Here is a 72,089-nt window from a genome sequence, read left to right on the forward strand (position 1 = left end):
CACACATGATGCTCCATACTGTATAATGGCCACACATGATGCTCCATACTGTATAATGACCGCACATGATGCTCCATACTGTATAATGACCGCACATGATGCTCCATATTGTATAATGACCGCACATGATGCCCCATACTGTATAATGGCCACACATGACGCTCCATACTGTATAATGGCCACACATGACGCTCCATACCGTATAATGACCACACATGATGCCCCATACTGTATAATGGCCACACATGATGCTCCATACTGTATAATGGCCACACATGATGCTCCATACTGTATAATGGCCACACATGATGCTCCATACTGTATAATGGCCACACATGATGCTCCATACTGTATAATGACCGCACATGATGCTCCATATTGTATAATGACCGCACATGATGCTCCATACTGTATACTGGCTGCACATGATGCTCCATATTGTATAATGACTGCACATGATGCTCCATACTGTATAATGGCCGCACATGATGCTCCATACTGTATAATGACCGCACATGATGCTCCATACTGTATAATGACCGCACATGATGCCCCATACTGTATAATGGCCACACATGACGCTCCATACTGTATAATGAACACACATGACGCTCCATACTGTATAATGATGGCATGCATACCGTATAATGGCCGCACATGATGCTCCATACTGTATAATGACTGCACATGATGCTACATACTGTATAATGGCCGCACATGATGCTCCATACTGTATAATGACGGCATGCATACCGTATAATGGCCGCACATGATGCTCCATACTGTATAATGACTGCACATGATGCTCCATACCGTATAATGACCACACATGATGCCCCATACTGTATAATGGCCACACATGACGCTCCATACTGTATAATGACCACACATGATGCCCCATACTGTATAATGGCCGCACATGATGCTCCATACTGTATAATGACCGCACATGATGCTCCGTATTGTATAATGACCGCACATGATGCTGCATACTGTATACTGGCTGCACATGATGCTCCATATTGTATAATGACTGCACATGATGCTCCATACTGTATAATGGCCGCACATGATGCTCCATACTGTATAATGACCGCACATGATGCTCCATACTGTATAATGACCGCACATGATGCCCCATACTGTATAATGGCCACACATGACGCTCCATACTGTATAATGAACACACATGACGCTCCATACTGTATAATGACGGCATGCATACCGTATAATGGCCGCACATGATGCTCCATACTGTATAATGACTGCACATGATGCTCCATACCGTATAATGGCCGCACATGACGCTCCATACTGTATAATGACTGCACATGATGCTCCATACTGTATAATGACCGCACATGATGCTCCATACTGTATGATGACCACACATGATGCTCCATACTGTATGCTGGGTGCACATGATGCTTCATACTGTATAATGACCGCACATGATGCTGCATACTGTATAATGACCGCACATGATGCTCCATACTGTATAATGGCCACAGTTCTCCATACTGTATAATGACATACAGGCACGCAGCTCACACACACGCTCACACACATGCACACGCACACAGCTCACACACACGGCTCACACACACGCAGCACACACACAGCTCACACACGCACGCAGCTCACACACATGCAGCATCACACACACAGTATCACACATACACACGCAGCATCACAAACGCAGCTCACAAACACATGCAGCTTTGACACAAATGCATCACATACGCAGCCATCACACACACACACACAGCCATTACACACACACGCAGTCATCACACACACACACACGCAGTCATCACACACACACACGCAGCCATCACACACACACACACAGCCATCACACACACGCAGCCATCACACACACACACACACGCAGCCATCACACACACACGCAGCCATCACACACACACACGCAGCCATCACACACACACGCAGCCATCACACACACACAGCCATCACACACACACACACAGCCATCACACACACACACACCCAGCCATCACACACACACCCAGCCATCACACACACACCCAGCCATCACACACACACCCAGCCATCACACACACCAGATACCTCATACACACATGACACACACACACACAAATGCAGCATCACACACACACAATGACACACACATGCAGCATCAGACACACACACACATCACACACACACATCACACACACACAATCTCCTCTGTGATGCAGGGGCAGCTGATGCCCATGTGCAGCTCTTCAGTTTCTCCGGCTGCTCACAGCTCTGCACTGTCCCGGCACCTCCCCCGTCTCTCCCCGCAGGAGAAGCCGGAGCTCCGTGCACACACAGGAGGAAGTGAGTCGCTGACCTCTCATCTTGATCGCTGCTGGCTCTCTGCCTAAGCTTGGCAGCGCAGCGCCGCACACACAGGGGGGGGGGGCGTTATCGGTCGGGAGGAGACCCAGCATGTATAAGAAAAGAGAAACAGCCAAAACCTAAGCTACTCAGGTGCCGCCCCCTGCATTGTCCCTGCCCTAGGCACGTAGTGCGGGACATTAGTGTCCCGCCCGGGATCCCGGGGCTGGCTGTCAAAATCAGGACAGTCCCGCGGGATCCGGGACGGTTGGGAGGTGTGCCTCAGTCATAGGCAAATAAAAAAATTCAAATCAACTTTTTTTCCTCCTGCTACTGTTGTGTTGGTAAAAGTCAGATTCATAAAAAAAAAATAATTAGCATCCATGATAAACACCATACACAGAAAAAGTAAAAAAGGACAGAATTAGATTTTTTTTGTCACCTTACCTCTCTAAAACAAACTTAATAATAAGAAACCAAATCATTGTAAATACACACAATTGATCTCTATAAAAGCATCAGCTTACCAAGCAAAAAAACAAGCCTTCACCCCCATCAACAGAAACCTAAAAATGTTATGAGTCTTGGAAAATGATGATATTAAGTAAAAAAAAAAAGTAATGTACAATGAACAACGTAAAAACAAAACATAAAAAAATGATGGGATTGCATTTTTTCCACCATTTCATCCTTCTTTAACACCTTAAAGACCGCCGATACATCTTTTACCGACAGCAGTTAGGGATACTTAAACCACAGCGCCGTTAATTAATGACACTGTGGAAAAAGTGTATAGCGCCCCCAGAGACGGAATTTCTCCATGGTCTCGGCTACCGGGGGTAGCTGAGACCCCAGATAACAGGATTCAGGCCAGTTTTTATTGACCCTCGGTGTTGCGATCGCCGTTATTAATAGTATAACGGCAACAGCAAGAGTCTGATTTTCTATTTAATTTCTAAAAATAGAGTCCCCGATCGCCCCCCTCTACCTCTGGAGTCCCTGCATCCCCCCGTGAAGTCTCCCGGGCCACCGACGTATTCTTCTGAGAGAAAATGGTGGGCGCATGAGCAGTGCACCCGCCGAGATCTGTCGGCCGGCACCTGGCAATAGGAATTTTTTCCTATTGGTTCATTTTCATTTTGGTCACTATTATAGACTCTATCACAGTGATCAAAATAAAAAAATAGTAAATAAACCCCCCTTTTATCACCCCCTTAGTTAGGGAAAAATAATAAAATAAAATAAAGTATTTATTTCCATTTTTCCATTAGGGTTAGAGTTGGGCTAAAGTGAGTTGGGCTAAAGTTAGGGCTAGGGTTAGGGTTGGGATTAGGGTTAAGGGTGTGTTAGGGTTGGGATTGGGGCTAGGGTTGTGGTTAGGGTTGGGATAAGGGTTAGGGGTGTGTTGGGGTTAGGGTTGGAGTTAGAATTGGGGGGTTTCCACTGTTTAGGTACATTAGGGGGTCTCCAAGTGCAACATGGCGCCATGATTGATTCCAGCCAATTTTGCGTTCAAAAAGTCAAACAGTGGTAACTCCCTTCTGAGCCCTGCCATGCACTCAAACAGTGGCTTTTCCCCACATATGGGGTATCGGCGTACTCAGGAGAAATTGCACTACAGATTTTGTGGTGCATTTTTTCCTGATACCCTTGTGAAAATAAAAAAAAAAAATTTTGTGAAAAAAGTAAAATGTTATTTTTTTCCTTCCACATTGCTTTAGTAAGGGCCACCATCAGGGCATTTTTACCCTTACTGGTGTATGGGGCCCCTGAAGTGGGGGGCCGGCATCAGTTTTCATAAGCCGCAGCTGTGTGTGGAGGGAGAAAGAGGAGGAGCCTTATTGTTACAGACAGGGACAAGCAGCTAGTGCTGAGCAACAGGAGGGCGGGGCCACAGGAGGGCAGAACTCCACTATCCAATCCCTGCTGAGCACAGGCTCAGTGCAGCAATCTCTCCCCAGTTAAGTCAGTCAGTCACTGAGCAGCAGGAGCAGCACAGCAACTGGCTCACTGAGGATGCTGCTGTGTCCTGACTCCTGTCTGTATCAGCCATAGATCATGATAAGAGCAGAGCGCAGTGACCCCTCCCCCCTCACCTGCAGAGAAGCATAAGGCTGCTGAGTCCAATCTCTCCCATGACAGGACACAGCAGCTCCCTCTCAAAATTCCCACAGCTGGCATTTACTCTCCAAACTGCTCTGAAAAACTCCAGTCTTCAGAATTGAGCTGCTGTGTCCTTTCAGGCAGCAGATGGGGCCCAGCAGCCTTATCCTTCTCTGGAGGAGGTGAGGGGTCACCAGGACACTGCTCATCAGGATTTATAGCTGAGGAATAGGTTCACCTTCCAGAGATGTCATATCACATTACCACACACTATACAGCTCTGGCAAAAATTAAGAGACCACTGCAACATTTTCAGTTTGTCTGATTTTTTCTGTTTATAGGTATAAAAAAAATGTAAATTGTTCTTTGATTCTATAAACTACTGACAACATGTCTCCAAAGTTACAAGCAATAAAAATATTTTAACTCAGGAAGAGTTCAGAAATCAATATTTTCTGGAATAACCATGATTTTTATTCACAGCTTTCATGTGTCTTGGCATGCTTTCCACCCAGGGGTGGATTAAGGGTAGCCAGGGCCCCAGGCTCTTCAGACACTGTGGACCCCCCGGTCATGTGACAGGGTCATGCGACGGGGTCATGCGACGGGGTCATCATATACCTGAAACAGATTATTCCAGAAAAATAATTGCTGTGTGAAACTATAACCTGTCAAACATCCATTGATCTAGTCAATTTACCCTTCAGTTAGGAAGAAAACTAAACACAATACTATCACCATAAGTGCCAGTATTCACAGGAGATCTGTACTTAGTATGCAGTGTCTGTGTAGAGGTAATACAGTGATCACCGATGACATTGTGCACAGGACCTCTGTATATAGTATACAGTATATAATGTCAGTGTATAGGTAACAATGACTCACCAGTGACGTCTCTAGGTGAAGTCCTTCATCTTTCATCCAGCACAGACCGCCATCACTTCATCCAGCCAGGACTTGTCTCTGCAGGAAATAACACAGTTATCTCGAGCTCCGCTTGCAGAACACATTACTTAATTTTTCCCAACTTCTACATTACACCACATGAAGAAAAAGAGGCAACATAGTGTCACTCTACACAGTAACAGGACCGCCCCCCCATTTAAAACAGTGTCCTCAAAAAATAAAATAAATACATCACTGCAGTAATAATATCCCTTAATTAGCCCCTATGGTAATAATAATATCCCCCATCCTGGCCCCGTGTATCTCATTCCTGGCTCCAGCCATATGTTCTCCCATCCTGCCCTCATGAGTATCCATTCTGCCCCATATGATCTCCCCATCCTGCCCCATCAGTCTCCATCATATCCATCCTGCCCTATGATCTTGCATGATCTTTCTCCAATCCTTCCCCATGTCTTTCATTCTGCCCCGTGTCTTCAATCATGCCCCATATCTACATTCTGCCCATGTCTCTAATCCTGCCCCATCTGTTTCCAGTCCTGCCCCCAGTTTGTCCAGCATCTCTGCCCCCAGTGTCCAGCATCTCTGCCCCAGTGTCCAGCATCTCTGCCCCAATGTGTCCAGCATCTCTGCCCCCAGTGTCCAGCATCTCTGCCTCCAGTGTCTAGCATCTCTGCCTCCAGTGTCCAGCATCTCTGCCCCTAGTGTCCAGCATCTCTGCCCCCAGTGTCCAGCATCTCTGCCCCAGTGTGTCCAGCATCTCTGTCCCCAGTGTCCAGCATCTCTGCCCCCAGTGTCCAGCATCTCTGCCCCAATGTCCAGCATCTCTGCCCCCAATGTCCACCATCTCTGCCCCCAATGTCCAGCATCTCTGCCCCCAGTGTCCAGCATCCTGCCCCCAGTGTGTCCAGCATCCTGCCCCCAATGTCCAGCATCTCTGCCCCTAATTTCCAGCATCTCTGCCCCCAATGTCCAGCATCCTGCCCCCAGTGTGTCCAGCATCCTGCCCCCAGTGTGTCCAGCATCCTGCCCCCCGTGTGTCCAGCAATCTGCCCCAGTGTCTCCAGCATATTGCCCCCAGTGTCTCCAGCATATTACCCCAGTGTCTCCAGTATTTTTGTCCCAGTGCCTCCAGCATATTGCCCCCCAGTGTATCCAGCATTCTGACCCCAGTGTGTCCAGCATATTGCCCCCAGTGTCTCCAGCATATTGCCCCCAGTGTGTCCAGCATATTGCCCCCAGTGTCTCCAGCATATTGCCCCCAGTGTCTCCAGCATATTGCCCCCAGTGTGTCCAGCATCCTGCCCCCAGTGTGTTCAGCATATTGCCCCCAGTGTCTCCAGCATATTGCCCCCAGTGTGTCTAGCATTCTGCCCCAGTGTCTCCAGCATATTGCCCCCAGTGTCTCCAGCATCCTGCCCCCAGTGTGTCCAGCATCCTGCCCCCAGTGTGTCCAGCATCCTGCCCCAGTGTGTCCAGCATTCTGCCCCCAGTGTGTCCAGCATATTGCCCCCAGTTTCTCCAGCATATTGCCCCCAGTGTGTCCAGCATTCTGCCCCCAGTGTGTCCAGCATATTGCCCCCAGTGTGTCCAGCATCTCTGCCCCCAGTGTGTCCAACATATTGCCCCCAGTGTGTCCCACATATTGCCCCCAGTGTGTCCAGCATATTGCCCCGTGTGTGTCCAGCATATTGTCCCCAGTGTGTCCAGTATCTCTGCCCCCAGTGTGTCCAGCATTCTGGCCCGGGCCCCCTGGATTGCCGTTCCGTTCGCAATAAAAAAAAAGAGTTCTCACCTGTCCGCACTCCTTCGGTGAAGCTCCCTCCAGCAGCGCCCACTCGTCGGCGACTGACAAAGACATCAGACGGCGGCGACGTGCGCGCTGCGGCCGACGTCAGCTGCCAGCCTCCAATTGGCTGGCGGCTGTTAACTATTGATGTGCGGGCGCGCGCCCACACGTCAATAGCGTTAAACTGCCGCAGCGCCGGTAGGGGCCTGGTGAGCAGATGAGACGGGGCCTGATGCGGGCCCCCTCTGCCCACCGGGCCCATATGCCAGTCAGGCCAATAATGCCCTGATGGCGGCGGTCAATCTGAGCGGTAGCCCAGGGCCCCCCCACACCATTGGGCCCTGGGCTACCGCCCAGATTGACCTAATTATAATCTGCCACTGTTTCCACAAGTCTTTCACACTGCTTTTGTGTAGCCTTATGCCACTCCTGGTACAAAAATGTAAGCAGTTCTTCTTTGTTTGATGGCTTGTGACTATCCATCTTCCTCTTAATTACATTCCAGAGGTTTTCAATGAGGTTCAGGTCTGGAGATTGGGCTGGCCATGACATGCATTTGATGTGGTGGTCCTTCATCCACAACTTGATTGACCTAGCTGTGTGGCATGGCGCATTGTCCTGCTGGAAAAAACAGTCCTCAGCATTTGGGAACATTGCCTGAGCAGAAAGAATCAATTGTTTTTCAAGGATAACCTTGTGTGCGGCTTGATTCATACGTCCTTTGCAAAGAACAACCTGCCCAATTCCAGTCTTGCTGAAGCATCCCCAGATCATCACCGATCCTCCACCAAATTTCACAGTGGGTGCAAGACACTGTGGCTTGTACACCTCTCCAGGTCTCTGTCTAACCATTAGATGACCAGGTGTTGGGCAAAGCTGAAAATTAGACTCATCAGGGAAGATTATCTTACTCCAGTTCTCTATCGTCCGATCCTTATGGTCTTTGGCAAACTTCAGCCTGGCTCTCCTTTGCTTCTCATTGATGAAAGGCTTTTTTCTAGCTTTACATGACTTGAGTCCTGCCTCTAGGAGCCTGTTATGAACTCTTCTTGACATGCACTTCACCCGAGCTGCAGTGGAGAGTCATTTTCACCTTCTGCCGGTCTGTAGCTTTGTTGTCCCCATTCTCTGCTACTTGACCTTGTTTTAACGGACTGCTGTCTTAGAAATTTTAAGGATGGAGGCAACATGACGCTCACTGTGTCCCTCTGCTAGTAAAGCCAGAATTGAGCCCTTCTGTTACTCACTCAAGACTTTTCAACTTGTTTGGCGTGATTAAAAGTTATTTTTTCATTCCTATTACTTTTGGATATTACTAGCACTTGTTTTGCAATCCAGCTTGTCCTATTGCAAGAGATGGTGAACACCACAGCAGGGTTTTTTTTATTCTTTCTTTCGTTAAATAAGATTTGGTTCAGGTGAACACCTAAACAGAAGCACATTAAGTAGAATGAGGTATACTCTGGTTGGAATTCAACTGACACTGGAATGGCATGGCAGTCAGACATGTAGAGAAGCTGATTTTTATAAAACTGTACATATATACACTGCTCAAAAAAATAAAGGGAACACTTTGGTCGCTTTTGAATGTTGGTTGTGTTTTCACATTCGTGGTAGCATGAGACGGACTCTACAACCCACACAAGTGGCTCAGGTAGTGCAGCTCATCCAGGATGGCACATCAATGCGAGCTGTGGCAAGAAGATTTGCTGTGTCTGTCAGCGTAGTGTCCAGAGGCTGGAGGCGCTATCAGGAGACAGGCCGGTGCACCAAGAGACGTGGAGGGGCTGTAGGATGGCTACAACCCAGCAGCAGGACCGCTACCTCAGACTTTGTGCAAGGAGAAACAGGAAGAGCGATTTCATGAAACCGACTCCATGAGGATGGTCTGAGTGCCCGATGTCCACAGATGGGGGTTGTGCTCACAGCCCAACATTGTGCAGGATGCTTGGCATTTGCCACAGAACACCCGGATTGTCAAATTCACCACTGGCGCCTGTGCTCTTCACAGAAGAAAGCAGGTTCACATTGAGCACATGTGACAGACATGACAGAGTTTGGAGACGCCGTGGAGAGCGATCTGCTGCCTGCAACATCTTGCAGCATGATCGGTTTGGCAGTGGCTCAGTAGTGGTGTGGGGTGGCATTTCTTTGGAGACCGGCACAGCCCTCCATGTACCCGCCAGAGGTAGACTGACTGCCATTAGGTACCGAGATGAGATCGTCAGACCCCTTGTGAGACCATATGCAGGTGCGGTTTGCCCTGGATGCCTCCTAATGCAGGACAATGCCAGACCTCATGTGGCTGAAGGGTGTCAGCAGTTCCTGCAAGATGAAGGCATTGAAGCTATGGACTGGCCCTCCCGTTCCCCATAACTGAATCCGATTGAACACATCTGGGACATCATGTCTCGCACCATCCACCAACCACGTTGCGCCACAGACTGTCCAGGAGTTGGTGGATGCTTTAGTCCAGGTCTGGGAGGAGATCCCTTAGGAGACCATCCGCCGCCTCATCATGAGCATGCCCAGGAATTGTAGGGAGGTCAAACAGGATCGTGGAGGCCACACACTACTGAGCATCATTTCCTTGTCTTGAGGCATTTCCACTGAAGTTGGATCAGCCTGCAACTTCATTTTTCACTTTGATTTTGAGCATCATTTCAACTCCAGACCGCCGTAGGTTATTTTTTGTGATTTACGTTGATCATTTTTAGGTTTTATTGTTCTGAACACATTCCACTATGTAATGAATAAAGATTTACAACTGGAATATTTCATTCAGTGATATCTAGGATGTGGGATTTAAGTTTTCCCTTTATTTTTTTGGGCAGTATATATATATATATATATATATATATATATATATATATATATATATATATATATATACATATATGTGTGTGTGTATATATATATATATATATATATATATATGTATATATATAAATATGTATATATAAAATCAAGCACAGTATATTGCAGGGGGGATAAAGGCGCTCAGGTCTCGCTCACACTGGAGTATAACATGGCAGAGTGCTATATGATGTTTTATTGGACAGCACTCAGCAAAGCATTATACTATGGGGCAGTGCAGATCTGTGATTTTTTTCTACAGACCAAATTGTTCTGTGGAAAAATAATCTGCAGCATGCTGCGAGTGGCTCTGGAATTCGGATCACACGGACCTATTGAAGTCTATGGATGCGTTTGAAATATCATGCTGCCCTCAGCTGTCATCTGAGTGCAGTCTGACATCCACGGCCTCAGACTATGAAGAAGATGGAGAAATTAAGTTCTCTGTCTTCTCAATGTGCTCCAATTATCTCATGCAAGAGAATCAGATTAAACACTCGGATGAGAGTTTGAGCTGAGTGTCAGTAGCATAATTGAGCTGATTCATTCGCATGGCAGAATCATCACTCGTCTGACCCCGGCTATACACTTTTTTCAGCCGGACAATTCTTTTATATACCTAAATTAGTCCTAATATTCCTGAAGATGTTATAATGTAGGTATCCTTCTCCCCAAACCCACTGACCGCAACAGGCCCCCTCTCCTCTGCTCAGAGGGACCCAGCGGCAGGATTCTGCCAGCTCTGTAACTGCCCATGCATCCTCAGATGCAGGGGCAGTTAAAAGTTAACAACTGCCAGTCAATCACAGACCGGCAGCTGATGTCAGCGGGCACATCGCCGGCATATGACATCACTGTCATACGCCGGAACGAAGGTCCACGCCTCAGATGCATCGAGTGGAGGACATCATTGGATCTCGGCCAAATAAGGAGAAACGTTTTTTGTTGTGAATTCCGTTCTCGGGCTCCCTCCTGTGGTCGTGAATGGTACTTTGGTGAGTTCTGTCCTTGGACACCCTCTGGTGGCTTTGAGTGGAACTGCTGATCTTTGAGGTTGGCTTTCTCAGCTGCCCTCGCTTATTGCTTCTGCTGGCTTCCCTATTTAACTCTGCCCAGGTCGTTAGTTCATGCCAGCTGTCAATGTCTCAGTACTGGTTCAGATCTCTCTTGGATTTCTCAGATGACCTGTCTTCTCCAGCAGAAGCTAAGTCCCTGCTAGTTCATTTGCTGTTCATTGGTTTTTGAATATATTTCTCAGTACATGCTGTGTTTCTAGTCCAGCTTGCTATTATGATATTTCCTTGCTAGCTGGAAGCTCTGGGGGTGCAGAGCTGCACCTCCACACCGTGAGTCGATGTGGAGGTCTTTTTGCACACTCTGCGTGGTTTTTGTAGTTTTTAATACTGACCGCACAGTTCCCTTTCCTATCCTCTGTCTATCTAGAGAAGATTCGGCCTCCTTTGCTAAAATCTGTTTCACTCCTGTGTTTGTTACTTCCCTCTTAACTCACAGTCAATATTTGTGGGGGGCTACCTTTACTTTGGGGAATTTCTCTGAGGCAAGGTAGGCTGCTATTTCTATCTTTAGGGGTAGTTAGCTCTTAGGCTGTGAAGAGGCGTCTAGGGAGAGTTAGGCACGCTCCACGGCTATTTCTAGTGTGTGTGATAGGATTAGGGATTGCGGTCAGTAGAGTTACCACCTCCTCAGAGCTTGTCCCAGGTTTTCTGTTTTAACCATCAGGTCATTTCGGGTGCTCCTAACCACCAGGTCCATAACAGTACAGCTGGCCAACAAAGTTTTAATGCATCTCAAAAGAGGGATAAGAGAAGTTCTGAGTCAATTTTTTTTTCTTTGCAGCTTGTTTTGTCTTTCTTTTCCCCTTAACCTCTGGGTGGTTCAGGACTCAGGTGTAGATATGGATATTCAAGGTTTGTCCTCTTGTGTGGATCAACTCACTGCAAGGGTACAAAGTATTCAAGATTATGTAGTTCAGAATCCGATGTTAGAGCCTAGAATTCCAATTCCTGATTTGTTTTCTGGGGATAGATCTAAATTTTTGAATTTCAAAAATAATTGCAGACTGTTTCTTGCTCTGAAACCCCGCTCCTCTGGTGACCCCATTCAGCAAGTAAAGATTACTATTTCTTTGTTGCGTGGCGACCCGCAAGACTGGACATTCTCCCTTGAGCCAGGAAATCGATGCATTTTTTCTAGCGCTTGGATTGCTTTATGACGAACCAAATTCTGTGGATCAGGCAGAAAAGATCTTGCTGACTCTATGTCAGGGTCAGGATGAAGCAGAAGTATATTGCCAGAAGTTTAGAAAGTGGTCTGTGCTTACACAATGGAATGAGTGTGCCCTGGCAGCAATTTTCAGAAAGGGTCTTTCTGAAGCCCTTAAAGATGTTATGGTGGGATTCCCCACGCCTGCTGGTCTGAATGAATCAATGTCTTTGGCCATTCAGATTGATCGGCGTTTGCGCGAGCGCAAAGTTGTGCACCATTTGGCGGTGTCCTCTGAGCAGAGGCCTGAGCCTATGCAATGTGATAGGACTTTGACCAGAGCTGAACGGCAAGAACACAGACGTCAGAATGGGCTGTGTTTTTACTGTGGTGACTCCTCTCATGCTATCTCTGATTGTCCTAAGCGCACTAAGAGGTTCGCTAGGTCTGTCACCATTAGTACTGTGCAGCCTAAATTTCTCTTATCTGTTACTCTGATTTGCTCATTGTCGTCCTACTCTGTTATGGCATTTGTGGATTCGGGCGCTGCCCTGAACTTGATGGACTTGGAGTTTGCCAGGCGCTGTGGTTTTTCCTTGGAGCCTTTGCAGAGTCTTATTCCCTTAAGGGGGATTGATGCTACGCCATTGCCAAGAATAAACCTCAGTACTGGACTCAGCTGACCATGTACATGGCTCCCGCACATCAGGAAAATATTTGCTTTTTGGTGTTGCATAATTTGCATGATGTTGTCGTGTTGGGTTTGCCATGGTTACAGGTTCATAATCCAGTACTGGATTGGAAATCAATGTCTGTGTCTAGTTGGGGTTGTCAAGGGATACATAGTGATGTTCCTTTGATGTCAATTTCTTCTTCCACTCCTTCTGAAGTCCCTGAGTTTTTGTCGGATTACCAGGATGTATTTTATGAGCCCAAGTCCAGTGCCCTACCTCCTCATATGGACTGTGATTGCGCTATTAATTTGATTCCTGGTAGTAAGTTCCCTAAGGGCCGACTGTTCAATTTATCTGTGCCAGAACATGCCGCTATGCGGAGTTATGTAAAGGAGTCCTTGGAGAAAGGGCATATTCGCCCGTCTTCGTCACCGTTGGGAGCAGGGTTCTTTTTTGTGGCCAAGAAGGATGGCTCTCTGAGACCCTGTATAGATTACCGCCTTCTCATTAAAATCATGGTCAAATTTCAGTACCCTTTGCCTCTGTTGTCTGATTTGTTTGCTCGGATTAAGGGGGCTAGTTGGTTTACCAAGATTGACCTTCGAGGGGCATATAATCTTGTGCGTATTAAACAGGGCGATGAATGGAAAACAGCATTTAATATGCCCGAGGGCCATTTTGAGTACCTGGTGATGTCATTCGGGCTTTCTAATGCTCCATCTGTGTTTCAGTCCTTTATGCACGACATCTTCCGGAAGTATCTGGATAGGTTCATGATTGTATATTTGGATGATATTTTGGTCTTTTCGGATGATTGGGAGTCTCATGTGAGGCAGGTCGGGATGGTGTTCCAGGTCCTTTGTGCTAATGCGTTGTTTGTGAAGGGGTCTAAATGCCTCTTTGGAGTTCAGAAGGTTTCCTTTTTGGGCTTCATTTTTTCCCCTTCTTCTATCGAGATGGACCCTGTTAAAGTTCAGGCCATTTATGATTGGACTCAACCTACATCTGTGAAGAGTCTTCAGAAGTTCCTGGGCTTTGCTAATTTTTACCGTCGCTTCATCGCTAATTTTTCTAGTGTGGTTAAGCCTTTGACTGATTTGACGAAGAAAGGCGCTGATGTGGTGAATTGGTCCCCTGTGGCCGTTGAGGCTTTTCAGGAGCTTAAACGTCGTTTTACTTCGGCCCCTGTGTTGCGTCAGCCAGATGTTTTGCTCCCTTTTCAGGTCGAGGTTGATGCTTCTGAGATTGGGGCAGGGGCTGTTTTGTCTCAGAGAAGTTCTGATGGCTCTTTGATGAAGCCATGTGCTTTCTTTTCTAGAAAGTTTTTGCCTGCTGAGCGTAATTATGATGTCGGCAATCGGGAGTTGTTGGCTATGAAGTGGGCATTCGAGGAGTGGCGACATTGGCTTGAGGGAGCCAAACATCGTGTGGTGGTCCTGACTGATCACAAGAATCTGACTTACCTCGAGTCCGCCAAGCGGTTGAATCCTAGACAGGCTCGATGGTCACTGTTTTTCTCCAGTTTCGATTTTGTGGTCTCATACCTTCCGGGATCTAAGAATGTGAAGGCTGATGCCCTTTCTAGGAGTTTTTTGCCTGATTCTCCGGGAGTCCCTGAGCCGGCTGGTATTCTCAAAGAGGGGGTGATTCTGTCTGCCATCTCCCCTGATTTGCAGCGGGTGCTGCAGGAGTTTCAGGCTGATAGACCTGACCGCTGTCCAGTGGAGAAACTGTTTGTCCCTGATAGATGGACTAGTAGGGTTATTTTTGAGGTTCATTGTTCAGTATTGGCTGGTCATCCTGGGATTTTTGGTACCAGAGATTTGGTTGCTAGGTCCTTTTGGTGGCCTTCCTTGTCACGGGATGTGCGTTCTTTTGTGCAGTCCTGTGGGACTTGTGCTCGGGCCAAACCTTGCTGTTCTCGTGCCAGTGGGTTGCTTTTGCCTTTACCTGTCCCGAAGAGGCCCTGGACGCATATTTCCATGGATTTTATTTCTGATCTTCCTGTCTCTCAAAGGATGTCTGTCATCTGGGTGGTTTGTGATCAGTTTTCTAAGATGGTCCATTTGGTACCCTTGCCTAAATTGCCTTCCTCCTCTGATTTGGTTCCATTATTTTTTCAGCATGTGGTTCGTTTGCATGGCATTCCGGAGAACATTGTGTCGGACAGAGGTTCCCAGTTTGTTTCTAGGTTTTGGCGGTCCTTTTGTGCTAAGATGTGCATTGATTTGTCTTTTTCTTCAGCGTTCCATCCTCAGACAAATGGCCAAACCGAACGAACCAATCAGACCTTGGAAACCTATCTGAGATGCTTTGTTTCTGCTGATCAGGATGATTGGGTGACCTTCTTGCCAATGGCCGAGTTCGCCCTTAATAATCGGGGTAGTTCTGCTACTTTGGTTTCGCCTTTTTTTTGTAATTCTGGTTTTCATCCTCGTTTTTCTTCAGGGCAGGTTGAACCTTCTGACTGTCCTGGTGTGGATTCTGTGGTGGACAGGTTGCAGCAAATTTGGACTCACGTGGTGGACAATTTGACGTTGTCTCAGGAGAAGGCGCAACGTTTTGCTAACCGCCGTCGCTGTGTTGGTCCCCGACTTCGTGTTGGGGATTTGGTTTGGTTGTCTTCTCGTTATGTTCCTATGAAGGTTTCTTCTCCTAAGTTCAAGCCTCGTTTCATTGGTCCTTATAAGATTTCTGAAATTATCAATCCTGTGTCGTTTCGTTTGGCCCTTCCAGCTTCTTTTGCCATCCATGTGTTCCATAGGTCGTTGTTGCGGAGATATGTGGCACCTATGGTTCCTTCCGTTGATCCTCCTGCTCCGGTGTTGGTTGAGGGGGAGTTGGAGTATGTGGTGGAGAAGATTTTAGATTCTCGTATTTCGAGACAGAAGCTTCAGTACCTGGTTAAATGGAAGGGCTATGGTCAGGAGGATAATTCCTGGGTTGTTGCCTCCGATGTCCATGCTGCCGATTTGGTTCGTGCCTTTCATTTGGCTCGTCCTGATCGGCCTGGGGGCTCTGGTGAGGGTTCGGTGACCCCTCCTCAAGGGGGGGTACTGTTGTGAATTCCGTTCTCGGGCTCCCTCCTGTGGTCGTGAATGGTACTTTGGTGAGTTCTGTCCTTGGACACCCTCTGGTGGCTTTGAGTGGAACTGCTGATCTTTGAGGTTGGCTTTCTCAGCTGCCCTCGCTTATTGCTTCTGCTGGCTTCCCTATTTAACTCTGCCCACGTCGTTAGTTCATGCCAGCTATCAATGTCTCAGTACTGGTTCAGATCTCTCTTGGATTTCTCAGATGACCTGTCTACTCCAGCAGAAGCTAAGTCCCTGCTAGTTCATTTGCTGTTCATTGGTTTTTGAATATATTTCTCAGTACATGCTATGTTTCTAGTCCAGCTTGCTATTATGATATTTCCTTGCTAGCTGGAAGCTCTGGGGGTGCAGAGCTGCACCTCCACACCGTGAGTCGGTGTGGAGGTCTTTTTGCACACTCTGCGTGGTTTTTGTAGTTTTTAATACTGACCGCACAGTTCCCTTTCCTATCCTCTGTCTATCTAGAGAAGATTCGGCCTCCTTTGCTAAAATCTGTTTCATTCCTGTGTTTGTTACTTCCCTCTTAACTCACAGTCAATATTTGTGGGGGGCTACCTTTACTTTGGGGAATTTCTCTGAGGCAAGGTAGGCTGCTATTTCTATCTTTAGGGGTAGTTAGCTCTTAGGCTGTGAAGAGGCGTCTAGGGAGAGTTAGGCACGCTCCACGGCTATTTCTAGTGTGTGTGATAGGATTAGGGATTGCGGTCAGTAGAGTTACCACCTCCTCAGAGCTTGTCCCAGGTTTTCTGTTTTAACCATCAGGTCATTTCGGGTGCTCCTAACCACCAGGTCCATAACAGTTTTTATTTTTTTGTAAAGCCACGGTATGGAGTATATTATACACTATGGGGTTGCATTATGCCCCTATGGGGGGTGCATTATACCACTATGGGGGTCCATTATACCACTATGGGGGTGCATTATACCGCTATGTGGGTGCATTATACTGATATGTGGGTGCATTATACCGCTATGGGGTGCATTTTACCACTGTGGGGCTGCATTATTCCCCTATGGGGGTGCATTATACCACTATGAGGCTGCATTATACCGCTATGGGGCTGTATTATACCGCTATGGGCTGCATTATACTACTATATATGACTATGGGGTAAATTATACTATTGTGGATCACATGGGGGCAATATAAAGAGACATGGGGCAGTATAGAGAGACATGAGGCAGAATGGGGGACACATGGGGTCTAGAATGGGAGGACACATGGGGTCCAGAATGTGGGATATTATTACTATAGGGGCTAATTAAAGGATATTCTTTTTGAGGATACTGTCTTCAGTGTGGGTGAGGAAAGGTCCTGGTACTGTGCAAGGCAACATGGTCACTTTATTCATCACCTTTTGTGGTATAGAGGTTAGGGAAAAATTGGGGAATGTGCTCTAGATAACTGTTATTTTCTGCAGAGACGAGTCCTGGCTGGAAGAAGTGATGACTGTGTGCGCTGGATGAAGATGAAAAGCATAGATGAAGGACTTCAACTAGAGATGTCACCTGTTTGTCAGTGTGTTACCTGTACACTTACACTATATACTGTATACTATATACAGAGCTCCTGTGTATAATGTCACTGGTAATCACTGTATTACCTGTAAACTATATACAGCATTGGGGTGTATAATGTCAATGGTGATCCCTGTATTACTTGTACACTGACACTATACAGAATATGCGGTATATAGAGCTCCTGTGTATAATGTCACCGCCGGTGATCACTGTATTATCTGTACACTGACACTATATACAGAGCTCCTATATATAATGTCACTGGTGATCACTGTATTATCTGTACACTGACACTATATGCAGAGCTTGTACATATAATGTAACTGGTGATCAATGTATTACCTGTACCATAACACTATATACAGAGCTACTGTGTATAATGCCACCGGTGATCACTGTATTACCTGTACACTGACACTATATACAGAGCTCCTCTGTATAATGTCACTGGTGATCAATATTATCTGTACACTGACACTTGTCATAGTTGTGGTCTGGGTTCTCTCACGGTCCTCACGGGGTTAATTGTCTTTGGCCTCCTTTTGGATCTGGGAGGGACATATATATCCAAACCAGGCTTACGTTCCCTGTCAGTTATACTTATGCCCTCAGCTGAGTGTGTTGACCCTTATGTGCATATGCTTTGTGCCTGCTCTTGTGCTTGATCTTTTGGGTCTGACCCGGTTTGTCCCTTTGTTTGTGAATTTGGTATTCTGTCTCAGTACTGTTTGCTTGCTTGTTTGGTATATTGACTCTTGCCTGGCTTTTTGACTTCCTGCTCTCTCTTTGCCCTCTGGTACCGTGATGATATCTGGTTCTGACCCCGGCCTGGCCCTGATTATGTCACTGACTGTCCCCGCTGGTAACTGTGTCATCCTCTGGTTGTGACCTCAACCTGTCCGACAGCTCTCCTTCTTGCCCGTCGAAGCCTAGCTCTCCAGAGCTCCAGCAGTGGTCGCCACTCCCCACGGCAGTCACGTGCTTCAGTTCCTGTCCGCCTGAAGCACATCTTTTCACCACTGCTGCTCCACATCTCTGGGATCCTAAACTGACCCAGGAATCTGTAATTCAGGGCACTCGCACTGGGCTAGTCTGTAAGTACTGTGCAGAGTGATGCACTATATACAGAGTTACTGTGTATGTCACTGGTGATCATTGTATTACCTGCACAGTAACATTATTTACAGAGCTCCTGTGTATAATGTCACTGATGATCACTGTATTATCTGTACACTGACACTATATACAGAGCTCCTGTGTATAATGTCACCTTTGATCACTGTATTATCTGTACAGTGACACTATATACAGAGCTCCTGTGTATGTCACCGGTGATCACTGTATTACCTGTTCATGGACATTGTATACTAAGTACAGATCTCTAGTGTATAATGGTATTAGTATTTTTTTTAAATTAATGATCAGTATTGTAGTATTTGGTCACTAAGTGGTGGTAAAATGTGATCTGGTCATGGTGTGGTGGTATTTGTTCCTTGTATATGGTATTATTTGTCACCATGTGGTGGTAATATGTGATTCGGTCATGTGTGATGGTATTTGTCCCTTGTATGTGATATTATTGGTCATTTAAAAAATTTAAAAATATACCTAAAATTGTATTGGATATTTTAACAAATGTTTAATAGGTTAGAGTAGAGTAGCGCCCGGCCAAAAGAGTCTACCTAGTTGTGGTGGCGGATTAAAAAATCTTTTGGCCAAAACAAAAGTTGCTGGCTATGTATGTGATCTGGTGATGGGAACTGTTAATGTGTGATTGGTGACGATGTGGTGCAGAACATGAGTTTTTCCAAGAGAGGGTGGTGGGACTGTGGAAGGTTTGAGGGGTGGAGGCATGGCTAAGGTTGAGCTTGCACAGAGTTTCAAGGGGCCCCGAAAATTTTGCTAGTATGGGGCCCCGAAATTCCTAGTGGCATCCCTGGCTTTAGTTCTCGTGAAGCACCTGAAGGTTTAATAAACTTTTTGAATGTGGTTTTACGCACAATGAGGGGTGCAGTTTTTAGAATGGTGTTACTTTTGTGTATTTTCTGTTATATTGACCCCCCAAAGTCACTTCAAATGTGAGGTGATCCCTAAAAAAATGGTTTTGTAAATTTAGTTGGAAAAATGAGAAATTGTTGGTCAACTTTTAACCCTTATAACTTCCTACAAAAAAAATTATGTTTCAAAAATTGTGCTGATATAAAGTAGACATGTGGAAAATTTTATTTATTAACTATTTTATGTGACATATCTCTCTTTTCAAAATTTTTGCCAAATTTCCGTTTTTATAATCACAGATAAACGCAAGTCATATTGAAAAAATATTAAACACTATCATAAAGTAAAATATGTCACAAAAATCAGAATCACTGGAATCCGTTGAAGCGTTCCAGCGTTGTTACCTCATAAATTCACACTGGTCAGAATTGTAAAATTTGGCCTGGTCATGAAGGCGCAAACAGGCTTTGGGGGTAAAGGGTTTAATGTCCGTCACGTCAATTTACAGGAATATCTGTGTTAAGATGTGTTAACTTAAGAAATGACAACAGTTGATCATGTTGACTGTGTTAATGCTTTTGTTTTTATATCTATGTAAGTTTCACATAAACATATAATACTTTCATTCTGAATCTGTCACATTTCAAATACAGAGAGTGTTATAGGATTGTGACTTAATTGCTCCAAATATAAATGTGACAAGTACTTAATACACCCACATGTAAGTACTAATTTAATTAGTCTCCTCTGCTTGGCTCAATTATATTTCTTGCCCTGAACATGTTGTTAGCTTTCCTAACACATTGCTTAGCATAAGTTTCACTTACCCACTCAGCTTATCTGCATTTGTCTGTTCTGACTCAACTGATGTACAAAACCTTGAACAAAATCACACATCTTAAATTTAAGCTGTGATCGACAACATCTATAGATAATTCTTCTAACAACTAATTTGGCTACTACATGAAGTTGAATGGTGCATGCTGGGCTGTCACTAGGAATTTAAGGGCCCCATACTGGCAAAATTTTGGGGCTCCCTTGAGACTCTGCCCAGGTTCTACCCCAGCTCCGCCTTCACTCCTAGAATCTTCCACAGTCCTAACACCCTCTCTTGGAAAAACTCCACTTCTGCACCACGTCTTCACTAATCACACATTAATAATTCCCATCGAACACCAGATCTCACATATATAGCCATCAGCTTTTGTCTTGGCAAAAAAAATTTTTAAGCTGCCACCATGACAAGTTTGACTTTTTTTGAATGAGCCCTACTCTAACCTATTAAATATTTCTTAAAATATCCAATACTCTTTTTAGGTATATTTTGATTAATTTTTCTTTAAGTGATTGTGGGACATACATTTTTAAAATGACCAATAATACCACATACAAGGGATAAATACTGTCACAGCATGACCAGACCACATACTATGACCACATAGTGACCGAATAATACCACAAACAAGGGACAAATACCACCACACCATGACCAGACCACATATTACTACCACATAGTGACCGAATAATACAATACTGATCATTAATACAAAAACAAAATACTAATATTATCATAAGTGCCATTATACCTAGGAGCTCTGTACATAGTATACCATGTATTGTATTTTAAGTGTACAGATAATACAGTGATCACCAGTGACATTATACATAGGAGCTCTGTATATAGTGTCAGTCTACTGGTAATACAGGTGTGAAGACACAGCCTTGTATCTTAGCCAGATGTAAATTGTGCAGGCCCAGAATCAAAAACTGTTGTCTGAAGAATTGACTCTTCTTGTAGGATCAATATTTATCTCTAACATTATCTCCTACAGTTTATTTTCTGTGATCTTTGCAAAACAATAATTCATAGCCACTGAACAATGATGTTTGCTGATATGGTAAGTAGATGCATTGTCCTTGCCTGCCAGTTTGTTTGCATTATAAATAGAGAAGGAAAATCTATGCAAATAATCAATCCCCCTGACGAAGGATTAAATCCGAAACGCGCGTCGGGGTGCGCTATCACGGGACTTGGCAGACCTAGTAAGGTAGTTATGGTGTATCTCCCATATTCTGCACTTTGCACTTTTGTATAGATTGTCCCCCCTGCTGTGGCATTGCACATTTGATTACCTTTGATTACCTTTGCATATTTTGCACTTTGCACCTTATTTGTCTTCCTTGCTGTGGCATTGCACATTTGATTACCTTTGCACTGCATTAATTACACCTTGTGGATTATGAATTTTTACTGTGATTCCAAATTATAGGGTACACATTGCACTTTGCACTTTATACTGCTATATGAACAATTGGTGCATCTTTTGTACTATCTTATTTTTGAATCATTAGAATTTCTTTCTTTATATATTTTTTTTTTTTAATTTTTATTATTTTTATTATTTTTTATTTTTATTTTTGGGAGACACTACTGATACAAAGTACTGGGTCAGCCACCACTATTATATAATTGAACATTTTTTATGATTTATATTTTTGTCCTGGTGTGCGCACATTTGTTTTGTTTTTATCTGGCCAATCATATGTAATAAAGGCATTTTTTTATCTACTCTCTGTCTGGTGTTTTTCTGGTTATTCATATATTGGTTTGGTTGATATTCCTTGTATAAGTGGTTCTCACATTCCCACAGAGCACCAATCACTGTAATTTGCTATACAATTATTTTTCCTATTATTGATTTATTTAGAATTTACTAGTGATTTTTTGGTCCAACTGTGTCTTTTTTCTCTGTATATAGTGTATAGTGTATGGGTAATACTGTGATCACCAGTGACATTATACACAGGAGCGCTGTATATAATGTCAGTCTACAGGTAATACAGGGATCACCAGTGACATTATATACAGGAGCTCTGTGTATATTGTATAGTGTACAGTACAGGTAATACAGTAATCACCAGTGACCTTATATACAGGAGCTCTGTATATAGTACACTGCTCAAAAAATAAAGGGAACACTTAAACAACAGAATATAACTCCAAGTAAATCAAACATCTGTGAAATCAAACTGTCCACTTAGGAAGCAACACTGTTTGACAATCAATTTCACATGCTGTTGCTCAAATGGAATAGACAACAGATGGAAATTATTGGCAATTATCAAGACACACTCAATAAAGGAGTGGTTCTGCAGGTGGGGACCACAGACCACATCTCCGTACCAATGCTTTCTGGCTGATATTTTGGTCACTTTTGAATGTTGGTTGTGCTTTCACACTCGTGGAAGCATGAGACGGACTCTACAACCCACCCAAGTGGACCAGGTAATGCAGCTCATCCAGGATGGCACATCTGAGTCGCCTGCCAGGGCCGTAGGGTACTCCGTACCGGGTCCAGTCACAATTAAAGGGGATGTCACGGTGGCTGTGACCCGATCCGTGGGCCTGGGTGCCCAAATAAAAGGGAAAGGTCTTTTAAGGGTCTAATAATGCTTGTGTTCGTGACGCCACCTGTGATGTTCAGTCAGTGGGGACCGACGCTGCTTAAAGGGGTCCTCTGGGGTGATATTATGGTAGCTAGATGGTATAACTTCCCACAGGTGAAGTAGGTCCCCAGGGCTCCCGGTATATAGATCAGGATGGTGAGTGGTGCAGTGAAGAATGGAGGACATAAGTTTACAGTCTCTTTACCTGGTTTACTGAAGGCTTCAGGCAACCGCAGTCCAGGGCACTAGATCACAGGTACAGGCAGAGTCTGGCCGTGAATTCAGAGTCCCCTTTACCAGGTGGAGTTAGAAGCCTCCCTATTAGCGCAGTGATGTTGTAGTCCCTTACTGCCTATGGCTTCTGGCAAGGTCCTCGCAATTCTCTCTGTCCTCCATGGAGGCTAGGACACAAACCCGTATGACAGGTGGCTCAAGCCTTTTTATAGGATCTCTATCATGACCCGGCTCTATGTGCCACTGTGCCTCCTGGGTATTAGGGCAGACAGGTTACTTGAAATAATCCAGCTGTCCTGCCAGTTTCTGTTGTGCCTCTTAGAGTCCGACACAACCTCGGTCTTCCAGCTACCGGAATCTGCTCTCGGCCAGGGAGATAGCCCAAATGCTGCTATACTCCCCTGGTGTCACTCTCCTGTGCTCCACTCTCCTGCATGCTCACTAACACTGTTCTTCCTTCGGTATCTCTCAATCCTGGAGCTGCAGCAACTCTGGCCACACGGCCCCCAAACACATCTCTCTGCCTCAAACTGCTCCAGTCTGCTGTCTGGCACGAACTGCCTAACTTTCCCTCCACACCAGAATCTCTATTTGGAAAGTTCCGCCTAAACAGGTTTAGAGCTCCTTCTGGCCTGGAGTCTGAACATGTTGTGTGCATTGTGATTACCTGATAAAAGAGATCTTCCCTTGCTTCCAAGCGTGACACCACTTTCCCTGTGAGGAAAGTAATGCCACTGTGACAACCAGGACCCTGGGGTGTCACACTCCCCCCCCCATTAAATCCAGTACTCCTGGATTGGGAAAAGAAAACAACAGTTACAGGTTAGAATAAAAGACATGCAAAATATTTTTGGTAGGTTAGACTATGGCTTCCCTTTATGGGAGGAATTAATACTTTTAACGTTGCTGGAACATATATACATAAATAACTTTAAAGAATAGAAAACTTTACTATAAAGCGGCAACTACCCTTACAGGTATACTACTTTAAGGCTTTCTTTATTCAAAGGGCAAAACTTTTATTTTCATTTTCACTACAATTCTCAACACTATCTGGATAATAAAAGTGCAACAATTTAACATTTTCCTATTCAAAATTGCCAAAACGAGCATTAGCCTTACTTCCATTGGCTAACCCTTACTATACTTTCTTCTGCATATAACACTATCTATTTCCCTTACATGGTAACTTTTCTGGCAATATTAAAGACTATCACTTTTATTAAACAAAGTGGAATCAATATTCAAGTCAATCATTTAAACAGCAGCAACGATGCGAGGGACCCGTCATAAACCCCCAACGAAGGATTTGGGCGGGCTACAAGGCGTATATCCAGACCCGGTGTTCAGCCACACCAAACAGTTTTATTCTTCAGGTCTGTAAATAAATGTAAACTTTAAGGCAAACGTTAGTACACAGCTCCTATAAAAGTTCCATGTAAAACCAGTAGAAAGCACCTAAAGAGGTGCCAACTATATACAAGAAAGTTTGTGGACCATTCACTATCCATGGCCTCAGTGTATTTTCAAATGAACTTTCTTTAAACGGAAACCTTGTCAGGTTAAATGAACTTTCAAACTGTTAACTATTCATAGTCATATTCAAACTTGCAAGCAAAAACTGTTTAGCTCTTTTGCCAGGGTAGATCTGGACAGCTGCTACTCCCTGACCAGGAAAATTCAGGATCATATCTTTCTCCAAATGTCACAACAGGTGACTCAAATGGTTTTAGTACAGTATCTGGGGTCTGAGCTTTGGCCTGCAGGTTCCTTTTCTCATACTCTGCCTGCTGGGCCAGGGATTGCTGTCTCTTTCTCCTCCTGCCATCTGCAATGCTCCTTCCAGGTTATCATGGGGATCTCCCCCTGGAGTGCAATTATGTCCTCCTCCGTGGGTCCCTCTGCGAGCACCATGGGTTCTGGAGTGCTAGCCTGGGGTCCACAAATTGGGATAAGTGGGGCTGTCATCTGCCTCAGTCAACGCAGGGTAACCGGTAACGTACCCCTCCAGGCTTCGGAGTCTGTGAAATTGGGAAGGGGCCCAGCAGGATGTCATCGGACACAGGAGTTGCTGCAGAGCTGGCGGCCGGGATACCCTCAAGGTGCGGTGGCGTGTCACCGAGGGCCTCGAAAACCTGGTCTGGTGTGTAGAGCAGTGGAGGTGAGTCGGGAATGTCTGTCGGGCCTTCCGCTGCTGGGGTCGTCAGGGTCATGCCCCTTACCTCTGCTTTCGGAGCACCGGAACTTCTTTTCTGCTCCAGATTGGTCAGGGTAGCTGGTGGTCTTCCGACAAGACTTCAGATGAAGGCCTCTCTCCACCCGGTCACGGTCTCCTGCTGCATCTTCATGAGCTGCCGGGTGAGTTCCTCTACCTCTCTCTGCAGGAGGTCTAGATCCATCATTAGTGATGGTACAGCTCTTGCAGGTCCCGGATGGGGGAGTCCTCCTGCTCCACCGCACGCTCCGGTGTCCGCTCACCACCCTCCGCCATGTTGCTTTCAGGCACTGCCTCCTCATTCTCGTTTCCCGTGGTCACTCTGCACCACGCCCATCTTCGTGGGTGGTACTTTCTCTTCTCTCCACCGTCCCAGATTAGGAGGCGGACCTCTCTTGTTGATGGGCATATTTCTCTCACATAATAGTAGTGATGAGGGGCGGCCACGGTTTTCGCACCGTTCCACCAGGTGCCACCCACAACAACGCGCACTTTTCCTCCTGCACGCCACATGGTGCTATAATGGCGGCGGTTTTGGCAGCAATTTACAGTCCACAGTCCCACAACAAATCACAGTCTCTTAGGCACACATGACTCAGTTCAATGGGTCCGTCCATCCTGTTTGTGACACCTAAAATGAGTCGCCCGCAAGGGCTGTGGGGTACTTGGTACCGGGTCCGGCCACAATTAAAGGGGATATCACAGTGGCTGCAACCCAATCCGTGGCCCGGGGTCTAAGGGTTTAATAAAGTTTGTGTTTGTGACGCCACCTGTGGTGTTCGGTCAGTGGGGACCGATGCTGCTTAAAGGGGTCTATTAGGGAAGTTCCCCCTAAACCAGGTTTAGAGCTCCCCCTTCTGGCCCGGAGTCTGAACATATTGTGTGCATTGTGATTACCTGATAAAAGAGATCTTCCCTTGCTTCCAAGTGTGACATCACTCTCCCCGTGAGGAAAGTAATGCCACTGTGACAAATAGGACCCTGGGGTGTCACATATCAATGCGAGCATTGGCAGGAAGGTTTGCTGTGTCTGTCAGTGTAGTGTCCAGAGGCTGAAGGCACTACCAGGAGACAGGCCAATACACCAGGAGACGTGGAGGGGCTGTAGGAGGGCAACAACCAAGCAGCAGGACCGCTACCTCAGCCTTTGTGCAAGGAGAAACAGGAGGAGCACTGCCAGAGCCATGCAAAATGACCTCCAGCAGCCATAAATGTGCATGTGTCTGCACCAACGGTTAGAAACCAACTCCATGAGGATGGTCTGAGTGCCCGACGTCCACAGATAGGGGTTGTGCTCACAGCCCAACACCGTGCAAGATGCTTAGCAATTGCCACAGAACACCAGTATTGGCAAATTCGCCACCGGCGCCCAGTGCTCTTCACAGATGAAAGCGGGTTCACACTGAGCACATATGACAGACGTGACAGAGTCTGGAGACGCAGTGGAGAGCTATCTGCTGCCTGCAACATCCTTCAGCATGACCGTTTGGCAGAGGTTCAGTAATGGTGTGGGGTTGCATTTCTTTGGAGGGCTGCACAGCCCTCCATGTGCTCGCCAGAGGTAGCCTGACTGCCATTAGGTACCGAGATGAGATCCTCAGACCCTGTGTGAGACCATATGCTGGTGTGGTTGGTCCTGGGTTCCTCCTAATGCAGGACAATGCCAGACCTCATGTGGCTGGAGTGTGTCAGCAGTTCCTGCAAGATGAAGGCATTGAAGCTATGGACTGGCACACCCGTTCCCCTGCCCTGAATCGGATTGAACACATCTGGGACATCATGTCTTGCACCATCCACAAATGTCACATTGCACCGCAGACTTTTCAGGAGTTGGCGGATGCTTTAGTCCAGGTCTGGGAGGAGATCCCTCAGGAGACCATCCAACATCTCATCAGGAGCATGCCCAGGCGTTGTAGGGAAGTCATACAGGAATGTGGAGGCCACACACACTACTGAGCATCATTTCCTTGTCTTGAGGTATTTCCTCTGAAGGTGGATCAGCCTGTAACTTCATTTTCCACTTTGATTTTGAGCATCATTCCAACTCCAGACCTCCGTGGGATATTAGTTGTGATTTACATTTATCATTTTAAGGTTTTATTGTTCTCAACACATTCCACTATGTAATGAATAAACATTTACAATTGGAATATTTCATTCAGTGATATCTAGGATGTGGGATTTTAGTGTTCCCTTTATTTTTTTGAGCAGTGTGTATAATGTACAGTTAATACAGTGATCATTACACAAAGGAGCTCTGTATATAGTTTCAGTATACAGGTAATACAGGGATCACCAGTGAAATTATACACAGGAGCTCTGTACACAGTTTATAGTGTCAGTGTACAGATAACACACTGAATCACCAGTGACATCTCTAGTTGAAGTCCTTCATCTTCCCTTTTCTCCTTCATCCAGGGCATACCGCCAATCACTTCTTCCAGCCAGGACTCGTCTCTACATAAAAGAAAACCGTTATCTAGAGCGCATTCCCCAAATTCTACACTTCACAGGTGAATACAGATGTGCACCTACCATTAATATATAATTAGTTATGATGCAACCCACCATTCGAAATATAAATTGTAATCCACCACTGTGCCCCCACTAACTATAAGGAACCACTTTCTGCAACCAATAAATATATAAATTAATTAGCGCTTGTGTTCTTTCCATCAATTTATTACCAGTCATACTACATCATCCTCAATGCCCCCTACTCTATACCTTCAGCTCCCCCGATTCATTATATTTACGTGCACTCCTCTGCCCCAATTCATTTTGTCATGTCTTCTCTCATACCCCCCACCCATTCATAATCATTTGTTATCCGCCACCCTCAAGTCATCATTTGCTCCCCCCACCCTCCACTCACAATTCGCCATTTGCTCTCCCCCAATTCTTCATTTGCTCCCCCCACTCACAATTCTTCATTTGTTCTCCCCTACCCCCAATTCATAATTTGCTCTACCCACCCCTCCCTCCCAATTCATAATTTGTTCTCCCCACGCCCCACTCTCAATTCGTCATTTGCTCTACCTCCCAATTCAGCATTTGCTCTCTCCACCCCCACTCCATATTCAGCATTTTCTCTCCCCACCTCCACTTCCAATTTGTCATTTGCTCTCCCCATCTCCACTCCCAATTTGTCATTGCTCTCCGACTCCCAATTTGTCATTTGCTCTCCCCCCACTCCCAATTTGTCATTTGCTCTCCCCCCACCCCCAATTTGTCATTTGCTCTCCCCACCCCATATCATTATTTGTTCTCTCCACTCCACTCCCAATTTGTAATTTACGCTCCCCACTACCAACTCCCAATTCATCATTGCATTCCCCACCCCCTATTCCCAAATCATCATTTGGCCCCCTCCCACTCCCAATTCATCACTTGCTGTCCCCAAGACCATTTAATTAATTATCTTATACGATCCCCTGCAGCTCCACTTTTGGACTGGCATCCTGGCGCACATACATGACGGTCCATATGCAATGATGTCATAGTGTATGCGCCATCAGCAGTGCATCACAGATAAGGCACAGGGATTCCTTTGGAGCTGCATGGCCACTTTGATGACTGTGAGAGCTCCTAACCTCCCTGTGCCGAGATGCACGCCGCCTATGGCGGCGCCACGCCACGCCATACCCTGTATTCCTCTCCATATGTTTTTATTATCACTGTAGCGAAAGTTAAATATTTAAGTCAGATATCCAGGTTTGGAAGAAAAGTCTGCAATCACCCTATGTGACTGTAGGCTTATGAATCCTTGCAGTGTGCAGTGTGCACAATGGCAGGATTCTCTGGTATTGTCGATGAGTGGGTGGTAACTAGTGTTGAGCATTCCGATACCGCAAGTATCGGGTATCGGCCGATATTTGCTGTATCGGAATTCCGATACCGAGATCCGATACTTTTGTGGTATCGGGTATCGGTATCGAAACAACATTAATGTGTAAAAGAAAGAATTAAAATAAAAAATATTGCTATACTCACCTCTCTGACGCAGCCTGGACCTCACCGAGGAAACCGGCAGCGTTGTTTGCTTAAAATGCGCGCTTTTCCTTCCTTCCGTGACGTCACGGCTTCTGATTGGTCGCGTGCCGCCCATGTGGCCGCGACGCGACCAATCACAGCAAGCCGTGACGTAATTTTCAGGTCCTTCTAGGCATTCAGTATTTTAAAATTACGTTCCGGCTTTGTGATTGGTCGCGTCGCGGTCACATGGGCGACGCGACCAATCACAGCAAGCCGTGACGTAATTTCAGGTCCTTCAGGATTTTAAAATTACGTTCTGGCTTGTGATTGGTCGCGTCGCGGTCACATGGGCGACGCGACCAATCACAAGCCGTGACGTCACGAGAGGCTGGACAGGCGCGCATTTTAAAATGTGACCGAGGAAAAGCGCGCATTTTAAGCAAACAACGCTGCCGGTTCCCTCGGTGAGGTCCAGGCTGCGTCGGAGAGGTGAGTATAGCAATATTTTTTATTTTAATTCTTTATTTTACACATTAATATGGTTCCCAGGGCCTGAAGGAGAGTTTCCTCTCCTTCAGACCCTGGGAACCATCAGGAATACCGTCCGATACTTGAGTCCCATTGACTTGTATTGGTATCGGGTATCGGTATCGGATTAGATCCGATACTTTGCCGGTATCGGCCGATACTTTCCGATACCGATACTTTCAAGTATCGGACGGTATCGCTCAACACTAGTGGTAACGTGACTTCAAGCATGCAATTTGCATACTACTAGAAATGAGCAAATAAGTTCGTAAAACGATTGCCAAATAAAAATTCAGCACGAATATGGAACATTCGGATTTGTGATTAGAAACATGAGCATTTTTCATAAAATCGGAAACAGTGGGTAAAATTCAGTAAAGTGCGGGAAAATAATTGTGTTGCCACTAAAGTATTATAAAGTAGATGATAGATAGATAGATAAAAAGCTGGCAATTCAGCAGCCGCGTACAGTAAGGTCACAGCGGGACCCAACAGGATAGAATAGACAGATTACATACAGTATATAAACATAGAGTATACTCTATGTAGATATTAGTGACATATACATACATATATATACAGTATATATATATATATATATATATATATATATGTAGTGACCCCTGTGGCAGCTAGGGGGTGCTGTGTGTGCTCCTTGGGATATGTATTGAGGCATATCTGTTATGATAATGGTGGTGAAACAGTGGCTGGCAGTGTTGTGAATGGCCGATATGTGTCGCAGAGGGAGTCTGCGTGGTAAGTCTGATGCAATGTTGTTATTCTGGGACCTGTAGTCCCTCAAGAGTGTGTATATCTATGGTGTAGTTGTAAGGGAGACTTATTAGGCAAGTTGTGTGAGATGGGCAGGACAAACTAGCCACACATCCACACTCCCACCTGTGGGAGTGGTTAGTACTATATAATGTGACTGAGGGATGGTCACAGGGGCTCTGAGTGTGGACCTGAATGGTCTGTGCTGGAAGGTCCTGGAGAGAGCCCCATGTGTTGGGAGTGTCGGCCCCCTGAAGAGCACATGGCAGGGGCTCTGGACCTTGCACAGACCGGGCTGTGAAACGGATGGAGATTCGTGTTGTACTGACCGGGGTCAGAGTGAGAATGCTTGCAGGATGCCTCTGGTGAAGAGAGGTATCCGAGAACCTGTGCGGCAATGGCAGGTAACAAATGGAGATTCGTGTTGTACTGACCGAGGTCAGAGAAAAGGAAAGACAGAGTGTGAATGTCTGCAGGATGCCTCTAAAGAAGAGAGGTATCCGAGAACCTGTGCGGCACCCACAGGTAACGGGAAGGAACCGTGTTGTACTGACCGGGGTCAGAGTGAAAGGAAGAGAGAGACATTGTGTCTGGGGCACCTCTGAGGCCAAGAGGTGTCCAGGAACCCGTGAAGGTTGCCAACGGGTAACGGTCTGAAAACCGTGTGTAATGCTGACCGGGGTCAGAGACGAACTGTGGTGAAGTTGAATATGTCCAGATACTGTTCAAACTGTTACTAAGTTCCTGTGGATGTGGTTTATATTGTGTGAAATAAACCTAAAAGACTCTGTTTTGATAGAAAACCGTGCCCGAGTGCGTTAATCCCGTGCCAAGCGAGTGTCCCCCAAGACACGTAGTAGGCGCTATGCTACAATATATATATATAAAGTTGTGCTCAACAGTTTACATACCCCTGCGGAATTTTTGCTTTCTTTGCCTTTTTTCAGAGAATATGAATGATAACACAAAAACTCATGGTTAGTGGTTGGATGAGGCCATTTATTGTCAAACTACTGTGTTTTTCTTTTTAAATCATAATGACCACCCAAAACATTCAAATGACCCTGATCAAACATTTATATACCCCATTTCTCAATACCGTGTATTGCCCCCTCTAACATTAATGACATCTTGAAGTTTTTGTGGTAGTTGTGGAGCAGGTTCTTTATGTTCTCAGATGGTAAAGCTGCCCACACTTCTTGGCAAAAAACCTCCAGTTCCTGTAAATTCCTGGGCTGTCTAGCATGAACTGCACACTTGAGATCTCCCCAGAGTGGCTCAATGATATTGAGGTCAGGAGACTGAGATGGCCACTCCACAACCTTCACTTTGTTCTGCTGTAGCCAATGACGGGTCGACTTGGCCTTGTGTTTTGGATCGTTGTCATGTTGGAACGTCCAAGTACGTCCCACGTGCAACTTCCGGGCTGATGATTGTAAATTTGCCTCCAGTATTTGCAGGGTATATAAACTTTTGATCAGGGTAATTTGGATGTTTTGGGTTGCCATTATGATTTAAAAAGAGAAAGCACAGTAGTTTGACAATAAATGGCTTCACCCAACCACTAGCCATCAGTGGAGAAAAAGTTTTGGTGCTATAATTCATATTCTCTGAAAAAAAGGCCAAAAAAGCAAAAATTCTGCCAGGATATCTAAACTTTTGAGCACAGCATTCTATTCCATCCGGTTTGCGTTAAGTTGGACCATAACTTATTTTTCAACAGGACAATGACCCCAAACACACCTCCAGGCTGTGTAAGGGCTATTTGACCAAGGAGAGTGATGGGGTGCTATGCCAGATGACCTGGCCTCCACAGTCACCAGACCTGAACCCAATCGAGATGGTTTGGGGTGCGCTGGACCGCAGAGTGAAGGCAAAAGGGTCAACAAGTGCTAAGCATCTCTGGGAACTCATTCAAGATTGTTGGAAGACCATTCCCAGTGACTACCTCTTGAAGCTCATCAGGAGAATGCCAAGAGTGTGCAAAGCAGTCATCAAAGCAAAAGGTGGCTACTTTGAAGAACCTAGAATATAAGACATATTTTCAGTTGTTTCATACTTTTTTGTTAAGTATATAATTCCACATGTGTTAATTCATAGTTTTGATGCCTTCAGTGTGAATGTACAATTTTCATAGTCATGAAAATACAGAAAAATCTTTAAATGAGAAGGTGTGTCCAAACTTTTGATCTGTACTGTATACAATTAGTATAGTGTGCAGGGCCGAATTTAGAGTTTATGCTGCCCTAGGCACTTTTAGTGCTGCCTCCCCCTTTGGTGAGTATGACACTATCGGCAGTGACTTTGGCAAAAATCGCTGATGTGAAAGTAGACTTTTGCAGCAGATCCGGCAGTTTTTTCTGCATCTGCGGCGTAACGCATCACTTACGGCAACACTGCGTTTGGCCTCATTCATTCCTTATTGGATTTGCAGACATCTGCAGCACTTGCCGCGATCTGGCAAATGCAGTATCATACCTCCCAACTTTTGAAGAAGGGAAAGAGGGACAAAGTTTGCGGCGCGCGTAGCGGCAAATTTTAGGCCATGCCTCTGACCACACCCATTTCACAACTAGTCACACCCATATCCACACCCCAACCACACCCATTTAGTACTGCTGATCACACTGTTTCATAAACAATAATTATAAACAAAAAATATGGCCACACAGTACTCCATACTGTATAACGACCCCACATGATGCTCAATACTGTATAATGGCCACACAGTGCTCTATACTGTATACTGGCCACACATGCTCAATGCTGTATAATGGCCACACATTATGCTCAATACTGTATAATGGCCACACACTGCACCATACTGTATAATGACCACACAGTGTTTCATACTGTATAATGACACACAGTGCTCAATACTGTATAATGGACACACATGATGCTCCATACTGTATAATGGCAACACATGATGCTCAATACTGTATAATAGTGACACAGTGCTCTATACTGTATAATGGCCACACATATTGCTCAATACTGTATAATGGCCACACATGATGCACCATACTGTATAATAGCCACACAGTGCTCTATACTGTATAATGGCCACACGTGATGCTCCATGCTGTATAATGACCCCACATGATGCTCAATACTGTATAATGGTGACACAGGATGCTCCATACTGTATAATGGCCACACAGTGCTCTATACTGTATAATGGCCACACATGATGCTCCATACTGTATAATGACCCCCACATTATGCTCAATACTGTATAATGGCCACACGTGATGCTCCATACTGTATGACGAGCCCGCATGATGCTCAATACTGTATAATGACCCCCTCCCATCTTGTATGCATGGCTCATCTCCCCCCTCCCATCTTGTATGCATGGCTCATCTCCCCCCTTCCATCCTGTGTGCATGGATCATCTCCCCCTCCCATCCTGTGTGCATGGCTCATCTCACCCCCCATCCTGTGTGCATGGCTCATCTCACCCCCCTCCCATCCTGTATGCATGGCTCATCTCACCCCCCTCCCATCCTGTATGCATGGCTCATCTCACCCCCCATCCTGTATGCATGGCTCATCTCCCTCCCCCATCCTGTATGCATGGCTCATCTCACCCTCTCCCATCCTGTATGCATGGCTCATCTCACCCCCTCCCATCCTGTATGCATGGCTCATCTCCCCCCTCCCATCCTGTGTGCATGGCTCATCTCATCCCCCATCCTGTGTGCATGGCTCATCTCACCCCCTCCCATCCTGTATGCATGGCTCATCTCACCCCCTCCCATCCTGTATGCATGGCTCATCTCCCCCCCATCCTGTATGCATGGTTCATCTCACCCCCCCTCCCATCCTGTATGCATGGCTCATCTCACCTCACCTCCCATCCTGTATGCATGGCTCATCTCCCCCCCTCCCATCCTGTATACATGGCTCATCTCACCCCCCCATCCTGTATGCATGGTTCATCTCACCCCCTCCCATCCTGTATGCATGGCTCATCTCCCCTCCCCTCCTGTATGCATGGCTCAGCTCCCCGTCCTCCTTCATCCTCCTCCCCGTCCTCCCTGGCTGTCATACTCACCTTTCCCACACCGCACCGAACATCCCTCCATCTCTGTGTCCTGGTAAAGCACCTTCTTCCTGCGTGAGCGGTCACATGGTACTACTCTTTAAGGTCATGAATATGCATCCATATTCATCACCTTAATGAGCGGTACCACGTGACCGCTCACACAGGACGAGCTGCCGGCGCTGAGACCAGGCATCGCTGGAGTAGGGTGAGTATGACATCTTCAAGGAGGCAGGGAGGCAGGCGGGCGAGGGGGGCGGTCGGTCTGGAGGTGACCCCGGACTTTAATTAAAAAAAAACTTGCTCAGGTGCCACCCCCCCGCATCGTCCCCCGCCCTAGGCAAGTGCCCTCAAGTTCCTAGTGGCAAATACGGCCCTGATAGTGTGTGTACAACTTACTGTATATGTATTTAATTATTAAAAGATTATTTTTCTGAAACAAATTTCATGGGGTAATACCCATGGAGTTTCCCAGGCTATTAATATCAGCTCACAGCTGTATTTTTAGCCTTTACTGGCTATTAAAATGGGGCATCTTGGCACCTTCCAGGTTACAAACTATTTCTCCCCCTGACATGTATTACGCCATGGGACAGAACATCCGGCAGGTGAGGGATATTGTTGTTTTTTATTTTTGTTTTATTACAGGAGACGAGGGATTCAGTGGAATTAGGCTTTAGGTGAGTATAACTGTGTTTTTTATTTTAAAATAAAACTGGAAAGATGTGTTTTGTTTTATTTCTATTAAAGGACTTTATTCTGGCTGTGTCTTTATTTACCATGTAACTATAGGATTAGTAATGTATAGTTGTCTTATAAACCTTTCTCCATTACTAAGCCATGGGCTTGATGCCACCTGACAATACAAAAGTGACATCAATCCCACAAATATTAATGCCACTTGCCACAGCTACAGGGTAAGTGAGAAGAGCCTGGCAAAGCACCAGAATTGGTGTATCTAATAGATGGGCCTTTTCAGAGAGGCTGTGAGGTGCTATTTTTAGGCCGGGTGGCGGGGTCAATATACATGGCCCCTTACCAGCCTGAGAATACCAGCCCCCAGCTGTCTGTTTTAGCAAGACTGGTTGTCAAAAATGGGGGACCCCATGTCATTTTTTAAAGTAATTTATTTAAATAATTAAAAAATGCAGTGTGGGGACCCTTCTATTCTTGATAGCCAGCCTTGCTGACAGCTGAGAATTGCGGCCCCCAGCTGTGATTTTGCCTGGCTGGTTAAAAAATACAGGGGAACCCAAATTTTTAATTTATTTATTTATAGCACAAGTGCTGGGTAAGGAATACTCCGATCAGCCGTTCCTGCTGTCACTATTATTAGCTGCATCAGGTGTTGGCAGATGGGAGTAATGGTCCCAAAAGCCGCAGCCTGCTGTCATTGGTTTCACTTGAATACAACTCTCATCATTCTGCCCTGCTCCTCGGCAGAGCAGGGGAGAAAGATGAGTCGTCTCCAGCACCGAGCGCCAGGGAACAGTGCTTACTGTACCGCTGCTTCCCTGGCACCCACCGTGTGGTACTGATGCAATACATGGTTGCCACACGTGTACCACACGTTTTACACACATGGACACTGACATCTCCGGTACCTTTTTTTTTCCGGTACCAGAAATATCAGGGCATGTGAAACCAGCCTTAGGATGTAAATCGTATGCTAGGTGTTGTATGAAAAACACATGACACTTGCATTACACTCATCTGACTTTGTAGGAACAAAATCGAACTGATTTTAAAATCGCTAGTGTGACTCCAGCCTTATGGTATGTGCGCACGTTGAGTATTTGCTTGCAGAAATTTCTGCATGGTTTCTGCATCTCTTGGCAGCAAAAATGCTGCAGCAAAAACACATGTTTTCCTGCATTTCTTTTGTCACGTTTTTGCCATAGTTTTGCATGCGTTTTTGTACAGCAATGAAGGCGTTTTTGAGCTAAATAAAGATATTTTAGAAATGGTTTTGTGATGTAATTTCTTGGTTCAACACCTTCTTTTTCATTCTGATGCAGTAGCATCAGGGTAATGGGGTTAGGACATGGTGTCAGCAGCTGTCATTGACACCAAGCCCTAGGTTTAGGAATGAAAAGGTGTCGGCCAGACACCCTCTTTACTAAGCTGGTAAGTAGACACACACTCGCACACACACACATGCACATGCATGCACACACTGTAACCAGCCTATGAAGAAGCATTAACAGAATGGGCTCACATAGGCTGTAACCAAGCAGCAACTGTTAACTTTTACAAAAATTTTCATAACCAGCAGAGGGAAAGCTGACAGCTGATGTTAATATTCTGGGAAGGAGCCCATAGTCATAAAGGTCCTGGCTACTAAAATCAGCTCACAGCTGTTTGCTTAGCCTTTACTGGATAGTTTACAGGGGTCCCCAGAAAAAAATTGACATAGGGTTCCCCTATAAAATCTAACTAGCAAAGACTAGGCAGATAGCTGTTGGCTGATACTAATAGTCTAGGAAGAGGCCATGGATATTGGCCTCCTCCCAGACTAAAAACATCAGCTCTCAGCCTCCCCAGAAAAAGTGCATCTATAAGATGCACCAAATCTGGTGCTTAGCCTCTCTCTTCCCTCTTGCTCTGTGGTTGTGGCAAGTGGGGTAATAGAGTTGGGGTTGATGTCACCTTTGTATTATCAGGTGACATAAAGCCCACAGGTTAGTAATGGAGAGGGTCTATAAGACGCCCCCATTACTAACCCCATAGTGATATTATAAAAAACCACACATCCAGAATAAAGTACTTTATTTGAAATAATGACACAGATTCCTTTATTGAATCTATATTAAACCATACTTACCAATGCCTAATCCACTGAAGCCAACGTCTCCTGCAACAAAAATAAAAATAATAAACCACAATATTTCTCATCTGTCCGCCGAGAAGATAATAATCTATAATGTCTCACGACGATCTTGATGACTTTGAGAGCAGTCACTAATGTGACTGCTCTCAATGACAGCCGGCTATAGACTGACACAGGAGGTAATCGTTCCTGCAGTGTATAGCACTGTTTCTTATTTTTATTTGAATATGTAATTAATTTACATGTTTGTTGTTTTTTAAAACTTTGACCACAGGCACCAGCTGACGAGAGACTACTCCCATCTGCGGCACCTGCTGTCATTGGTATCAGTGACAGCAGACATAGCCTGATGGGAGGAGTAGTCTCTCATCTCATCAGCCAGTACCTGCTGACCTGCTGTAAGCTTTTTACCATGGGTCTCCTTTGTGGGTCATAGTATCTCTGCAGGGTCACGCTGACATCTGACCCCGCTGCGCTCTAACAATGGTAATGGTTTTGTTTGTTTTTTTAACTTTGAGCACAGACGCCGGCTGACGAGAGACTACTCCCATGAGTGACACCTGCTGTCACCGTTGTAACATTAATGCTGATCAGAACCAAAATGCTGGTGTTTACCACATTGTCACACAGTGTGGGAAACACCGGCTGTTGTGCTGTGTATAGCATTCGGCTATACTCTGCGATTAAATTAATGATTAATTTCAGGAAAAGAGAGGGTTTGAAGCAGTGACTGTGATGGTGTGTGGTGAGTTCTAAATCATCTTTTCTGAACCAAGATGTCATGAGGAGACAGACATGACAAAAGCTGTAATAAGTGACTGCAGCGCCGCCCTCTGATGACATCCTGGTTCAAGAAGGGTGATAGATGTTGCAAAGAAGTGAGTTGAACCCCAGCCTCCTGTGACATCAACAACAAAAGTTGTTAAGGGTTAAAGATAGGTAATTATAAGTGGCTTTATAGGTATCAGCCCACTACTTTAAGTGATGCATGCCTCTTAATTAATTTGGTGTATCTTAATCGCATACTGGATTAAGACTGGCACCCAAAATGTATTCAGCTTAGCTTCCTATTTGCTCCCTGCACTAATTGTAGAGATGACTGTATGGAGATGAAGAGGACTGCAGAGCTACTGAATGGCTGCACAATTCTCTTTTTGATCAGGCAGAAAGTGTCATAAGGAAGCAGACTTTCCCTGACTGATGACAAGTTTTTTAAAATATTTAATGGTGCTTATGATAATGCAAATAAATCTCTTAGAGAGTTCGTGTTCTTTGCTCAATTGTAAAGTGTCCCAATGCAGTTGGAGATAAAAAGACTCGCTCTTGCACTGTAGATGAGCAAAGGACCATTTACACTGGCTGTTAATCTGTCAGATTCTAATGCTAACGGTAACGACCTATCATTTACGATAATTGAGTGATATGAATGGTTTGAGACTGAACGACGTGTCTTAAAACGCTCGTTCATTGTGCATGAAATTGTTTAGGCGAGTGTAGGTCTCTGATTCAACTGTGCAGGCGCAAAACTTCAAGCAATGTGTGGATAACATATTAGACATCATCCACTTCCATCAAGATAGAAGAGGCTGCATTTGAAGGGACTGAGGAGATGCCAATCATGATCTTAAGAAACCCACTGGACCTAAAGGAAAGGTTCACCAGCCAATGTGATTTTACATTAGTGTGAGGAAGGAAGTGTGTTCTCCTGCTTGATGAGGGATGGCCTTAAAGCGAACCTGTCAGCAGGATTTTGCTATGTAACCTACAGACAGTTCTCAGGTTGGCAGTGTTAAACTGATTTAAATGATACCTGGGGTGAAGAAATCTGTCTTGTAGTTCTTGTGTGATCAGTGTTAGAAGTTTTCAGTTAATGATATGCTTGTGCTGCGGGGCAGGACTGTAGGCAGAGTCTTATCTTTCTGCTCTAAGCCAGAGAAACCAAGGAGAGACCTGCTCACATGCCGTCCCAAAGCACAAACAGCCTCTTTAATGAGGAATATGTTTGTGCTTCTGGGCGGCCTGGCTTAGAGCAGGAAGATAAGACTCTGCCTACAGTCCTACCCCGTAGCACAAGCATATCATTAGCTGCAAACGTCTATCACTGATTATACAAGAACCACAAGACAGATTTTTTCACCCCAGGCATCATTTTAATCAGTGTAACAGTGCCAACCCGACAGTGTTAGATTACTTAACAAAATCCTGCTGACAGATTCACTTTAACATACATCTGCATTTCATACCTTCGTATGATCATCCTTTCATTTTTCTTTTACTAACAATGTGTCTCCAAGCCTGTTGCTAGGTAGAATCCTAGCTGCTAGCCTACCCTGCCCACCTATTGTCTGGTAACCCTGGTAGAAAATATTTCTAGGCAGAACCTAATTTTCAAAAACAAAGATGACCATTTCTAAGTAAGTGTGACAGAGTCACTGGTAATGTAGTAGATGGGAGATATGTTTCACTACACCTAATGGTGTTTGTGATATACAATCCAGAGTTGTATTTTCTCCAGCACAGTAAGTGTTGCAAGGGTTAATTTATTGGCTTGTTTTTAGGGGGGACATTTATAGAGTGTTCCCCCATATCTCCCCCTACAGTGATAACACCGCTGTGTGCTAACAGGACCTTGGTGAGGTCACAGTCATGTGATCGATCAGTAATGTGGTGGAGGAGTCACATGGTCTGGGCTTAAATGGCTGAAGGGAAAAACTCTCAGAGTTCAGTGTATTTTCCTGGAGACGAAGCACTGCAGGAGAGTGCTGCATGGACTTGGGAAACTGAACAGTGTGTGTTATGACAGCCGTGAGTGGGAGGAACCCCGCTCACAGAAAGACTGTGTTTGTTCTACCACCATTTTGTTTTGTTTTCCTGTTTTGCCCAGAGGGCTGTATTTTCTTTACCACAACTTGGTTTATGCTGCCTACAATAAACCCAAGGAAGTTTTTAAAGACGCATTGTACCTGGGTCTACCTCCGTATTCATGATGTTGAAAAATTAAAGTACTGTACAGTATATGTCCAATTTTAAATAACTACACACAGTGAAGCATCCTACTTTGTTTGAACCTTTGCAAACCAATGTTCCTAGTTTTCAAATATATTTTTTTCTTTAAACTTTAGCTCCTTCTCTTGTTGCTGGGACCCCATCAATATTCTAAAAATAAAGTTGGATGACCCTTATACTTTAGGTACAAAAAGTGGGTTTATTTTGACCAATTTTGCATTTTACCAATTGTGTGGTTTTTCCCACCCAATGGTGGCCACAATCAAATGAACGTCGAAAGATGACATACTCTAAATTAAACATTTAAAAACTTTTATTTTTTTTTATTTTTTACAAAGAATGTGATCTTTTAGGCTTCAGAATAGTAGATTTATTTAGCTTGATTCTTCATTACACACATTGTTTTCTATCATTTACCTAATGCATTACCTAAATTACAAGTGCAAAAAACTTTTGATGTATTTTTGACGTACGTAGATGTGACTTTTAAAAGTTGTTCACTTTTAAGTAATTGTTGAAAATTCAGCATGCCAAACATTGAAAACTATCACCGTTGGTAGTTTTTAAGATGACTTGGTTTTTAACTACTCACATTGGCTTAATCAAGTAATCTGGTTAATTGCATAGAATGTTGGGTTCTGGTAATCCTTCTAATTTGCAAACCTGATGTTTTTCAGGTCAGTATGTCCAGGTTGACAAAGCACTGGCTTGTGTAGTTGTGGATCCAAGGAGCAGACAAGCATGTGGTAAAAGTTGGGGGCAATATGTGCAGCCACACAGGGGCCCAAGAGGTAAGAGAGCCCACTTCCACCTCCAAAGCAGGTGGATTTTGTTTCAATATGACCTGTTGGACTGGAAAGGGCCCATATATTGTTCTGTGTGTGTTTGCTCCTAGTAAAATAACTTTTTTTTTCTTAAAATCAAATCTCAGTGATGGTCTTCTTGTATTAGAACTGGATAAATTATCAGGTGATACATGCTGTCCAAACCAGGGGCAGTATGAATCAGAGACTGGCTCCACAATTGCAGACAGGTATGTTTTTCTCTGATATGCTCTAGTGATTCAGATAAAATATGGCTTGAAGATCCAATTCAGCACCGCCCCTGAGCGACTTCTCCCTGCACTACTTTAGGGGACTGACAGGTCTCTCTCATGGTTGTACATCGGTGGAGACCTGTCAATCACCTGGAGATTCTCTGGGAAAAGCTTCTCCCCACCATAGACAGAGACTAGACTAGTCCAGTACATGCGTAAGAGAGACTTTTCAATCATCTAGAGTGGAGTGGTGAGAATATTGAAATGACACTTTCTCTGAAATGCCAGAGCTTTTCTGTGAAAAATATACCTGGCAGCCATTATGCCGCCAGACTCTTATTCATACTGCCTGTGGTTTGGGCAGTATTATACAGCTGGCAGGTTCCCATTAAGCAATCCTTAGTTGCCCACTGCAAAGAACAGTTGTTGGGGTTTACCAGACCAAACAGAACAATGGTCTTGACCACTGATGTTTTAGATATGACACGCAAAATTTTATACAGCACAGACATTTCTGCACCAAATTCTGGCTTAGTGGCGTTGTACTCTTTTCTTCATATTTCGATGTCAGAGTATGTTCACAGATGGTGTTTTTGCAGCATTTTACTCTGCAGCCAAAATTTGGCAGTAAAAACTCTGAAAATCGCAGGTTCAGGTCCCCTAAGGACACTAACAAATAAAGTAAAAAGTAAAGAAATAACGTTTTTAACAATGTAAAAAATAATTTAAAAGATCTAAACATATGAATAAGCCCCTTTTCCTCAGTTAACAATAAATTTAAAATGAAATTCACACATTTTGTATCAACGTGTTCAAAAAACTCCAATCTATCAAAATATAAAAAAAATGAAAATGCCAAATTTGCAAGTTTTTGGTTGCTGCAACTCAGGAAAAATGTAATAAATTTATCATTCATTCAATAATCATTAAAAACATCAAGTCGCCACGCAAAAAACAAGTGCAGCGCCCCAGAGTCCTGGTTGCTGCAGTACTGTTGCTCTGCCACTAAGGGGAGTGATGGTATGTCCGATGGCACTTAAGGAGTTCACCTGACCAGGTATCACAGACACCAATACACTTCACAGTCTGGCCTCCAGGGGGAGCAAAGGGTACTATGTATTAGGCCACTCCTCACAATCTGGTAAAACTGGGGGTTGGATAGGAAGTTAGGGAGAAGCTGACTGGGTTGGAACCAGGCAACATCCTGTGGCAGAGGGTGTTGCGGGGAAAGATTCAGGGGGGTCCCTGTCAGGGGTGGGATCCTGACAGAGGCCTAGCGAACAAGACAGAGCGTTAAGGAACCGCGCCTGCACTACACTGCGGCGGTATCTCAAGAAAGGACAAGAAGCGAGGTTTATTGTGGAGAAGTGAGAAACGAGATCACAGCAAAAAGGAGATAATACCAGTAGGAGTCGTGCCGTAAGATCGAGGCAACATCCTACTGAGGCGCGTAGCCGGTGGCCGGAACGCCGAGGAAGTATTGGGCTCCAAGCATTACTTCAAACCAACGGCAGGACAGTTAATTATAGGTTGGCTGTCTCACCTAAATCACCTAAGCAGACATAGGGGGCAATTGTGGGAGAGGGGCGACGCTAGGGTCCCGGAAGAACTCCAGGCCTACCCGTCATACGGGTGCGTCCTAGCCATATCATCTGGGGGACGGAGAAGAACATCAGAACAGATACAAGTTGTGAGAAAGAACATCAGAAACAGACACAACAGTTGTGAGGACTATCCCGTGGTGCTCAGCAGGGAAGTACTACAACACACAGGCACTAGAAGGTAGGCACAGATTTCCACCTGTAAAGGGAACTCTGGAGGTGCCTTCGGACTGGCCGGTCTCAGCCAGCCCTGTTAACCGTACTCTGGATTGTGGATCCTGAAGCCTTCAGTAAAGAGGTAAAGAGACTGCAACCCTGTGTCCTCGTTATTCATCGCGACCTACACCACGCATATCTTTCATTGAACGCCCCTTAGCAGGGTCACGGACCGTGTCTAGCCACCGTGACAACCCCAAGACCGAGACAGAGAGGCCCGGCACCGAGTACCCCGCAGCCCTGCATCTGGGGGCGCTTCACAAGCCCACACACAGCTCCATTGACCCAAAAATAAAAATGTTCCGGATTTTAGAAAATGAAGATTCAAACTCATTTCTGCATTTTTTCACCCCTTAAGTAAAGAAAATATGCCATGTGGTATTACTGTAAAGTAGTAATTCAGCATGCACCTGTCAAGTAAGTTGTGCTATTAATATTCTGGTTATGTTTTTGTTTTATCAATCAATAAAGAATTTTAAAAATAAATGTGCAATTTTGATGTGGGGATTCTCTAGCAACCAGGAAACCCCCACATGTACTCAGCCTGGCTAATAGCTGTAAATCTTTCAGCTGCGGCGATGAAAACTAAATCTCCGAGCACTAAAAAATACTCGTCGGACACCCAAGCGTGCTGAAAATCTCAACTTATATATGATATGTAAAATTTATTAAACCATCTAATTTCTGTAAAAGGAAAAAAATAAATTAGAAATAATAAGGTGGAGATGCACTATACATAGCTATGAAATATTCCTTACATCAATAGCACAATAATATTGTATTGTACATAAGGTAGATAAACTCACACTGGGCACATAGTGATGTATGAAATATTCCAAAATATTTTAATTAGAAAATGTAACATTTCAGATTTTGCATTATTCATTCAACGCAAGGCGTCCTGTTTAATTTTGCTTTCATGCATTTTTATCAAGTACATTGAGAATATAAATACTAGGATTGAGTTATGTGCATTTCAGGATTTTGGAGCCAATTAGCTCATTGCTCTGTCATTTTCAGACAAGTGTGGGCTCATTTGTAATAAACTTCAGGCAACTTCATTAGCAAATCATAAATATAAACTAGTCATTATGTTTAAATGTGTTCTACATAATAATCTGTAGAATTAGATAAGTAATTTAACTCTAAATACAATGTTTTGTTAATTTAGTAATTAGGTTTTTTCTTGTAAAATACAGAATTACATTTCCCATTGTAAATAAGAGTTAATAATGCAAGCGTGTTCAATTTGTTGGTTCGATCCGGGTTTGCAAGCTAGCTAAAAATATCGCTCTCCTTAATCCCAAATGATTGGTCACAGTAGATGTTGGGGGAGACAATAGAACTGGTGACATCTCATCCTGAGAGACTCAGCTGTCATAACTCATACATAAAGTGAATACCCTTGGAAAGAAGCACAAGAATCAACAGCGTGGTTCAAGCTACCCAATGATCTAGCCCAAAATCTGTCATGATAGAACCATACAACACTGTTGTAACTTGTACCAAAAGTAATAAAAACAAAATGTGACCTCACAGAGCTTGAAAGCTGCTTATACTTATGAGAAGTTTTAAAAGACACTAAAAATAATGTTTTATACATATACTATGTGGCTCTATTGAAGAGTCCTTGCTGCCAGAGACATATACAAATTAAACATAAAAATAATTACACTTGCCTAATATTGTGTGAATCCTTCACAAGTCACCAGAACAGCTCATAAATGTTGAAGAGTAGCTCCTGATTGTGCTAGGTAATATCTGCCACCCAGACATTAAGAGCAGTTTCTTTAAAGGGGTTTTCCCACGAACAAAATACATTTTATTCAATAAATCTTGGAATAAAAATAAGTTGCATTATTGGAGATGTGTTAAAAAAAATGTTCCTGTGCTGAGATAATCTTATAAATGTGCCCCTACTGTGTGCTGTGTAATGGACCGTTTCTTACCATTCAGGAGCATGGTCTGTGCATACCACAACTCCTGGCCAGAGGAGGAAGCAAAAAAGAGTGTACAGACAGGACAGCACGGGAATGTACCACCTTATCTGCCATTTTGCTTTGCCTGAGTTGTCAAACCATTGAAATTTAATGTACTCTCCATATGATAACATTCAATAAATACATTTTGCCTTTTCCAGTCTACCCACAGTTCAGGAATGCTTCACAATTTGTAGCGTTGGCATCCCTGCGCGATTCTCATCTTTTTCTTCCTCACCAGGGATGTCAACTCACTCATCTCCCTGGTCCTGCACTTCCTCCTGCTGCTGCAGCCTCCTGAAGTATGCGCACATCTGGCAGATCCCCAGGCACTTAGGGAGCGTGCTCCCGATCTCTTGAAGGGACAGCGTGCACTGTCCTAAAGTGTTCCCAGCAAATGGCTGGGAGACACTTATTATTTAAGGCACCTTCACCTGTTGGGAGGTGCCTAAGCAACGAGGTTCTCTTTCGAGGTTCTCAAACAGATAAATGCCAATTCCTATAAGCTCAAGCTCCTAACCTCTTTATGGATCCCCAATTAATTTCACTAATCTTTCCTCAAGCCTGTTATCTTTAGCTCCTTCTTCAAGGACACCATGCACCATCGTAAAGTGTCCCAAGCCAATGGCTAAAAGACACTTATTATTTAAGTCACCTCCAACTGTTAGTAGGTACCTGAGCAACGTGTTAACCCTGCTTGTTTGCTAGTTCTCAGGTCTCCTGTTCAATTATACCTGCCTGCATCTGTCATGCCTGCCTGTATACCTTCCTGTACCTGCCTTCATATGCCATACCTGCCTTTACCGCTGCCTGCATCTGCCTTGTCCACCTGTATACCAGCTGTACCTGTCTGTATACCAACCATACCTGCCATGCCTACCTGTATACCAGCCGCACCTGCTGTGCATGCCTGTATACCAGCCATACCTGCCATGCCTGCCTATATACCAGCCATACACCTGCTGTGCCTTACTGTATACCAGCTGAACCTGCCTGCACCTGCTGTGTCTCCCTGTATACCAGCCGTGCCTGCCCTGGCTTCCTGTATACCAGCCATGCCTGCCAGCAACTACTGTTACTGTATACATGCCATGCCTGCCTGTACCAGTAGAACCTTCCCATTCTGTCACGAACAGACAAAGGTATGTCCAGTTGACGACACAACATATACATACAAAGGGATGATAAAGATAGAGGAAGGCCTTAACAGTAGGGAGAGGGGGATGGGACACCTCCTGACACCAATCTGTGCCTGTCTCTAAGCTCCCCTAATGCCCTATGCGGTTCCCGGCCACCATCATGTGCCTAGTTCCTGGCTTTTACCTCTACTATCCCTGGCTAGTGAACTGGCCGGTAAGAATGCTAGCCTTGCCACTGGAGGTAATAATACACAGGGAAAGAGAAATACAAGGGACTGACAAAAAGAATGCAATTTAGCTCAGAACCTGCTGCTACGTTCCACAGCAGTAGAGTAAACAGCACTAGGTAACAAGGACTCCAACAGCGGTAATACCACAGCCAAAGGAGAATTCCACACACTTAGCTGGTCTGCATAAAAGTAACTCTATAACCAACAATCAGCTGATGGGTCATGTGACTATTTAAAGGGAGGTGGGAGTGGTTACCAACCAACATCAGCAGACCAGCCTAAAAGAATCTGCCAGCAATAGACTGACATTAACTCTTGCTGGACCAAAGGAAAAAACTACATTTAAATTCACGCGGACCCAGAGCTGCCACGAATCCCTTAATGATTCGTGACAGTACCCCCTTTTCTATGAGGTGCCTCAGGACCCTTAGCACCAGACTTGTCCGGAAATAATGTACAGCAGGGAGACATCAAAACACTAGCATTCACCTCCATAGTCACCTGGTCTTCAAGGTCATAGCAAACGCAGACCAACGGTGATATTAATAATGAAGGCTATGGATGAGTGAGAATTCTCATGGGCGAGGACCTGTGGAACACGTTATGAATAGGCATCACTGGGGTAACTCCAACTGGAATGTCATAGGGCTGAGAACGACAGCCACCCTATACAGACTGATCACCCTAGAACTGAGAGTCCCAGATGCATTCTTCCACCTGATGTTTTTACTGGACACTGTAAAAGGACGGGTTACACCTCTATTGAGGTCCGATATTAACTATTAACGCCGAACTTGACAATTAAAAATTAGATCCACTTAATAATGCCACAACGTTATCTTTTCCTTATACTATATACTGAGACAAAACAGTGTAACAATAAAGGATATTTATTACACACACAAGTCTGCAGTCTATAGCATACATATATATTTATACCCAAGCTGGCGACTGTAAATATATATATATATACGGATACTACAACTCTAGCACAGTAATATCACTACAGTATACAGTAAAATCACAACAATATCACACAGTAAGAACCCACAATTAAGATATGACACAGTAAAAAAACACAATTAACTGCCCAAATTACCCAAATCACACATACAATATCAGCCCTCCCATCTATAGCTTACTATCTCTAAGGCCTAGTAAGTAGAGTATACTCAGCCATGTGGGTCCATCATCTTGTTTTCCAGGAAGCAAGCCAGGCAAAAAGAGACCAGAGCCACATGCTCTTGTCCCTTTTATGTGACCAGCTAAAAGAGGTGTGTCCAGCCCCAGGTGTGGGGAATGAGGTCACAAGTCTATTGTCCACTGGCAAAGGTACATTCCCTCAATAACCTGTCTTACCAGCTCATGGCAGACCTACTTTTCAATACAGCATGCCGGAGGAGGGGGCTTCTGGGAATACATGTGGGAGAATTATATCATAAACACATCTCTATGTTAAGATATACATTTTGAGGCACTTACTGTACCTTCTACAATCCCCCTGTTGTCGAGAACACGACAATGAAATTTGAGGGAAGTGTTGTGCTGGGATTTATTTGCCTATTCAACCCCAATCATAACTTGTGACAGTTCAGGATGGAATGATGCATAATTCTCCACTTAGGTACCTAGACATCATCCACACGACCATCAGCTCTTCCTTGCTGTTCACCATAACCCACATCTCTATCCACAGAGTACACCTTCTTCTTCTTTATTGGTTCTTAATCAAAGTCTTATTGTTGTCAAATCAAAGTCTTTTTGCTATGTCTTTTCTCTGTGGTCTTGTTGTTACCGCTCTTCAGGTGTCGGCCTATCCTAATGTCATCTTAGTGGTCAGACTCTGGATTGGCTTCACCCTTACAGTCTATAGGTCAGCCAGTATCATGCTGTGTATACCCTTCACCCTGCCAGAATTCACGTTACTCTATTTTGAGTATATCTGGCTTGATGAGACTGCTGGGTGTCACAGTCTGTAGATGGGCCTCATGGCATTTTTGTAGTGGAGGCACGACTTCCATCAGGCACAAATTCTATCAGGCACAACTTCCATCAGGCATGACTTTACTTTCATCAGACATGCATCAGACACGACTTCCATCAGGCACTTTCCTGTAATCTTGATTGAAGATCGTTGATGAGGTTCCTCCATAGATAGATGAGCAGATCTTTACTAGGCAGGTCAGAATTTCTGGAGTAGGGAGTGATGTCACAATACCTAAGTTGTCTGCAGGAAGGAACACCGTCTAATTCTAACTGACATTCAATCCATCCCTTACGAACTTCACCATTGCTAGGGGGGTTAAAGTGGCAAATACCTTAGTTGAGGGGACCTGTGCCTAGAGAACCTTACTCTTTTTCACCATTAACACCCCATTCACACAAAACACATATTACAATTCCATAATGCAAATAGAGACTTAAGCTCTACTGGCTGTAAATGCATGGACACCTTCACATGAACACACTTAGAGTATGTCCATGTATAGGTAGTCCTGCACCTACACCTAAAGTGTCTATATGCACACATATGGAATTTACTACACAGTAGCATGACAATGAATATAACATCATTATTTATATACAATATATATATATATTGGATTCGGGCTAAAGGACTGTATTTTGCTTAACCCCCTTCTCCGGCTGAGTTAATGGTGCTCAGCCTGACTTCCGTGCAGCTGGGTGTCCAGTCTTTTGGTCCTCCTGCAGATCATAAAGATTCCATTATATGTAAAATAATGACCAGGAGAAAAATGACAGGACAAAATGGCATTAGGTTTTATTAGTCTCCTCTTCATGGCTGAAATCTGAGAGGAGATGTTTCAGCTCGGCACCAAACATAAGAGGGGTGTTCTGGAGTCTCTCAGGGGCATCTGGGCAAAGGTCAAGTCTTCTTCTACATCGATACCTAAAATGGAACAAAGGGAACAATACGCTCTGGGAGATCTCCCAGTGCAGTTAATAAACATCCTTATTTTATGCTTCCCTGTCCCACCAAACTCACTCATTATTTATGCTTTTACTTCAGGGAGAACTCCCCCTGTTAACCTTTCTTGAGCTGCCCAGTAATTAGATAATGCCTCAACTCTCCTGAACCCCACAAAATGAATGCAATTTTCCTTTAGTAATATGCTAGTCAATTGCTTCTGTTTCCTATACAGACACCCCTTCCAGTTTTCCACAATTCAAAAGAGTAACATACAACCCTCACAGCTACTTAACACCCTAGGAAAACTAAACTTAAAACTAAGGTAAACTGACTTTAGTTGTATCCTGCATCACGTTTTAAACAAAACCATGTTATCCATCCAAACTTCAAGGTCTAAGCACACAGTATAACGCGACACTCCATCGTGTACGTCCGTTATCTGTCCATGCTTCTCCGCCTGTCTTAGTTCACGTAACAACACCCTTTATCCAATCTAAGATGCACAGGAAAACAAAGTCAATTTTACAGTTGAACTTTAAGGCCTAGGTGAACACACCTCCCTACCTATCTTAGTTCAAGCAACAAATCAGATCATTCATGGATGTGACTCTATTATCCTGAGATCTGTGTTACTCTTATCACTATGAATTCTATGGAAAACTGGAGCTAAAAATACAAGAACCAGTAAATAAGCCTTATTTACTTCACAGGGGGTCTGATAGAAAACAGCAAACAACCATCAACTAACAAATCCTGTTATCATTGCAATCACAATGAACCTCAGATACAGCCCTTCTGTCTCCTGTCTGAACCTCACTGGTCTAGCAATACATTTAAATTACAAAAGAGCAAACTTAGAAAATAGAAGAAGAGTAAAAGAAACTAAAACAAAACAATCAATCAGAAAGACTAGAGGCCAGATTGACTGAGTTTACATCAAGGCCTCACTAGTCTCCCTGGTTGTAATCAACCATTTTTGAGAAGTCTGCACATGCTGGGGCACATGAGACTGAAGGTACCTTCACACGAAACGACATTATAACGATATCGCTAGCAATCCGTGACGTTGCAGCGTCCTCGCTAGCGATATCGTTTCGTTTGACACGCAGCAGCGATCAGGATCCTGCTGTGATGTCGCTGGTCGCTGAATAAAGTCCAGAACTTTATTTGGTCGTCCGATCGCTGTGTATCGTTGTGTTTGACACCAAAAGCAACGATACCAGCGATGTTTTACACTGGTAACCAGGGTAAACATCGGGTTACTAAGCGCAGGGCCGCGCTTAGTTACCCGATGTTTACCCTGGTTACTAGCGTAAAATGTAAAAAAAACAAACAGCACATACTCACATTGCGTCCCCTGCAGTCTGCTTCCTCCTCTGACTCAGCGCCGCAAAGTGAAAGTGAAAGCAGCACAGCGGTGACGTCACCGCTCTGCTCTCACTGTACGGCGCTCAGTCAGTCAGGAAGTGGACGCAGGGGGACGTGAATGTAAGTATGTGCTGTTTGTTTTTTTTAGATTTTACGCTGGTAACCAGGGTAAACATCGGGTTACTAAGTGCGGCCCTGCGCTTAGTTACCCGATGTTTACCCTGGTTACCAGGGGACCTCGGCATAGTTGATCGCTGGAGAGCGGTCTGTGTGACAGCTCTCCAGCGACCAAACAGCGACGCTGCAGCGATCGCCATCGTTGTCGCTATCGCTGCAGCGTCGCTTCGTGTGAAGGTACCTTGAGAGAAAATGCCATTATGTCTGTGTAAATGCCTGTGCTCCCTGACATTATTGCTAGGCCCCTCACAATTACTTGTGCAATAACAGTTCCTTGCAATATGTCCAAAGTGACCATATTTAAAACATTTCTCAGAATTATATTTCCTGCCTCTCATTGTACCCAGCCATTTGCAGTACCTGACAATATGACCGGAGCCAGCACAGGCATAACATCTAACACATGCCATGCCTGATTTAGGGGCCTGGACAGAACATACTTCCTTCTGTCTGGAACTTTTAACATCTTCCATTACTAAGGATGCACTCTGAACAATGTCACGTTTGAACTTTCTTTGTAATTTGGACAGCACATACCTGTCCTTACAATTCTTTATTGGATCAGTATGTGATAAAATATTTGACCCCTTACCTGTTCCTTCACTCCCCCCTTTTTGCCCTGCACAGGGCACAATTGGTCGAGGATCTGGCCTTGTTTTCAGAGACAAAGAGAAGGCCGGCAACACGTTTGAAAAATCATTGATGATATTTTTCAGACTAGTAATCAGTTGGGAACTAGAATCCAGCTCCACACTGCACAGATTAATGATGGCATCACTAGCTGCTGCCATGTCCTTCACAGCTTTGATCTCAGCCCCAGACTGAGTCAGCTGTGCTTCCATATCAACACAATGATGTTTCGTTTCCATAAGTTGTGATTCAAGCCTAGCAATCAGTTTTTCTCTGTCCACATTATACTGATCGTTCTCTGCCAGTTGTGTCTGTAAAGCACACACTCTCTGCACAGTAGTCACACAACACTGGCAGAAGAAATTTTGGGAATCTGTTTTACACAGGGATTCCTCATAAACACAGATCAGCTTGGCTATCATCTGCAGTTGTCTGCTTGACTTATTCAAGACCGACCGTCTGTCTATGTACATGCTATCATGCCCACATGCTTGTTCCAAAAGGGCAGACCATAGCAATTCTGCATATTTGGGTATGAGGGGGTTACTGGATGAAATTTACTGTGCTTTGCTAATCTTTTAAGGGTCGATAAGTCCATACTCATGCTTCCTGAAGCCATCTTGGTCGTCCTCCTTGTCCCTTCTCTGTTGTTTGAAAAGGTCCTTTTATCTCTGGAACTGTCAGGACTCTGAACATTTTTTACCTTTTGTGCATTACTGCCCTTTTCCAAGATGGCGTCTTTGGTCTCATGTGCACTGGGTCTTCCTGCTATAAAACTCCACCCCAGCCTTCAGTCTGTGCTAGAGAATTCTGCCTTGCATCCAGTTCCTGACCTCTGTTTACTCCCTGGCTATATACCTGCTCCTGTGAATCTGTGTGGTTATCCTGCTACTCTGCTCTGAGTTCCTGCTGCATTCACCAGTTTTCAGTAATCCTCCTTCATCTGCTGCTCGTGTTTACTTCCATCTCATTTGCTGGACATGTAAGCTGTTTTTGCTCTGCAAAAACCTGAGACTATTAACCAGGCCTCCCTGGTTGAGCTAAGATATGATTTGAACTGCCTTATAAGCTTATCTATCTGTGTTTGGACTAAGACAAGGATTTATTTGTGTCAAGTATCCTCAAGAATAACTGTGCTTCATAGACTTTCTGCTTGATTGCATTTTCCTCTGAAGTTTCCTATAGACTGCTAAGCTGCGTTTAATATTTACACCAAGTGTTGTGGACTTAAATTTCTCTCTGCACCTGTTTGAATCACCGTGTGATAATATAGACTTTACCACTTATAAAACTGTGTCCTGTAGTTGTCTTGTTCCACGCAAAGAGTCTCCTGAGTTATCCCCTATAATTATTACAGGAACTCCTTTTCCTGACCAGCTGGACTTTTAGCTTGAGAACGACTGACTCTTTGGAAGAATGGACTGGCAAAGATCACCCCAAATTTTCAAAGATTATCAAGCAAAGGAAAAAGAAAAACGGTAAAAATCAGAAGACTGGGTTCTCTGTTACTGATTTTGTTCTATGTATAGCTTGTATTGAAAATCTGCATCACCCATCTGAACTATCAGCGCTCTGAACGCACAGAATTACACAACAGTTCACCCTGTATCAAAATAATCTGTCCACGTCCCTCTGGCCTAATCAGTTCACAGACGATGATCAGAAATTCACACAGCAAAACATGTAAAGCAAAATCTAAACAGTGGGCCTGTAGCTTGCCATTGTAAAAGGGTGAGAATTTCCCCCAAAATTACTAAACTTATAGTATCAAAGGAGTAACTCGCCTTACACCTCTACTGAGATCCGATATTAACTATTAACGCCAAACTTGACTATTAATAATTAATATCCCCTTAATAATGCCTCAACTTTATCTTTTCCTTATACTAATACTAACTGAGACAAAACAGTGTAGCAATAAAGGATATATATTACACACACACAAAAGTCTGCAGTCTATGGCGTACATATATATTTATACCCAAGCTGGCGACTATAAATATACATATACAGTACAGACCAAAAGTGTGGACACACCTTCTCATTTAAAGATTATTTTATATTTTCATAACTATGAAAATTGTACATTCACACTGAAGGCATCAAAACTATGAATTAACACATGTGGAATTATATACTTAACAAAAAAGTGTGAAACAACTCAAAATATGTCTTATATTCTAGGTTCTTCAAAGTAGCCACCTTTTGCTTTGATGACTGCTTTGCACACTCTTGCATTCTCTTGATGAGCTTCAAGAGGTAGTCACCGGGAATGGTCTTCCAACAATCTTGAAGGAGTTCCCAGAGATGCTTAGCACTTGTTGGCCCTTTTGCCTTCACTCTGCGGTTCAGCTCACCCCAAACCATCTCGATTGGGTTCAGGTCTGGTGACTGTGGAGGCCAGGTCATCTGGCGTAGCACCCCATCAGTCTCCTTCTTGGTCAAATAGCCCTTACACAGCCTGGAGGTGTGTTTGGGGTCATTGTCCTGTTAAAAAATAAATGATGGTCCAACTAAACGCAAACCGGATGGAATAGAATGCTGCTGCAAGATGCTGTGGTAGCCATGCTGTTTCAGTATGCCTTCCATTTTGAATAAATCCCCAACAATGTCACCAGCAAAGCACCCCCACACCATCACACCTCCTCGTCCATGCTTCACGGTGGGAGCCAGGCATGTAGAGTCCATCCGTTCACCTTTTCTGCGTCGCACAAAGACACGGTGGTTGGAACCAAAGATCTAAAATTTGGTCTCATCAGACCAAAGAACAGATTTTCACTGGTCTAATGTCCATTCCTTGTGTTCTTTAGTTCAAACAAGTCTCTTCTGCTTGTTGCCTGTCCTTAGCAGTGGTTTCCTAGCAGCTATTTTACCATGAAGGCCTGTTGCACAAAGTCTCCTCTTAACAGTTGTTGTAGAGATGTGTCTGCTGCTAGAACTCTGTATGGCATTGACCTGGTCTCTAATCTGAGCTGCTGTTAACCTGCGATTTCTGAGGCTGGTGACTCAGATAAACTTATCCTCAGAAGCAGAGGTGACTCTTGGTCTTCCTTTCCTGGGGCGGTCCTCATGTGAGCTGGTTTCTTTGTAGTGCTTGATAGTTTTTGCCACTGCACTTGGGGACACTTTCAAAGTTTTCCCAATTTTTCGGACTGACTGACCTTCATTTCTTAAAGTAATGATGGCCACTCATTTTTCATTACTTAGCTGCTTTTTTCTTGCCATAATACAAATTCTAACAGTCTATTCAGTAGGACTATCAGCTGTGTATCCACCAGACTTCTGCACAACACAACTGATGGTCCCAACCCCATTTATAAGGCAAGAAATCCCACTTATTAAACCTGACAGGGCATACCTGTGAAGTGAAAACCATTCCCGGTGACTACCTCTTGAAGCTCATCAAGAGAATGACAAGAGTGTGCAAAGCAGTCATCAAAGCAAAGAAACCTGCTCACATGAGGACCGCCCCAGGAAAGGAAGACCAAGAGTCACCTCTGCTTCTGAGGATAAGTTTATCTGATTTACCAGCCTCAGAAATCGCAGGTTAACAGCAGCTCAGATTAGAGACCAGGTCAATGCCATACAGAGTTCTAGCAGCAGACACATCTCTACAACAACTGTTAAGAGGAGACTTTGTGCAACAGGCCTTCATGGTAAAATAGCTGCTAGGAAACCACTGCTAAGGACAGGCAACAAGCAGAAGAGACTTGTTTGAACTAAAGAACACAAGGAATGGACATTAGACCAGTGAAAATCTGTGCTTTGGTCTGATGAGTCCAAATTTGAGATCTTTGGTTCCAGCCACCGTATCTTTGTGCGACGAAGAAAAGGTGAACGGATGGACTCTACATGCCTGGTTCCCACCGTGAAGCATGGAGGAGGAGGTGTGATGATGTGGGGGTGCTTTGCTGGTGAGGATTTATTCAAAATTGAAGGCATACTGAACCAGCATGGCTACCACAGCATCTTGCAGCAGCATTCTATTCCATCCGGTTTGCGTTTAGTTGGACCATAATTTATTTTTCAACAGGACAATGACCCCAAACACACCTCCAGGCTGTGTAAGGGCTATTTGACCAAGGAGAGTGATGGGGTGCTACGCCAGATGACCTGGCCTCCACAGTCACCAGACCTGAACCCAATCGAGATGGTTTGGGGTGAGCTGGACCGCAGAGTGAAGGCAAAAGGGCCAACAAGTGCTAAGCATCTCTGGGAACTCCTTCAAGATTGTTGGAAGACCATTCCCAGTGACTACCTCTTGAAGCTCATCAAGAGAATGCCAAGAGTGTGCAAAGCAGTCATCAAAGCAAAAGGTGGCTACTTTGAAGAACCTAGAATATAAGACATATTTTCAGTTGTTTCATACTTTTTTGTTAAGTATATAATTCCACAATGAATGTACAATTTTGTGTGTGAAAATACAGAAAAAGCTTTAAATGAGAAGGTGTGTCCAAACTTTTGGTCTGTACTGTATATCTTGAGTCAAACTCTTTTCGCTGAAAGAAGCAGAATCAATAGCAAGAATAGGAATTAATCTTGCTAGCGCCCTCATAATTAGACTGAGCAAAGTGAGAATCCAACAAACTGACACCAGCTCCACTATCACGAGAACTGGAATATCCTCAGTTTTCCCACCAACCACTATTCAGCAGAAATGGTGTACGGAGACATAAAAATGGAGGAAATGTACACACCCTGGTTGTCTCCCTCCACACAACCAGGGGAACGCAGCTTATGAGATGGAGTAACATGTTTGGCATGAGATGAACATACTTCAATGTAATGATCTGTAAGACCACAGTAGAAACATTCCCCCATCCCACAGTGAATTGCAGGCAACCTAGAATGAAAGGAGACACCCCCCCAACTGCATGGGTTAGTCAGACAACACCTGTGTGACCTCCTCCCTAGGAAGAACAACAGGGGGCAATGTCGGTTTAGGCCTCTTCCTGAAGCGTCTATTCACCCTGATCCCAAGGGCCATGGCGGCCTCCTACAACCTTAGAGTAGTATATTGAACCAGAGAATCTTGAAGCCTATCTGACAGTGGCCCTTGTCTGAACTCTGAGCGGTACTCCTCAGCCGGCCGGGCCCCCTGCTTGACATTACAGAGTTTAAGATCACTATACACCAGGGCCAAAGCTGCGAAAAATTTGTCCCCAGACTGCAAAGATGGAGTCGGTCGCCATGGAGAGGGAGAAGGCCCAGGACCTGCGATCACCCCCCAACAAGGGAGACCCACTCGTTGTTCCTCACTCCCTGAGGAACAAGGGAAGAGCCTGAAATATAATTTATAGGCTTCCCTTAGTACAATAAATGTATCTTTCCCTACAGAGAACATGTCGGGGAGAGATATTTTGTGTTCCGACTGAGCCTGGGCATGAGCCGAGACCCAGAACCCAGACATAAGTTGAAGATGCTGCACTATCTGTGACTGCAACTCAGTAACCTTATACGTGAGGGTTTGAATCAGGCATGCAAAATTTCAGCTTGAGCCATAGGGACTCAGGAAAATGGTTCTGGTTCAGTTATAATTTTATGAACAGACATGGGTATGTCTGGCGGACGACACGACATACACGTACAATGGGATGATAAAGGGAGAACAAGGCCTTAATGGTAGGGAGAAGATGATGACACATCTCCTGACACACCCTGTGCCTGTCCCTAAGCTCCCCTAACACCCTATGCGAGTCCTTCTCCCCACCGCCGTCACGTGCCTAGTCCCTGGCTGTCACCTCTACTAACCTTGGCTAGTGCACTGGCCAGTAAGGATGCTAGCCTTGCCACTGGAGGTAATATTACACAGGGAAAGAGACAAACAAGGGACTGACAGAAAAAATACAACTTAGCTCAAATACAACTTAGCTCAGAATTAATGATAGGAAGTACGGTAGTTAATTTTTTATTAGGCTGGAGATACCAGAATATTTTGAAGAGTCACACAATATCTGGACCATTATCTGATGTGTGAAAGTGTGTCAACTATGTAACAATTGCAAGTACTCACTGAACTTGAATAATTATTTTATTAAACCATGGGGGCTTCCATTTGCATCTGCTATTGTGTAACAACATTTACACACCTCAAACACAGCAGCCTCTGTACATAGGAGTTTGTGGTTGCTGTTTGACTGCATGTCCAGCAATGTGGCTGCCTCCAGTTGTGACTTGGGCTGTCCAGGTCACAGCTGTGGGAGGAGATCGTCATCATTTTTTTTAAGCCTGCAGCATAGTTGCATCTTCAGTCTCCCCCTGTCACTGGCCACACAGCTTATTGCGTAAGGTGACAGGAGCTGTCAGGGATAAGAGGTGCTGGGGAGAGGAGGTGGCGGGAATCTGAGGTCTGGGGTGAGGTAGTGGTGATCACAGCCTGTGATCAATAATACAATACAGACTGCAGATCATCGCTCGCCAGCATGTTAGAGCACAGCATATAAATCATCACACTGCTGTGCTCTGAACACACTGACACAGCTCTGCTATATCGCTGTAAACTGACATAGCAGAGATGTGTATGTAATACCCATCATGGTGTCTATGTGGGGTCTTTATACTGTATGGAGCAGTATGTGGGGCCATTATACTGCATGGTGCACAATATACTGTAGAACACTATGTGGGACCATTATACTGTGGTGCACTATGTGGGGCTATTATACTATATTGTACACTATGTGGGGCCCATTGTACTATATGGAAGGCAATGTGGGCTCCATTGTACTACTGCATTTAGAGGACTATATCGGGAATGCAAGGGGTTCAATAGGAGAAAAATGACATTGTAAGGCCTGAATATTATTTCTTTTTTGGGTGGGATGGTGAGGGGGGCAATTATTGTGTGACGCTGCACTGTCCACTTCTATGAGAGTAACAATGTAGTGGATGGAGCGGGGTCACACATTACCCTTTTGCTCCCATAGACAGAGACAAACCTGAGTCACACATTACACCACTGCTCCCATAGATATAAACAGAGGAGGGTCACACATTATACCACTGCTTGCTTAGAAGTGGATGGAGCACATTTAAATACATTAGATACTGAGTGTATAATCCCATCCTATGTGATACACCCCGCTAAGCTCAAAATCTAATCCTATCATGTGATACACTTCACTAAGCCCTGTATCTAATTCCAACATGTTACTCTAAGCGTATCTAATCACAGCACGTGATACACTCCACTATCCCCAGCTTATGATATAGAGAGCAGCACCAACTAACAGATTTATTGCTGCCGGCAGTCCTTGGTGATGCTGTCTACTTGTCAGTATCACTTTGCAGTCACCTACAAAATGGCTCCTCCCTGTGATCCTAAACTTCATCCTCTCTTATTCTTTTGCAAACAGAAGGGGAGCGTAGTATTGACATCACACACATGTGAGCAGATCCAGCTAACTTTTACTGCAGTCCTAATGTGAGCTATCACTACACTAAGTTTGCATGTACTAAAGAACAGGATAAAAATTATACGTAAAATGATGAAAGAAATGCAATTCTACAATAGGTTTTTGGGTTTTGTTTTCAGTGTTCATCGGGCAATAAAAATTACCTTGATACATGGTTATCCAGATCAGTATGATTACAACAATTTTTTTTAGGTAGTGGAGAAAAAATTATGATAGAAACCTATAGATGTATATATGTATAGGTTTGTATAGTAATTTTTCAAGACGCCTGAGCCAGTTTTATTCTTTTTTTAGCAGCTTATGATGGAAAATCAATAAAAATGCCAGGAGATTTTTTTAGAAATCCTCCCCTAATGTGAGTGCGGAGACCACCAAACATTTGGGATAAACTAGTCATGGCTGACTTGGGATCACAAAAACTTCCATTGACTCGTACTTTAAGCGGACAGAGGAGATGTGGTACATTTCCATGCCTAGGCTGCATTTGTTGTTCAAATATCATGAAGGGGTATGAGGTCGTCCATCCATGCACTGGAAAATCCTACCCCATTAGGGACTATTATACCTGTGAGTCGAATTTTGTGGTTTACATCATAAAATGTCCCTGTGGATTGTTTTATGTAGGCGAAACCACCCAGACCATCAGAGACCGTATCTCTAGCCATAAATCCACTATTAGATGTGAAAAAATTTGGCTTCCATTGCCTGCGCATTTCAAGGAAGCCAAACACAACTTATCCCAATTGAGATTCCAGGTAATTGAAAAAGTCCCAAGACCAAGATGGGTTGGGAATCATCTCCTCCAATTACTGAAACAGCGTGAAACTTTCTGGACCTAGACGTTGGATACACTTAGCCCTAGGGGCCTCAATCGTGAAATTGATTGGCTGACATGATGCATTTCTCTCCCTAGACCCAGTGTATGGTTGCACATACCTTCTCTGCAATCTACTCGGTGGAGGCGGTAAGATCCCTTGCCAATATTGATGAGGTGCTTTAAGTTTCCTTTCATTCATTTCCCCATTTATACAGTTTGGACTCCTACTTATTTTCTATTTTTTCTTATATGCAATTTCTGAATTGTTTAATGGTTGTTATGATTTACTCAGTATGCTCTGATTCATGTATTGTTGCAACTATTTGTAAGGCACAGGGTCTACTATGCTCCGCTTAAATGCCCTCTGTTATTACCTAACTCTGTTTCAGATGCATCTTGGTAGTCACCCGCACTTACACATAATTTGGCAGACAATCTCATAGACCACAAACATTACTCATCACATTCACTGCACCACAGGACTCTATTAGCGTTTCCCAGTAACCAGACTTGCCATTGCACTCTGAAGTAGTATGCTCCGCCTCCCATTCCCATAACAACTCGCTAACAATCCAGCGCGTGCATGCCCCGCCTCCCATTCCCATGACAATGTGCCAACAATCCAGCGTGGTGATCACAGTGACGCTGGGACCGCGTCTGCGCATGCGCCGGTGTTACGCATCACTTCCGGTCACATGACCATCCAGCGCTCTATGTTAGAAGCGCTGACCACAACTCAGTGCCATTCCCAGCTAAGACACATTGTGTCAGCTCTGCACCACTGCGCCACCTATGAAAGTGAGTCCTCTGCATACAGATAACTATACATACCAGATCTTTTGACTATCCTTACCGATTTTGATTTATGCCACACTATTGGTCTCCACAGAATAGGACCGCATCTATCTATTGCTAACCAGTAACTGGAACTTGCTCTATTACAAGATATGGAGTGTATCTCTACAGGATAGCTCACTATATCACCAGGGTATGTTTATCTAGATCCCCTACACTCTTTTTGCACCGTCAACAATGCAACTCGATCACAAGTGCACAAGAAGATTTGTTTCTTAAAATGCATAAAGATATGTAAATAGACTATAAAAAACAAGCTTTATGACACCGTTGGCCTGACACCTGGTAACATGCTCTCCATTATTCCCAGCAGGATATAGCAAACAATATGATCTACTTCTGCATAAACTAATCTTAAGCCATGATGCTTCTTCAGAAGGGGTAGGCCAATTTTTCAGCTACCTTCAACTACCTCATCTATGCATCTACCATCCTCCTCCTTTTGACTAACCTGTTTTTTAAATGTCTCATAATCAATGCAACTTCCATTCTCTGGCAACCTTTGTACTGTCATACAAGGCAATTGCTCTGTACATGTTGATAAAATAACTCCATGGTTGTGTACATATTGTATATTTTTGTTTATATTTATATTTTGTTTATTTCCTTTAAGTATCTCATTGTATATATCTTTATTTGTCCTAGCGACTTTGTGAACAAGGCTATTCATTAGCCGAAACGTCAAAAAAATCTACCTGTCGCTTTTTCAATCACTATAAATTAACTTCCACTTGAAGCATGTCCACAACTTGTACGTGTGCAGTGATCTCATCACTTATTGACTACTACGGAACCATTGCCTCCTTTCACTAGCACCATCACATCCATTCCTGTCGAGTGCTAGCCATTTGACCCTTTTGAATCACTGTCGCTATTGTTGTTTAGCGGACCCCATTGGAAAGGACACCGCGCCAGACATTGTCAGTGCTATTCACTTTATGGACTGAGGAACCAGTGACTTTCATCGGAATCGCCATGATCTGTACCTTGTTCTTGTACTCACCATATCCTTTTGCCATTTATACTGTTAATCTCTTGTTTAACCCTTTACCTCCCTGCTTGGAGTATTCCTCTGTACAATAAAACTGTTAACCCGTGCTCTGCCTCCTGCCCGTCACTGCATCCTATGTTCCTGCAATTTCTACAATTGGCCCCCATCCCGGTCCTGGTATGCATGGCCCCATTCTTATCCTGGTATGATTGGCCCCCACCCCCATCTTGGTATGCATGGCCCCATCAGAAAACAGTAAAAAAAATCAAACCATTACACTTACCTTCCCTCCGCTCCCACGCAGCATCTTGTTCCAATGCCAGCAGCTGATTTATACTTGTAAGCAGCACATGGCAGGGACTACTGCTACTGAAGAGCAATGAATACTCACTGCTCTCTGTGCACACAGTCCCGGTGTACATAGCAACCACAGGTGTGGCTGTAATTGCAATGTGCATACTGGGGGACACAAAACGACCCTCATATATGATTCCACTCACTGCCTCACATCCCTCCCCCACCCCCTCTGTTCAATCCTGTCACCATACAGGGTGCTTGTGATAGGGCATCCGCATTTTCTTGTGTCTTCCCTGCTCAATGTTCCACCGGTTCAGTATACCGCATATGCGCATACTGGGGGGACACATAACGACCCTTGCATATGTTTCTCCTCACTGCCTCACAATGGGTTGTGGAGCAATCATTTGTTCCAGATTTCATCCATTATCTCAGTTTCAATAATTATAATTTTACATTTACGTCCAGTAAACTCGGCAGTCAAATTTCCTTTATTGAGCTTATACTCATTGGTAGTGTTCCACTTGGCATTTTTGAAAGATCTGTGTATAGAAAAGAGATTTCTGGCAATACCACCTTATTATCCATCAATCAGCATCCACAACACACCATCAATGACATTCCACATGTAGAGTTTACACGGATCCAGCACATCTGTTCCAGTGATGATGCCTTCCTATGGAAGGGTGTCATCATCGGCAACAGACTTGCAGACAGGGATTATGGCAAGCACAGCAATAAATGGGCATTTAATCCTGACTAAAGTAAATCCAGACATAATCTTCTGTATAAATTTAACAACCGCCACACTGGTTCGCAATATGAATGCCATCCTGTCACTTTTTCCACACCATACAGTTACCAGTCCAATCAGATCAAACAGATTATTTTAAAATAATTACCCATTTTAACGTGGGATGGTTGTGCCTCACCAGCAGAAGCAACACCCTGCACATGTATCTCCATCCTGGACATCGATTACCCCGCAGCGTGGTGAGCTCCATCCTTTTTTCCTTCACTCGTCACATTGACCTGCTATACCTCCAGCAAGTGTATTGGTTGGATGGAAGCAGAAGGTGGTAAGGAATTTATGGAAAGTTACTTGTCTCAGTCACACCAGGATGATGTTACCTCTGACAGCGACACCGTCAATTTGAATGAATGTTATGCATAGAATGGTATGCCTGATCGCAGGCAGAGGCACAGATGACTATGAGCAATAATTTTTGACCCATTTTTTCTTTTTATTTAAAAAATACAAAAATAGTCTGTCAGTATGATTTTTATTAAACAGGCTGTTGATTACAACGGGGTTAAAATGAATTTCTTTATTGAGGTCTCTTTCATATTAGTCAGGATGTGTTTTCTTTGTTGTTGCAAATATCTTTTCATTGCAGTTGGAAGCTTTGTAGTATTGTGATTTGCGGCAAATCAATTGGCAGTTACAATTTATTTTGAAAAATTTGTCGAAACTGGAAAATTTGAATTTCAAAAGATTTAATAATCTCTAATCAACAAACATCACATATATATAAGAGTGATTCCATAGACAAAAATGAGTAGCAGGATCAGATCACGCATGATAAATTCCAAGATGACCAATACTTTGTCCCCATGAGATATAGGAAGCTGGGAGTCGTGTCTGTCAGTGGCGTATTTCCTTTTCCATATTGAATTAAGAATAAGACTGGACTGAGTTGAGTGTGGCATGTGGGCTATCATTTGTGCATGGCCAGCTATAGGTCTATGCCACTTTAAAAGTTAACCTCATGCTAAAATGATACTTCATGTTGTTGACACTAATTTTTTAACAGCCTAGGTCTAGTATTTTTCATAGAACTTTGCAGAACCTTAGCAGATGGTTCTAGTAAGGCACACAGCAGCTCTCAATAACATACGGTAACTATTCCATTGGGGTAGTCTGGTACGCACAGTAAGCTTATCACCTGTACTCATAGTTACCAGGGATAGTAATCTGTAGGATTAGCTATAATACATTTGCACGTACTCATTTAACCATATAGTTGTATATATTAAAATAGTTATAACTTTGTTTGGTCTTAGATTGAAAAGAAGTTTTGCAACTTTATACATTTCTACTCATTTTTGGGTAATTGCCGCTGAAATCCATATTTTCTATGTATTTGTCCATGGTTTTTCTTTGCACACACTCAATAAAAGAAAGTTGCGTTTGTAAAACGCTATTTAGGAAGATCTAAATTTATAATCTCTTTCAGCTGTGATTAAATATTTAATTTCTCTTGTTTTGTTAGTATAATTTAGTGCATTTCTGGAATTATTTCATATTAAAGAACATCAGCATGTCACTGATCACTCTTATGCAGCTACATAATGAGCCATTAATAGCATGCACTCCTTATGTGGCTCCATAATCCTCCAATTTTACATAAAGACTCAGAATCAATGAGAAAAAATCTGGTATGTATTGCCTAACCCATGCTGTTTTGCATAGTTCCCATTTGTATTACAGACCCAAATGTAACACTTTACGGGATCAGTGCACACAGCTTTGTGTTCTCTCAGTTTAACTGCTTACTGACAGTCAATTTCTCTGACTCAACGTTGCCCTGCAAACTTTATCAGTTACTAGCTGAAGAGCCCGGCGTTGCCTGGGCATAGTAAATATCTGTGGTTAGTTATAGCACCTCACTTCTCTTATTTTCCCATCACGCCTCTCATTTTCCCCATCACATCTTTCATTTTCCCCCTCACATCTCTCATTTTCTCCCTCACACCTCTCATTTTCCCCCTCACTCCTCTCATTCCCCCCTAACACTTGTCATTTCGACCTCACATCTGTCATTTTCCGATCACTCCACTATTTTCCCTCACTCCTCTAATTTTGCACTCACACCTTTTCATTTTCACCTCACATCTCTCATTTTCACCTCAGTATATACATGTTTGTCATCTCCCTTATATATAGTATACACCTGTATGTCATCTCCTGTATATAGTATAAAACTGTATGTCATCTCCCCTGTATATAGTATATACCTGCTGTGTGTCATCTCCCCTGTATATAGTATATACCTGTATGTCATCTCCTCCTATATATAGTATATACCTGTATGTAATCTCCTCCTGTATATAGTATATACCTGTGTGTCATCTCACCTATATATAGTATATATCTGTGTGTCATCTCCTCCTGTATATAGTATATACCTGTATGTCATCTCCTCCTATACATAGCATATACCTGTATGTCATCTCCTCCTGTATATACTATATACCTGTAGGTAATCTGCTCCTGCATATAGTATATACCTGTGTGTCATCTCCTCCTGTATATAGTATATACCTGTATGTCATCTCCTCCTGTATGTAGTATGTACCTGTATGTCATCTCCTCCTCTATATAGTATATACCTGTGTCATCTCTCCTGTATATAGTATATATCTGTGTCATCTCCTCCTGTATATAGTATATACCTGTGTGTCATCTCCCCTGTAAATAGTATATATCTGTATGTCATCTCCTCCTGTATTAGACCTCGTTCACACCTTTTTTGGTCAGTATTTTTACCTCAGTATTAGTAAGCTAAATTGGCAGCCTGATAAATCCCCAGCCAACAGTAAGCCCACCCCCTGGCAGTATATATTAGCTCACACATACACATAATAGACAGGTCATGTGACTGACAGCTGCCGGATTCCTATATGGTACATTTGTTGCTCTTGTAGTTTGTCTGCTTATTAATCAGATTTTTATTTTTGAAGGATAATACCAGACTTGTGTGTGTTTTAGGGCGAGTTTTGTGTGTCAAGTTGTGTGTGTTGAGTTGCGTGTGGTGACATGCATGTAGCGACTTTTGTGAGATGAGTTTTGTGTGGCGACATGCGTGTAGCAACTTTTTGTGTGTCGAGTTGCATGTGACAGGTTAGTGTAGCAAGTTGTGCGCAGCAAGTTTTGCGCATGGCGAGTTTTGCACGTGGCGAGTTTTATGTGTGGTGCCTTTTGAGTATGTGCAAGTTTTGTGTGAGGCAACTTTTGCATGTGTTGCAACTTTTGTGCATGTGGCAATTTTTCCGCGTGTGCAAGTTTTGCGTGTGGCGAGTTTTCCATGAGGTGAGTTTTGCACGTGTGGCGAGTTTTGCATGTGGAGAGTTTTGCGCGTGGCGAGTTTTGAGCGGCGACTTTTGTGTTTCGACTTTTATGTGGCGAGGTTGGTGTATGTGTGGTGAAATGTGCGCTGAGGGTGGTATATGTGTTTGAGCACGTGGTAGTGTGTGGCGCATTTTGTGTGTGTGTTCATATCCCCGTGGTGGTGTGGTGATTATCCCATGTCGGGGCCCCACCTTAGCAACTGTACAGTATATACTCTTTGGCGCCATCACTCTCATTCTTTAAGTCCCCCTTGTTCACATCTGGCAGCTGTTAATTTGCCTCCAACACTTTTCCTTTCATTTTTTCCCCATTATGTAGATAGGGGCAAAATTGTTTGGTGAATTGGAAAGCGCGGGGTTAAAATTTCACCTCACAACATAGCTTTGACGCTCTCGGGGTCCAGACGTGTGACTGTGCAAAATTTTGTGCCTGTAGCTGCGACGCCTCCAACACTTTTCCTTTCTCTTTTTCCCCATTATGTAGATAGGGGCAAAATTGTTTGGTGAATTGGAAAGCGTGGGGTTAAAATTTCACCTCACAACATAGCCTATGACGCTCTCGGGGTCCATATGTGTGACTGTGCAAAATGTTGTGGCTGTAGCTGCGACGGTTCAGATGCCAATCCCGGACATACACACATACACACATTCAGCTTTATATATTAGATAATCATTCAGGCATTTTATGTGAACCATGCCTCTATCGCTATATATTAATATGATATTCCTGACCCCATTGAAATATATAAATTCAATACAAGGAGAGTTTGTCATATCAACAGATCACAGAATATTAATGAATGGTATGACCAATCGGAAAAGTTACCACTGTCAATCTATAGAAAAGTGTGTTGTAACTCTTTCCAAATTGATATACCTTAATTATGTATATAGCACAGCCACCTAGCATATAACACAGTCCACGTAGTATATAGCCTAGCCACGTAGCATATAACACAGCCCTCGTAGTATATAGCACAGCCACGTAGTATATAGCACAGCCACATAGTATATAACACAGCCACGTAGTCAGGGCCGGCTCCAGGTTTTTGAGGGCCCCGGGAGCGAAAGAGTCTCAGTGGGCCCCCCTTTAACACATACCACAATTCATGATGCACAGATATACTCAATAGAGGGAACTTGTCATGTCCCCAAATGCTAATAGTAGGCAGATATGGGGTTAATCCACAGGTTAGGCTATGTCCCCACGATCAGGATATAGCAATGTTTTGGACACAGAGTATTTTCGCTGCATCCAAAATGATGTGTTCTAATCATGCAGGTAAATCCGCATGTGTTCAGTGAACCATGCAGATTTATTGCATGAAATGAATGGCTCTGGGTGAGACTATGCAGACTAGCGTCTCCGCTGCAGATAATCAACATGCTGGGGCTCGTAAACCCATGCCACGGGTGAGTTGACGCAGCGGTAAATAGAAGCACAGTCGGCATGGGATTTCTATAAATCTCATCCACTATGCTTGTAATGTAGAACACAGTGCTTTGAGCGATGGCTTTAAATAAAAAAAAGATACTGTTTTCTTATTCGTTGTAAAGATTTTTTTTTAAAGTCCATCAAATGTCAGTAAAGGTACCGTTACCAACGATCACAACCAGCGATACGACCTGGCCGTGATCGTTGGTAAGTCATTGTGTGATCGCTGGGGAGTTGTCACACAGACAGCTCTCCAGCGACCAACGATGCCGATGTCCCCGGGTAACCAGGGTAAACATCGGGTTACTAAGCGCAGGGCCGCGCTTAGTAACCCGATGTTTACCCTGGTTACCATCGTAAATGTAAAAAAAACCAAACAGTACATACTTACATTCCGGTGTCACGTCCCTCGCCGTCTGCTTCCCTGCACTGACTGTGAGTGCCGGCCGTAAAGCACAGCACAGCGGTGACGTCACTGCTGTACTCTGCTTTCACTTTACGGCCGGCGCTCACAGTCAGTGCGGAAAGCAGACGGCGAGGGACGTGACACCGGAATGTGAGTATGTACTGTTTGGTTTTTTTTACATTTACGATGGTAACCAGTTCCAAACGATCTGCTACGACGTACGATTCTCAGCGGGGTCCCTGATCGCTGCTGCGTGTCAGACACAGCGATATCGTATGGATATCGCTGGAATGTCACGGATCGTGCCGTCGTAGCGATCAAAGTGCCACTGTGAGACGGTACCGTAAGACGCTCCCGCCTCAAAGAAAAAAGTCCAGCAAGAATAAAGTGTTGAAAAAGAGCTCAGGTAAAGTCCAGAAACTGGTAATATAAAGGAGGTTTTAGGTTTGCACAACGCAAGAGAAAAGTAATGATTTCTGAAGAGTTTTTTTCTTGAAAAACAGATTGTTTTTCCTCTTGTAGGACATGTTCACACAGAGTTAGTCCAACAGAGCAGATTTCCATATGAACTACCCACAAATCGCCCCCATAATCTCCAGGGGGTAATCTGCGCTGCTGGTCATTCCAGTGGATTTTTTTTTAACCTGTGACATGTCACCTAGTGAACAATCTTCCTGGACACTGCAGTGGTTGGCTGTACACAATGGGATGGGATGGGATATTCCACACGCAGACCCCACAGCGAGCACCACAGGGTCAGCCACAGATTTTTTTGCTTCAGAATGATTCTAGTGCACTCACACCTCAGAGTGAACATGGCCTTAGGTAAACTAAGATGTGTAATATCTCCCATAAATCCTGTAAGACTGGGCCCGAATGTCACATCCTGAGATGTCTCATGTGCCAGTGCTGCCCTTCATAAACTGTTCTAAGTACATGGGTACAAATGTCAGGAATTTCTAGAAATAACTCCTCTTCTCAGGGCAATGGGAGCAGCGCCCTGAGGACTGACCCTGCCAGCAGATTCCCCCTGCTGTACCCAGGAAAGTTGGGCAGCACAGGGACAGGGGGGGACATGTGCTGTACCAGGGCAGAATGAGTGGAGCCCCTGTGCCCTCAGGGCCCGGAGTGTGGCATCAGCAGTGGGCAAAAGGGCTCTCATGCAGGCCTCCTGCACACACAGGGGAATAAGTGCCCCCTGCAGCCAACTATTCAGGAGTAAGGTGGAAAGTTGCGCCCCCCCATACCTGCTGATATAGCCATCGCCATCCCCATCACAGGTCTGGAAGATGTGCCTCATGATCCTCTCCTCCTCGCCGGTGCTGGAGGTGTTGCTGCTACCTTTGCAGCTGCTGCTCCCGGTGACTTCCATAGCCGCCGCCATAGTGCACGGCTGGGCATCCACAGACTGGCCACTGATGGATGAGGAACATCCCGGAGCTAGCTGCGGACACAGCCACCAGTTCCCTGCCCAGCTCTCCTCTCTCCCAGGGGCTGTTCCTGTTTCTTTCCGGCTCCCCTGCCACACCATGCGCTGAGTGCGCTCCCCCCGCTGAGGGGAATAGTGAGGAGGGAGAAGTTAATGGTAGGTCCATAAGGTCAGGATGTGACCTGAAGAGACAGGGCCCGACGCGGGTCCCCTCTGTTCATCTGGCCCCATACGCCAGTCAGGGCAGTAATGCCCTGATGGCGGCCCTGCTGAACAGTGTGTGTGCGCAGCAGTATCCCAGCTTGAGTGGGCCCCCCCTTCTCGCCAGGGCCCCTGGCACTTGCCCGGGTGCGCCGGGTGCTGACGCCGGCCCTACACGTAGTATATAGCACAGCCACGTAGTATATAGCACAGCTCACGTAGTATATAGTACAGCCATGTAGTATATAACACAGCCGACGTAGTATATAGCACAGCCACGTAGTATATAACACAGCCACGTAGTATATAGCACAGCCACGTAGTATATAACACAGCCACGTAGTCAGAGGCAGAGCGGGGAATGATGGGAGAGGGAGCATCACCTGACGTTCTCTCCTTCATCATTGCTTTGAACTGTAATGGCAGACGCCGGTATAGTTTAATGTGGCGGTGGGGGAGTCGGCGCTGGCTGCAGGCGGGCCCCCCTGCCTCACAGGGGCCCCATAGTGGCCTTGTGATGTGCCACTAGCTGAGGGCCCCTAGGCCGTGGGGGAGCACCGAGCGGGGGCCCTAGGCAGCTGCCTGCCCCTAATGCCGGCCCTGCCTGCAGGGGCCCCCCAGAGCCTCTGTGTACCGTACCGTGAAAGGGCCCCCCATCTTGCCAGGGCCCCAACACTTGCCCAGGTGCACCAGGTGCTGACGCCGGCCCTGCATGTAGGAATGTTCGGACCTGACACCCATAATATGGTGCCCAAGATAGTGGTCTGAGAATGGCAGCCAAAGAAGAGAAGACTGCCCCAGTCCTGCTGCCAGACGGGACTGGATGCCGGACCAGAGCAGCACAAATCTTTCTGATTAAATCTGTGACAATTTGTGCATACGTCTTTTCTGCAATCCCAGAACTGCAACAAAACCACCTCAAACCACAATACCTTGTATTAAACTTTACAATAGTAAAGGGAACCTGTCAGCAGAATTGTGCACAGTAACCTACAAACAGTGTCAGGTCGGCACCGTTAAACTGATTCGGCTGGATGAAAAATTGGTCCAATTCTCTCGGCCGAGAATCACAACAATGTTCTCCATATTGTGATCCATATGTAGTCCGTTTGCAATGCGATGAAGCGATTTCCTCGCATCTATGTATCAGTGTGACATCTGTATGACATGTGTATGGCTTTACACTTCTCACTGCTTTTCCTCATTGAATTTAATGGCTCAATGGGCTGAAATGAGAAAAATGTGTGTGTATTTCTCGCAAGTCACACTGATGGTCCGTGAGGTGTCTGATTTTATCGCACACCAGTAGACTTGTATAGCCGAGACTCAGCAGATATACGCTGCAATTTGATTTCACTCGCACGTATAATATGGCAGATTAAAAAAAAACGGTCATGGGAGCTGCCCCATAGATGAATACTGGTCCGAGTGCTATGCGATGTTTTCTCGTACAGCACTCGCCTGTATTCCTCTCTAGTGTGACTCCGGCCTTAAAATTATACTTTGGTTGGTGAAATCTGTCCTGTGGTTGTTGTTTGATCCTTATTTTCAGTTTTGAGTTAATGATATGCTCGTGCTCCGAGGTGTCCTGTTGGGGATCTTCATGTGGTGCTCTGATTAGGTATTCATACTGATGGCTTATGACAGGTCACTGATCCCTTAGTGACCTGCCCTATTTTACATACTGTATAGAATATTGTTTGAGAAAAAAAAATTAACATTCAACAGGCAGGTGGCTGTGCCTGCTATAATATGCATGTATTCACTTAGTCTTGTCATATAATTTTGTTGGTAAAAAAAAATTATCTTAATAAAAATGGCACCAGCAGCCGCTCCTGCACAGTCGCGTTATTCGGAACGATAGATGCTACTGCACAGGTGCCGGCGCCATCTTGCTAGAGAAAAAAAAATTAGCCAAATGTTTTTTTCTCTAGCAAAATGGTGCCAGCAATGGCACCTGCACAGTAGCATTAATGGCGCCATTTATTAAGATAATTTTATTTTTTTTTTCAAAAAAAATTATATGACAAAATCAAATGGATACATGACTATTATAGATCGTATCATGCTACAGCGCAGGTGCCGCCTCCTGCCTGATGAATGTTAGTTTTTTTTCAAACAATATTATATACTGTATGCAGACACCATCATTAAGCTGCAGAACAATAAAATAGAGACATCCCTGTATCAGAAGCCAATCGACCATCCAACATACCTTAAATGGGACAGTTTCCATCCAAAA

General features: G+C 44.4%; 1 long non-coding RNA gene across 1 annotated transcript; it reads left to right on the forward strand.

The window, feature by feature from the left end:
• Window positions 1–10,877: 10,877 nt before the first annotated feature.
• Window positions 10,878–60,250, forward strand: LOC143773600 (uncharacterized). The gene is made up of 4 exons (XR_013215251.1): window positions 10,878–10,995; window positions 41,240–41,353; window positions 53,228–53,348; window positions 60,199–60,250. It is a non-coding gene; the product is annotated as an uncharacterized LOC143773600 (long non-coding RNA).
• The last annotated feature ends 11,839 nt before the right edge of the window (window positions 60,251–72,089 follow it).

Source organism: Ranitomeya variabilis, chromosome 5, assembly GCF_051348905.1.
Source record: "Ranitomeya variabilis isolate aRanVar5 chromosome 5, aRanVar5.hap1, whole genome shotgun sequence".
Classification (NCBI taxonomy): domain Eukaryota; kingdom Metazoa; phylum Chordata; class Amphibia; order Anura; family Dendrobatidae; genus Ranitomeya; species Ranitomeya variabilis.